Source organism: Trichosurus vulpecula, chromosome 2 (genome assembly GCF_011100635.1).
Source record: "Trichosurus vulpecula isolate mTriVul1 chromosome 2, mTriVul1.pri, whole genome shotgun sequence".
In the NCBI taxonomy this organism is placed as follows: domain Eukaryota; kingdom Metazoa; phylum Chordata; class Mammalia; order Diprotodontia; family Phalangeridae; genus Trichosurus; species Trichosurus vulpecula.
The window spans coordinates 276,163,475-276,235,563 of NC_050574.1; the positions used below are offsets into that span (position 1 = coordinate 276,163,475).

General features: G+C 37.4%; 1 pseudogene; it reads left to right on the forward strand.

Moving 5' to 3' along the window:
- The first annotated feature begins 15,385 nt into the window (after nucleotides 1-15,385).
- Nucleotides 15,386-38,865, forward strand: LOC118837011 (annotated as a pseudogene).
- The last annotated feature ends 33,224 nt before the right edge of the window (nucleotides 38,866-72,089 follow it).

Consider the following 72,089-nt stretch of genomic DNA (forward strand, 5'->3'; position numbering starts at 1 on the left):
AATCTATGATCCCATGATTACAAAAAGTAAAATAAATTAGGTCTTTGTTAGAAAATGAATGGATACCAACACAGGAGTCATTTTAGAATCAGTTATTTGTAAATAGATCATCAAGTGGATAAACAGAAAGGTCAAAAGAGAAACCAAGTTAGGAAGAAATAAAGATGAGGAGAAGATAATGCCTACAACAACAAGATTCTAATACAATGTTACAAGATGTTCATTCAATATTTTTAAGGATTGTTAAGGTCTCAGGTAAAAATATTTACCACTTACAGTGCATTTCAAGAGAAGGGTTTTCTCTAAGAAGCAAAGAATGGATTGAAATTTTAATATGAAAAGTGAGGACAGTTCATGCAAAATTTGGACAATACCAGAAACAAAAGCATGGAGGAGCCAAATCCTAGACCTAGAGCATATTTGGGGAGGGAGGAACAGAATATAATCCAGTTTAAGGTATTGGGTGCATGGAGAGGTATAAAATAATATTAGGTTTGAAAGGATGGTTGGGGAAGAGGAGCTTTGAATGCCTAGAAAAAGTGCTTCAATTTTAATGTTGAGTTAACAGAGAGATACAGAAGAGTATTGAGTCAAGAAGAACCATAACCAAACCAGTGGATGAGGAGGATTAAAATAACAGTTGCTTGAAGGAAGGATTGAGAGCTCTATTATGAATTATTTTTCTAGTTTATCCTTGTGGTAAAGAGGGTCAGAACAGGGATTATGGCAATAGAAAGAAGAGATAGGAGACTATATGAAATATGTTGTCCATTCAGAATTAACAACTCAAAGCTCAAAAATAATTCATGATTCATCAGTGAACATGAGGGAAAAGGTCCTGACTATTTCTGATTCTTTAATAGATTTTTGATCCCACTGACCAGCCTAACTTTCCATCCTTTCTCATCCTAAGGGATTCTTATTCCCTTCTTTCCAGAAATCCACCAAGGAGGTTCTACACACACTGTGGTTTACCTTCCTTTATTTTGTGGGAACAAGCAGAATATGAGTTGCCATCTGTTATCCAGATCTATCTAGCAGTGATATGAAAGAAAAAATTAGTGATGAAGGAAAGGGGATGACAGGAGACCTATTATGAAACTATTATAAAAGTTTAGTTTAATGAACATGAGGATGCATATAAGGGTGATGACAATGGAAATAAAGAGGAAACTCTTACTACTTGACTTGGTTACCCCCTTTTCTGGTCATATATATTCTTATTATCTTTTCTATTTCTGACAAGAAATTATTACTAATATAATGCTGCCTATTTACAATTACCAAGTATCTTTCAATTCACTTTTGAGCCATCTTCAATTAAATTATTTTTCTGACAGTTGTGGTGGTATTGATTCAAGTTATGTAGAATGACTGTATAATGATATTGATGTCAATGGGAAGATTTTGTAGGCATGAGATGCTTTGCAGTTTCCCAAATGCAATCTGGCTTTATCTTCTCTAATCCAATTCTGCTCCCAGTCTATCATCCACCTATAGTTCTTGTTTAAGGGAAATTAGCGTGATACAGTAGATTAAGTACTGATTCTATAGGACCAGGTCAGAGGACCTCCATTCAAACTTTGCCTCTTTTATTTGTTTATATCACTTTGAACAAATTCCTTCAACTTCCTATTCCCTCTATTTCTTCTCTGGTAAGATTGGAGAGGCAGGGGTAATCAGACTAGATTGCCTTTAAGGTATCTCCCAGCTCTAAATAATAATAACAACAATAACTGTAATTTAGCTAGCATTTACACATTATTTTGAGGTTTACAAAGCACTTTTCAAATATTTACCATTATATTCCCATATCAATCCTAGGATGTAAATTCTATTGGTAATCCCCATTTTATAATTAAGGAAAGGAAGGCAGATGAGTTAAGTGACTTACCCAGGAAAAATCTTCTGTACCCACCATGCCTGTACTGATTCTATTATCAAATAGGTATTTTTTTGTTGCTGGATAAATCTTCTCCCAGTTTTATGTCTGTAAAGTCAATGTTTTCCTTTTGAACAATTTTTAGAGCTGAAAACAGTCCCAACTCTTTGGTTGTATGAACCTATAAAACAGCAGCAGAGTTATAAAGTACTTTTGGCAGATTTTCTGATGACCATGCCAGTGGAGTGAGGAAGTGCAAGGGAACACAAACAAATTCAATTTTAAAAAGATTGAATATTTGAGGGAAGCAGACTGAATCAGACAAACTCTTTTATAGTCTATGTTTTGTGTTCCTCACATAATATGGATATCCTAGCCCACAAGCTCTGCTCTGGCAACCAGTCTGCCCACTCATGTTAGTCCCTCACATCCCATCCTTCTATAAACAATCTCGGATCCCCACTCTACTTGCCTCCTTAGTTTAAGCTTGCTCCCCTTCCAGCCAGATGCTGCCTCCTCTGCCTTAAGTGAGGAATGCCCTTATTTCCACACCCCCTAGGGGTCTGCCTGATCACTGATATGAGCCAACATTACCTTGATGGTCTGGAACGTAGGCTTATAGATCTAGAACCAGCAGGGACTTCTGAAACTATCTAGTTCAAGCCCTCTCATTTTATGGATGAGGAAATCAAGTCCCAGGAACAACAGACACCCTAGTAACCAGATAATTCTTCATGTCATTTAGCATAATTTCCAGGACAACTAAAAAAATTAGTATCAGGCTTTTGTAATAGGAATATCTATCATCATCCCCTGCCATGCAGTCTAGGCTCATTATTTTTTAAAGGGTAACAAAACTACCGTTGATAGTTGATTAATACAGAAAACTAATAGCTAAGGCCAATGACATGACTTCTTGGTTGTCAGAGTATAAAGAGCCATGGTACAAGGAGCTCCATCCTCTCCTTTATCCTTTTGACCATGGAACTAGTAGCATGCCTGGCACAGAGAAGCTGTACTTAGATAAATCCTTTCCTTGTTCTGAATATCCTTCCTCTGCTATGGCTAAGCAAAAGGTTTGTTTACTGCCAGGTGTTCTAAGAGCATCTCATTTCATTCCAACATCAAACTGGACCTACATATCTGTCATATCTTGTCTACAACGTAGGCTACCTCCATTACTCTATCATTACCAGTGTGGCTAAGGTATTTAAGGAGCAGAAAAAATGTCAACTCCTGCCAGTGGATTATTAGAATAATGATAGCCTCAGTTAGCCATGTATTTGTGTGTTTCCTCCTAATGAACCAACCTATAGAAAGGCATGTGGAGGAATAATGTCAGGAATGCAATGGTTCATGTGGTACCTCTGGGGGTAGGTATTCAATTTTTGACTAGAAGATCAATTGTGATGATGAAGGCTTTCTGATATAGTTCCAGATATATTTCTGAAATGACAATTATTGAATTTTTATGCCATCTCTCTAGGGACTTCTTTGATACTTCAGATATGTTGATTCTAACCAACTTGTGGACCTATCCCCTATCAATTGAAAGCTTTTAGTTCACAGAAGCCCAAGCTTGTAGGACATTTGCCCAAGCTGTTTAACATGACAGTAAGGGTAGTGTCAGAGTTAAAAACAGATTAACCTTAAAGCTATGACTTTCTCTAGTGCTGCAAGCTGTCGCAGCTTTCCTCCACCCTACAATGCTTCAAGCATACCAATGCCCATTTTCAAGGAATACCAGAAGCAGACCTTGCTCTCTCAGGGCCAATGTGAACTACAGTCTAAGCCACAGCCTTATACATTTATGATAAATCAAGATCTTTATGAAAAGGAAATTAGTAGTAGTAGGAGTAGAAGTAAGAGTAGGAGTAGTACAAGTAGTAATTCTTATTATGAATATATTTTGGTTTTTTGTCACTTGTAAAGTATGCAAATCAAAATACCAAAGAACATCTATGTTATTACACCATGTACTGACAGCTGGGATGACTCTCTTTCCTACCAATGGAAGAATTTGCCAAAGATAACATGATTCACTTTGCCCTTCAAGGTTCGCATTTTCAGAAATCTTAGGGATGCTTCCTGTCTTCTTTCCATCCTGCATGTTCCTTGTAGACTTAACGAGTGACAGAAAATATCAGCCTTGATAAATAAGAACAAAATTTGTAGATTGAACTCCGGATGGTCAGCAATCACTATTTAAGGTAGGCAAGTGAATTATGAAGGCATCAAGAAAGTCCAAACAGGTACAAAGACTTTGACCTAGAGATTAAATTTGACTAAATTACATCACCATTCATAGTAACTAAGTCCTATGACTTAGGACCTTGGACACCCAGGGGAGAGAATATTTAAAAATATTTGACTACCTGAATGTTATGATCAAAAAAAGAGCCTAAACATCACTTTAAAAATGATCAAGGAAAACTGCCCTAATATTCTAGAACATGAGGGTGAAATAGAAATTGAAAGAATCCATCAGTCTCCTCCTGAAAAAAGATCCCAAAGTGAAAATTCCCAGGAATATTGTAACCAAATTCCAGAATTATCAGGGCAAGGAGAAAATATTGGAGGCAGCCAGAATGAAACAATTCAAGTATTATGGATCCACAGTCAGGACAACACAAGATTTAGCAACTTCTACATTAAAGGGTTGGAGTGCTTGCAACGTGATATCCTGGAGGGCAAAGAACATAGGATTACAACCAAATATCACCTACTCAGGAAAACTGAGTTAAATCCTTCTGGTGAAAAAATGGATATTCCATGACATAGAGGACTTTCAAACACTTGTGATGAAAAGACCAGCACTGAATAGGAAATTTGACTTTCAAATACAAGACTCAAGAGAAGCATAAAAAGGTAAACAGGAAAGGCAAATCATAAAGGGCTTAATAAGACTAAACTGTTTATATTCCTACATGGAAAGATACTTTAAAGAACTTCCTCATAATTAGAGTAGTTAGAAGGAGTATATATAGACAGAGGGCACAAGTGTGAGTTTGAATATAAAGTAATGATGTCTAAAGAATAAAATTAAGGGGTGAGAGGAATGCATTGGGTAAAGGGAAAGGGGGAGGTAGAATGGGGTAAATTATCTCATATAAAAGAGGCAAGAAAAACCTTTTACAGTAGGTGGGAAAAGGGGGGTGCAGAGGAGGGTGGGTGAGTGAACCTTACTCTCATGAGAACTGGCTCAAAGAGGGAATAAGATACATGCCCAGTTGGGTATGGACATCTATCTAAATCTACAGGAAAGTAAGAGGGGAAAGGGATAAGAGAAGGGGGGGGCATAGGAGGGAAGGCATATTGGGGGATGGGATAGTCAGGAGCAAAACACTTTTGAGGAGGGACAGGATGAAAGGAAATAGAGAACAGAATAAATGGAGGCAATAGGATGGAGGGGAAATATAGTTAGTGTTAGTAACTGGGGGAAAATTTTTAAAGCAAGTTTCTCTGATAAAGGCCTCATTTCTCAAACATAAAGAGAATTGAGTCAAATTTATAAAAAATAAGAGCCATTCCCCAACTGATAAATGATCAAAAATTATAAACAGTTTTCAGATGAAATAATCAAAGCTATCTACAGCCATATGAAAAAATGCTCTAACTCACTATTGATTAGAGAAATGCAAATTCAACCAATTCTGAGGTACTACCTCATATCTATTAAATTGGCTAATAGGACAGAAAAGGACAATGGAAAATATTGGAGGGGATTTTTGGGAAAATGGCATATTAATCCACTGTTGGTTGTTGTGAACTGATTTAACCATTCTTTAGAAAAATTTGGAACTATGCCCAAAGAGCTATAAAACCATGCATACCCTTTGACCTAGCAATACCACTTCTAGATCAGTATTCCCAAAGAGATAAAAAAGAAAAAGACATATATGTACAAAAATATTTATAACAGCTCTTTTCTGGTGGCAAGGAATTGGAAATTGAGGGGATGCCCATCAATTGGGGAATGGCTGAAGAAATTGTGGTATGTGATTATGATGGAATACTGTTGTGGTATCAGACATGATGAGCAGGATGCTCTCAGAAAAACCTGGAAAGACTTACAGGAGCTGATGAAAAGTGAAATGTACTGTGTAGCAATTTTGTAAGATGATCAGCTGTGAAAGACTTAGCTATTCGCAGCAATACAATGATCCAAGACAAATCTGAAGGACATAGGATAAAAAATACTATCCATCCCCAAAGAAAGAAGTGATGGTGTCTGATTTTTGCTTGCTTTATTTTTCTTGAGGTATTTTTGGTTTATATTTTCTTTCACAATATGACTAATACGGAAATGTTTTGCATGACTATACATGTATGATCTATACTGAATTGCTTACCTTTTCAATGAGAAGAACCAGAGAAGGAAGAGGGAAAATTTGGAACTCAAAGTTTTAAAAACAAATGTTAAAAATTGTTTTTATGTCTAACTGGGGGAAAATAAAGCACTAACCAGAAAAAACAGGAAAAAAGAAATATTGTAATATACTACATTTAAGTTGAGGACCTTTGGGAATAATTGAATTAGAGATTGGTTTAATGAAGCTTTGCCTCTGGATGAAAACAATGTTACACTGGTCATACAATCCATTCATCTCTTTATTTACATTTAATATTGATCAGAGTCCATGAAGTGAATTTATAAAACATAGATGACATACAAAGTAATTTTGCACTTAGAAGGGCTTTTACAAAATAGCTTGTGCTTATGCCCCTAGTGGTTTAACTTATTTATAGTAATAATAATAATAAAAACACAAGCAGAAGTAAAGTCAGGGTGGGGTAGGGCCTGTTCCCTTAACTTGTTTCTCAGTTTTCTTTCTACCAGAGTGAGCACCAGTGGGTAAAAGCACACAGTCACATAGTTCACATCTTGTCCTTTAGGCATCATCTCTCATGGTCTAAAGAATGAGATTTCACCTGGGACAAGCACTAACTACTTCCCCAGTCACTCACAGGATGAGTAACACATCTTTCTTGTCTTCTAGTTCTACTCAAGCGTCCCAAAATTCCTACGTTACATTCCATGAAAAAATCTCCACCTCTCATTTCTCTGATTAGCTCATGTTAGTTTCTTGTCTTCTCAAACTGGGAAGAACTATAAATACCAATTTTGGGTTTTTGGTGGCCAGACAATGCCTTAGCAGGACCTGTTAATTCAAATCACTTTTGTAATTAACGTGTTTATTGATTGACTGATTTTATTCAGCATTTCTTAAAAATTATCCCACTGGGAGCAAACCCTCTTTCCTTTCCTATATTCAGTTCCATATTCTTTAGAAAAATCATGTAATAAATCCAGAGGATTTATGAAATTGGTAAAAAATGTGGCTTCCCCAGTATACTAATAAAGAAAATGAGGTTAACAAAGTTTGGAGGGGAAGATTTGGAAGGTTAGGTGAAAGAAGGTAAACATTTTGGAATTTTTAAATCCAGGGGTGCAGTAGTTACATATGGCATTTTTATGAAAACCTTGAAAGTCCCCCTACAATGAACAAATTTGTAGATTTTGAATGTATTAACAACCAAAGACATATTTCACTGATGGCACATATCTTTATGAAGTGTTGTTAGCCTATCTCAATGTAAATGGACTTTTTTTTGGAAACTACATGTTATACTTTTATGTGAATCAGTTAAATTGAAATAGTTCAAAACAACCTAGTAATAAATAAATCAATGATAGAATGTAAGTTTTTCAAGGGCAAGGATGGTTTATTTTTGTATCCCTAAAATCTTAGTCTGATACATGCCAGAATAAATTTAACATCTTGTCACAAAAGTCCTTTTAGTATACTGTGAATTATGCTGTCATTGAAAAATAGACAGGTTGAACTATCTGGACTCAGTACTTTCTAGGTTTTCCCAGATCACCAATAAGCTTTTCTTACATTCAGTGGTTTGGGTGCTAGATGGTGATTTTTCCCCCTGAAGATATGTGTACAGCTGCTTTGGGATCTTTTTAAATGTAAAAATATTCTTTATTACAAAAATGTAGCTCCATCATTTACATAACTAGATCTTAGAAGACATAAAAGATAGAGATGCCTTTTGGAGCAAGAATCAAAACAAGCATAATCATCAAACTCACTTAGGAGCCATTTAGCTATCTAACCACTTTAGCTGAACAAATGTTCTACTATCCTCTCAATTATGAGACTGCTTATGCTAAAATCTTCCATGCTCCATAGAGACTTTACATGAACATACTCTCTTCCCATGTTTGGCCCCTGCTTCCACTAAGATGTTGAGTTTCAAAGCTTTTGTTTGAAGCTGGCTTCATTTTACTGAAATGTTTACTTAATTTCTCATCTCTACAAGTGAAACTTTTTCTCCATATTGGTATTGACATAAGGCCCCTTCTCTCTGTTTTGCCTCAATATCTCATTCCCAAGAGGCACAAAATGGAGGCCTTGAGACTCAAGAGGAATTGAGGTAGTTGTCTGCCAAGCTCGCTTGACAGTTGGCTCTTCCATTATTAAAATAAAAGTTGGTATCCATTTCTAGTTACCATGGTGATCAGAACATTGTTCCCTATCCCTTTCCTTTGATCAATGGGACATAGAATTTAATATCTTTTCTGTCTTGGACTGGCCATTTTATTAGCCATTCTAGATCCCTTTAAAACTTACTATTTATTTGTTTGGTTTTTCAATCAATCAACCATCATGTGATCATAACTATGTACTGGGTTAGGACTCAAGGGATACAAAGATAAAAATGAAAGAATCTGTGACCTCAAGGTGCTTATATTCTATTAGTTTATATCTAATCTGTTTTGAATAATTTTAATTTAACTCATTAAAAAACTGACATACAGGTTTAAAGAAATGTTTGCCTTCATGTAGGGTAGCTACTTCATAAGAATGGGCACTATCAGTTAGATAAGCAAATCTTTGGTACTAATATATTCAAAATATGCAGATTTATTAATTGGCATTTGCCAGCTGATAAATATTTTTCTATGAAATAAACTCATTTGGATTGAAACTGCTAAAATTGTGTAAATTTGCTGTATTGACAAAAGCCTATCAGAGCTTAAATTATAGGTTTCTCTTTTCATTTCCGAATTTTGGCAGCAGAGTTTTGATTTTAAGCATTTGCATGTCGGAATTTTAAAGTCACATAATCAAATCTGTCTGTGCATCCAGAGGACATGATTCTTTGCTTTAAGGTAATTACTGAACTCTATCTTTGGAGATGATAAATAGAACTCTGTGCTTAGATTGATGTTCTGTGTGCAACCAACAGGGAGACAACGAGGTCTGCAGGAGAATAGAGTAATGGCCTCAGAGGTCTGGATCAATTAATCAGAAGATGGCAATGAATGAATCTCAAACAGTTTGGCTTGGCTAACCGTGTTACAATGTAATAGTACCATAAAACGGATTGATGTGCTATCTTTCATATATGAAGATTCCTGACCTGCCTTCAAAAAGCACATGAGTATTGAATTGGTTTCTATTGAAGAGGAAGAGATCGACTCACCTTATCCCCTTTATGTTCTATGGAATGCGTATGTGAAATAGCTGGCAACCGTGAGGGCCATAGGCTTTGGTCATGCATCAAGGTGAAATAAACTGGATACTCATTTGTGATAAACTGAAAACTGTGATGACTAATGTGACAGACAATTGGTACATTCCTATTTGCCTCTGATACCAATTGTTTGATCCTTGCTAAATCACTTAATTTAATTGAGCCTCAGTTCCTCATCTATAAATTGAGGATGATAATACTTGTTCTGCCTACCTGTAAATGGTATGAGAGAAGACTATGTTGTAAACCTAAAAGTGCTTTATAAGTTCTACCTAATATTATGATCTTACATTTTTTAAAAAAATATCTTTGGAGAAAATGAAAAATAGGTCTCTTTGGTATATCTAAAATTTTATAATTTCTATGCAAATAGGTTGATGCTACCTTCCTAATACTTTCCTAGAGTGTTTTCATCAGGGCAATTCATTCATAAGGAAAGGTACAATTATATATTTAGCATGAATGCCCTGGAGTAAATAATATTGTATATACTTCTTGCTCATTTTTTATTAAGGTGAAATCAAGCTCAAATAAAATATCTAAAACTTTGAGAGGAAATAGACATACTGACAAGTGTGTGTAGAAAGGAAATATTTTAATAAAACTGCATGGAGAATTTTATAGGATAACTATATGAAAACCTTAGAATATTTTTACCATCAGCCAGGGGGGCCCCTTTCTTCCTCTCTCCTAATTATTTTCCATAGTTAATTGATTGACCTCAAACTTTGGAACCAACCTATGTGCTCCAATCAATCTTCTGTTTGGGCTCTGGATTCTAGGAATACCAAATTGGACCCTAGATTAGAACACAAATGATACTAGTTGTTGTTGTTGTGTTTGTCCTTCGTTTTTGAAGAGGACCATGATGTCAGGGAAATGATGACATGACTTGCAGTTGACTTTGATTTCAGTGAGGGATAGCTATGCAAGATCACCAGGCTCACTTTGTCCTCCAGAGTCATCTGGATCTAGTGACCAGATATTTATTAGGACCACTGGAGATGACCCAGGATACAATGGGAGACCCTGGCCCTTTTAGGCTAAGGACTTTTCATGTACTCACTTAGAGTGAGGTAACACCCATTCAGTGAATAAGGCTCTTTAAGAAGTGAGTCAAGAGATGGCCCTTTTAATTAGAAAAAAAGAAACAAAACATCAAGCTGGGCAGGGAAGACCCTCAGGGTTGCTGTTCCAAAGAGAAAAAGTTACCATTGATATTCACTCTAAGCCAGGAGGGCTGGGTAAATGCTGCTTCTCAGAATGACATAATATTTTTTTTTTGGAGTTGTAATCTGATCCAATCATTCTTTTTTTTAAATTTTTTTAATTTTTTTTTTAATTTTTAGTTTACCACACACGGTTCTACATAATTTTGAGTTCCAGATTTTCTCCCCTCCCTCCCCTCTCCCTCCCCAAGATGGCATGGAATCTCATATAACTACCATGTATAACTTCGCATTGAATTAATTTATACACTAGTCAAGTTGTGGAGAAGAATTATGACCAATGGAATGAATCATGAGAAAGAAGAGACAGAACGAAAAAAAAAAAAAACCAACCCAAAAACAAAAACAAAAGAGAAGAAAAAAGGCGAGCATGTAGTGTGCCTCAATCTGCATTTAAACTTCACAGTTCTTTCTCTGGATGAAGATAGCATTCTCCATCATGAGTCCCCTGGTGTTGTCCTTGCACCTTGCGTTGCTGAGAAGAGCGAAGTCTGTCAGGGTTGGTCCTCACGGAATCCATATATCTGTGGTTGTGTACAATGTTCTCCTGGCTCTGCTCCACTCACTCAGCATTTAACATAATATTTAACATAAATATTCAAGGAACATTCTCTAAAAGTGATATAGTCCAGGGCGTGTGCTGTGTGTGTGTGTATGTGTGTGTGTGTATGTGTGTGTGTGTGTGTGTGTGTGTGATGGACACTTTAGGCAGTCTGGGGAAGCCTACAGACATTCTCGAGGAATAATACTGTAAATGCACAAAGGAAAGTATTTAGGGAGCCAATTATGTTGAAACATTTATCAATATATATTTTTAAGCTCCTCATCCAAGGTTAAGAACCATGATCCAGTCTCATCTCCTCACTATTTAGGAGAAAAATGGAGACCCAAGCAAAAGTAATAAGTAGAAAAGTCTAGATTTGAACTCATTTTCTCTGGCTCCAAATAGAGTATTCTTCCTCTTTCCAAAATGATATTTCTAAAGCATACCTCTGACCATGCCATCACCCTGTTCAAGTAGCTCTACTCCTTCTCCCTATAGTTGTAGGATCAAATGGGGTGTAGGCCGTGTTCAGGGAAGACTGGTACCTCTGATGTAAGGGCTGCTCGGCCCTTTTCAGGGCTTCTTTCCAACTTTGGTGTCCACCTGATGCACCGAACTTTCACTTGTGGCTCCAAGAAGCTGCAGTATACAAAGTGGCCACAGCCCAGTAAAATGTTTTGGCAGACTGGCTAAACCAGGTTGAAGGTAACTGAGGGGTCTCAAACCCATCAGTGAGTTACGGGAGTGTCTACCCCAAGTATGTGAAGACTTCCCCTGGTGAAATGGGCAGATGAGAATGATTTGTTTCAATGGCCATGAAGCCTGCTGAAGAAGATACTGTGGAGCACTTAGAGCTTGGTTAGACATCAAAGATGCCAACATCATTGATTGCATCTAGAGTCATCACCAGTCATCTTGACTCTGTCTTGCCACTGGACTGTGATGACTCTGGAAGAGAAAGTGAGTCTGATGACTTTGTGCAACTCTGCCTCACTTAAATCCAACTTATACATGAATCAAAGGCATCACCCATACCACTTTTTCCATTTTTACCTATCTCAAAGTCCTGTGGCAACAGGCAAGTGACGAAACAGCAGGTGTAGATACACTGGGAGCTGTAGTCATAACCTTGCTCATGGGAAGTGGCATTGTGGGATTGGGCAGCCCCCTGGGTGTCTGAGAAGCCTTTTAAGGATCACACTGCTCACCTCCTGGTGTGAGCAGAAGGCTATAAAAGGTGCCCTAAAATTGTCTGCTTACCCAACCCTGGCCTAATTACTGTGTTGAAACACAAAAAAATGTATAAAGACTTCTGAAAAGATGGTTCCACTCACCATCAGTACCTGGAAGATGGTCATCTACGTGAGATTAGATGTAGACTCTTCTATGTGGAATTCAAAGCCTTTCATATTCTTACTTCATCTTACCTTTTTATATATTGCTCCCCTCATGTACTCTTCAATTTCCTACTTGTTTATGTGTAGAAATGAAATTTCATCTCCCACTTCTGTAACTTTGCATAGGCTGATCCCATACCTAGAATGTACTTCTCTCTTGCCTCAGCTTATTTAGGTGCCTAGTCTCCTTTTAGCTCAAGGCATGAGGTGCAGAATTATTTTCTGATTCCCCAATCTATTACTTCCTCTGACCTGTAAATTGCCTTGTATTTACTTAACACATATGGATTTTATATAATAGTTATTCTGTCCTAATGGATAAAGAATTTGCTTTCAATTCATGAAGCCCTGGTTTTGATCCCATATCTGGTGTCACTTGCTGTGATTATTTGAAACTGGGAAAGTTCTTTTGTCCTAGGCAACTCTCAAGTTGCAGGAAAGGCACTGATGTGATTTGATGAGGGAATTTGCTCTAGGAAATTTCTCTATGACAGTGAAATCATAAAACTCAACTCAGCACAGTGCCTGACACTTACTAGGCACCTGATAAATGTGTGTTCGTTGATTCACTTGATTTCAATTGCAAGATATCTAGCTCCAATCTTAAAAAAAGGTATTCATGTACTCAAGAAAGATTGGCCAATTTGTAAATTTAATTGTTCCTATCTCCTTTGAGTTCACACCTCAACTGAAAGCTTCCCTTGAGGTAATTCTTGTTCCTCAGTATAGGAATTTATGGGTCTAATCTAAAACTGTGCTCAAGACATCTGTTCCAGTGATAGTCTGACTCCATAAATACTTGCAAGATTAGAGGAAACCAAGAGGGCTTTCTTAGTGATCTATTTGACTGGACTAGGATACTTCTTAGGCTAAAGTCCACATAGAACTCTAAAGCAAACCTGATTATTCTCCCACTAGTTCTCTCTCATCTTCTCACCTCCAATCCCCAACAAACCAAATGAACCCACTAAAACAAGTTCTTCATGACTTTACAAAAAGTCAACTAAAATTTTCTAGTAGTGCTAGAGTCCTTGAGATAGTTCGTAGGAAGATTAAGCCATAGATTGTTTAAATAGCTAGGTAATTTTCAGTCCAATATTTAGGTTATGGATATAGGTGCTAAAATATCTCAGGCTTGCCTTGCTTTTTATTCAATAGAAAGGCAAAATGCCAGAGGTTAATGATACAATGATAAGTGATGTGGTTCCAGTCAATCAATGGAACAGCTTTTATTAAGTCCTTAATACATGTTAAAACTCTCATAGGTAGTGGGGATAAAAAGATACAATTGAAGCTGATACTTCTATTTTATGAGGAGAGACAATATGTATACACACAGTCACACATATTCACCATATATATATATATATATATATATATGTACATATATATATATACATATATACATGTAATTACTGTGTGTATGTGTATGGGTGTGTACATAAACACACACAAATTAGTTTTAGAGAAACTACTGGTAGCAACCGGGGGTTCAAAAAAGGCTCATGTAGAAGGTTGCATTACAGCTAAGCTTTGAACCGAATAAGTAATTCTGAAAGATAGAGATGAGGAAAGGGGGAATTTCGATAATTGACAATAGATTGTGAAACGCATGGTGATGGGATAACCAGGGTCATGTTTGAAGAATGAACAAAATAAATATATAAAGGATGTGAAGGGAAGCAACATATAATAAGCCTGGGAAAGTAGGTTGGAACCGAATTTTGAAGTATTTTAAATGTTTACTTCAGGAGTTTATATTTAATCCAAGAAATAATAGAGAACCACTGGAATTTATTTAGTAATGGATGTAATCAGACCTGTGCTATAGGAATATTTGGAAGATGCATGGAGGGTAGACTCAAGGCAGAGAAAACCAATGAAGAAACTATTATGATAGTCTAGGAGAGAGAATGAAAGTGCTTGAATTAGATTGGTGGTACTGTGAAAGAGGTGAAAGAAGAAAATGGATGTGACAGATGTATCATCTAGTACTGGGGAAAAGATAAGCATTCATATAATATTAATGGTAACGAAACTATAGTTTGAACTATATGTGAAGGGACTATGGTCTAGGACAGGGGTGGGAAACCTGTGGCCTCAAGGCTATATGTGGCCCTGCAGGTCCTCGAATGTGGCCCTTTGACTGAATCCAAACTTCACAGAACAAATTTCCTTAATAAAAGAATTTGTTTTGTAAAACTTAGACTCATTCAAAAGGACATACTCAAGGACCTAGAAGACCACATGTGGCTTCAAGGCCTCAGATTCCCCACTACTGTTCTAGGTGGAGGAATCAGGGAAGATTGTTATGAATGTCACATAAGGAACTAGGTCATAAATAATGGGGAGAATTTTCATATTAATAGATAGGGAATAGGGAGAAAGAGTACATTCAAGCTTTGGGGAGAGTGTGAGTAAAAGATCAGAGTTGGAACAGGGTGAGAAAAATTCAGAAGTCAATCACTTAAGCAACCAATCAATAAATGTTTATTATTTAAATGCATTGTACTAGATTCTGGGGATACAAAGCAAAAAACAAGAGACTGTCTCTTTCATCAAGGAGAACACATTCTATCAGGAAAGAAATCCCTACGTTTATAACTTTATGTTAAATATACATAGAAGATAATTGGGGGAAAAGGGTTCAGGAAAGGCTTCATGAAGAAAGTAGAACTTGAGTTTAGAAATGAAGGAAACAAGGGTTTCTAAAGGATTAGAGGTGAGGGAAAAGTGCTTTCTTGTACTAGGGACAGGCAATACAAAGTCATGGAGATGGGAAATGGAGGATGTGAGGAATAATATGAAGGCTAGTCTGGTTAAATCACAAAGTGCAAGGTGAGAAGTCAAGTGGGTGCTAGGTTGTGAAGAGCTTTAATAATCAAAAAGTGATTTTATTTTTAATCTTAAAAGTAATAGGGAATGATAGGGAGTTTATTGAATGGGAGAGTGATATGGATTTTAGGAAAATGATTTTAGTAGATCTATGAAAATTATTGAGGAGTGGAGAGATAAGAAGTAGAGAGATCATCTGGGAGGCTCTTATAATAGTCCAAGTGAATGGTAATAAGGGCCTAAAGAAGGATGGTGACCTTGCAAGTGGATAGATACAAGAGATGTACTGGTGGTAGAAGTAACTGCTAATTTGGCAAATGATTGATATAGGAGGTGAGGTAGAATGCAGAATCAAATATAATGCCAAGACTGCTAGGGTGAATGAAAGGATAATGATGGCCTTGATAGAAATCATAATGTTCTGGAGAGACATGGTTTGGGGGAGGTGTGAATTATAAATTTAGTGTGGGGCATGTTGATTTTGAGGTGACTATGGGATATTGAATAGGAAGCTGATGATTTGGGAGTGGATTTTAGAAGACAGACTAGAGCTTCATATGGAGATTTAGGTCCATCTACACAGCAATGAACAGCAGAGCCTTAATTCAAACCTGATGGGATTACTATATGACCAAGTATATAGAGAAAAGAGAAGAGGATACAGCATAGGCCAATGGGGTCCATTCAAAGTTATGTAGTGTGGTATAGATGATGGGCTGTCAAGACACCTGGGCAAGAAGGAGGAGAATCAAGGAAGATTAGAAGACCTAGAAGTAGAAAGGGTGTCCAGGAGAAGATGGGAGTCAGTAATCCAAAACTGAACAGAGATAATGAAAAAAGATGAATGTTGATAAAAGGCCATCAAAGATGGCAATTAAGCCATCATTGTTAACTTTGGAGAGAGGAGTTTCAGTTGAGTGATTAGGTCAAAACCTAAATAGTAAAATATTGAGAAGTAAGGGAGAGGAGAGAAAATAAATGTGATCATTCCCCCCCCCAGGATTTTGTTTGGGCTAGGTAGAAGAGACATAGAATGATAATTAGTGTCTAGTGAGGACTTTTTAAGGATGAAGGAGATTGGGGATTATTGTAAAGAGAAGGAATTTAATGCAAATGGAGAGATTTTGAAGACATATCTTTTGAGTGGAGCATAGAGTGTTAAAGGGCAGAAATGTGAAGAGACTACAATGGATACTATAAAATGGAATCAGAGTACAGAGAGCCTTTAATGTCTGTTTAAAGAGTCTAGATTCTTCTTTCAGTAGACAATATGGAGCCATTGAAATCTATTGGGCAGCAGAGTAAGAAATCAGAACTATGCATTAGGGAAATTACTCTGGAATAGCATGGATGGAACCAGAGAGAGACTCAAGTCAGAGAGATTAGCTGTCAGATTATTATAAGTAGTTCACAGAAAAGGTAATATAGACCTTAACTGGGGAGATGTCATTGGAAATGGAAATGAAGGAATGGGTCCCAGAAACACTAAGGAGAAAGAATCAACAGTGTGTGTTTATAATTGTCTGCATGAAGTAAGGAGAGGAAGGAATATCACATAATTTTGCATTAAATCTTGGCTTGGGAAATATGTGGCACTATTTGCAAGAAAAAGTATTAAGAAGAATTGTACGTTGGGGGTCAAAGATGAGTTTGTTTGGTGATGTGGTTATTTTGAGGTGTTTTTGTAATATCTAGGTGATGTCACATCCAACAGGTGGTTGAAAATGCATATGGAAGGAAGGAGTAGATAATATGTGGGAAGAGCTAAGTTAGAATCCTACTTCAAACAAGTATTAGCTTTGTTGCTCTGGCCAAGTAGCTAAACATTTTAGCTTCAGTTTCCTCTTCTGTAAAATGAAGAAAATAATAGTGTTTACTTTTTAAGGTTGTTGAGGACCAAATAGTGTAGTATAGGCAAAGTGATTTACAAATTGAAAATGCAGAAGGAGTGCTCAGGGAAGAGAAGGGGGTCTGAGATAAACATTGGCTAGTGAGACATAGAAAATTAAAGTTGAAACTGTACTATAAGAATGAGCAGGAATCATCAAGGTGGAGAACATAGAGAAAATAAAGGACTGAAAATTGGTGGACATCTACACATGACAAATTGGAGAGAAAAGAGAATTCAGGAAAATATACAAAAGAGTAAAGAGAAAAAACAATCATAGAATGGTATTAAAATAATGGAAGAAAGGATACCAAAAAGGATGAGACTGTCAGCAGTGTCAAATATAAATGGATCCTAAAAAAGAGAAAAGAAAAAGAAAAAAAGGCTGTAGCTGATTACAGAAGTAATTAGTCACTTTAGAAAGAATAGTTTTACTAGAGTAGTAAGGATGGAAGCCAGATTGCAAGAGCTATGGAAATAAGTGGGAGGTTAGGAAGTTGAAGTGATAAGGATAGACTTCTTTTTCTCCAGGTTTGGCAGTGGAGGGGAGGGAAAAAAAGAGAAAATAACTGGGGTGGGGCAGGAAATTTGAGGGCACAGACTCTGTCTGAAAAATGCTCTATAACAATGAAAGTAGCCAAGATAATAGAGCAAGAACAGTGAGATCCCATGCCCCCAAATCTTCCAAACAGAAAAAAATGCACCAAACCAAATACTAATTAGAAAATCCAAAAAATAAAAAAAAACAGTGAAATATTGTATTAGACCAGGTCAGCATGGAGAAATAAGAGACGTATGTAGACAATAGAAATGGGTCTAGGCAGAAAAGTCCACATTCTAGTGTAGGGAGAGGTGGTGTTTCAGGGCAAGAAGAGATCTGGAATCCAGCATAGAGGGGCCTAAATTGTGCAGGGCCTAGGAATAAGTAAAATGAAAATAAAAACAAAAATGAGTAGCTGTGTTTTCATCACTAAGTTCCATGTCTTAAATTCTTGGTGGACTAAGGAAGGGCCCTGTGCCTAGGGGTAGCATTCCAGGGTGAAGAGTGACCATGGGCCCAGGTCGTGAACTGAGCAAGGAACAGGTTCAAAAGGGAGCAGCAGCTGTGGGGTTTAGATCCCCAGCAAGTTCCCAGTTCTAACTTCTGGAGCCTACAGAGAAATAAGAGCAATGATCTTAGACCAAAGGGAAACAAACAATTTGTCACTACGAAATAGCAGAGCTTTCCAGCTGGCTGGTAGTGATTGAGTTCAGCATCAATCTAATGAAAGTTCAAACAGGGGAAATCACACAACACTATTACCCAGACTCCCCAAACAGTTAAGATACTTAAAGAATTCAGAGCAGAAGAGTAGCAATTATATTTTGTGCTGGATCATATCACTTTGAAAGTTAAAAATGTTTGGAGGTCCACAATCTCTGAGATCTTGTAATAGATAACAAGCAGTATCCAAGAAATAAGATGCAGGACCAGCCCAGACATTTTTTCTTAAAGTGCACACTGATTATATCTAACATAAAGTACAAATTCAGGAAGAAGTCTGGAAGAATGAGCAAACAAAAAATAATCCCAAAATAATAGTATAAAAAAACCAACATTTCTTTTGGTGACAGGGAGGCTCAAGACACAAACCTAGTGTAATGGAAGATAGAATTGGAAAGGAAATTAACAGCATGGCATTAGAGCTAAACCTAGCCCAAGCAATACACTATCTGAAAATAAGAACAGAGTAAAGATAAGCTAATGACTCCATGAGACAAGAAGAAATTATAAAATTAAGTCAAACACTTTGAAAAATAGAAGAACTTATAAGATACTGTATATAGTAAACAACTGACCTGGAAAACAGATAAAGGAAAAAAATTAATAATAATTGGACTACCTGAAAACTACAACCAAAAAAAGATACTAGATATCATATTTTAAGAAATCTCTGAAGAAAACTGTCCATATATCTAAGAAACAGAAGACAAAGTGAAAATACTGTTAACCACCTCCTGAAAGAAACCCTAAAATAAAAACTAAAAGGAACATGATAGGCAAAATTTAGAGCTTCCAGGTCAAAGAAAAAAAAGCTGCATGCAACCAGAAAAAAAGAATTCAAATACCAAGAAGCCTAAGGTTCACACAATATTTAACAGCTGCTTTTATTAAAAAAAGTGAAGAACTTGCAATAAAATATTCTAGAAGGCAAAGGATATAAGCTTACCATTAAGAATAACCCAGCAAAGCTGAATAAAATTCTACAAAGGAAAAAAATGATCTTTAATGAAGCAGAAGACTTTCAATCATTCCTCATGAAAAGATCAGAATTATGTAGAAACTTCAAATATCAAGAAGAAAATTTTTCCTCACACATAGTGGAGTACAGAAATTCATCTTACCCAAGTGACAAGGAGGAGATAAAGAGATTAAGAGAAGGGAGAGGGAGAGGGGAAAGTAGACAGTAGTCAATAGGAAAAGATTTTTGAAGAGAGGACAAGGTAAAAAAAAAGATAAATAGAAGAGAATATAATAGAGGAAGATACACTTTTAGCTGTTATACCCATGGATATGAATGGGATGGACTTACCCACAAAATTGAAGAGGTTAGTAGAATGGATTAGATACCAGAATCCAACAATGTATTGTTTACAAGAAATAGACTTGAAACAGAAAGATGTAGAGAAAGTAAAAATAAGGGGATGGAATACAATCTATTTTGCTTCAGCTGAAGTAAAAAGGCAGAGATAACAATCATGATTTCAGACAATAGAAAAGCAAAATTAGACTAAATTAGACAAACAGAGAAACTACATTTTACTAAAAAAAAAAGTACTGGAGTCAATACATTAAACATAATAACTATATGCACCAAATTGCATATTATTCAAAATATGAAGTGTAAATGAGTTGCAGGAAGAAAGAGATAGTAAAACCACAACTGCAGGGGATCTCAACTTTTCCCTCTAAGACCTAGATAAATCTGACAAAAAACCCAATAAAGTTAAGGAAAGGAATATAATTTAAGAAAAATTAGGATTTGATAGACCATTGGAAAATATTGAAAAGGAAAAGAAAGGAGTATGTTTAATTCTTAGTTGTTCATGGCACTCTTACACAAATTAATCATGTATTAGGTCACACACATACCTCATAAACAAATGCAGAAAGGTAGAAATATTAAATTTTTCTTTTTCTGACCACGATGCAATAAAATTGATTTAATAAAGGGCCTTTGAAGCATAGGTTAAAATTAGTTGGAAACTAAATTTCCTAATGCTAAAAAATGAATGGGTCAAAGAAAAAATCATAGGGACAATCAATTTAATAAAGATGACAATAATGAGACAACATGCCAAAATCTACAGGATTCAGTCAAAGCAATACTTTTATCCCTTTTTATTTTTTGAAACTTTTTATTAGAAACATGATTCCATTTCCTGCTTTTTAAAATTCGCTTGATTGATTATAAGTTTTTTTCTATTCCCTAAGGTTTATTTTGTATATGTCTTTGTTTTTCTTTTAAATCAGTTTCTTGTAAGCAATAGATTATAAGGTGTTATTTTCTTTCCTAATATTTCCTTTTTCATTTTTGTTGAATTGTTTAATCCATTCACATTTAAAGTTATGAGAGTTAGGTATATATTTTTCTCTGTCTCTACTACTTTTTTCCCCCAAATTTTCCCTTTTCTTCCTCCATAAAGGTAATACAATATCTGTTCAGTTATTTTAGCTTCATTTTTTTAAAGTGACCATATTATCACTGTTTCTACTATCTTCCCCTGTTCCTTTATCCTCTCTCCTGTTTGTTACATTTGCAGTTTTGTTTATTTGTTCATTTTTCTTTCCTGCTTTTATCTGGTTATTTAATTCTTACCTTCTTTTTTCTTCTCAAACAAGTAGGTTTCCCTTTCTTTCCTCCCTTTTAATTAGTCCTGTTCATTAGGATTTTTCCCCCCAGAGAACATTTCTCCCACTCATTCTCTTCATTATTCATCACCTCTTTCTTTCTATTCTAAACTTTCACTTCTTGTTCATGGCCTCTATAATTATCTAGAATCTCTATTCTCTGCATTCTTCATGGAGTCAATTCTGGGCTCGCCCTCTAAGCAGTTTCTGGCACTGCCTTGTAAAGCTTACCCTATAGATTCCATTTTTCCATTCTGCCTTACTCCCCCCAAAATGTCAATTCTTTCAGGTAACAGAAAACACTGTACCATTGCAGGATCTTCCTCACTACTATGTCCCTGATAATGCAGTCTAGCATAGACCTATTCCTTCCTCCTTGACACCTTCCTTCATCATTTGCCTCAAAGTCTCTTCTCTGGGTTTCTTGCATTCCCCCCCACCCCAGGCTCCAGTTGCCCTCAGGAGTTCCAACTATCTCCCCTTCAGAGGCAAGAAGAGTGGTCTTTTCAAGCACCAGTGCCCCATAGACAAAGCCCAGCACAAGGTTCCCATCTCCTTTTTACAGACCATCTCTCTTTACCCATAGAAAGATTCTTAGTGAAACCAACTCCCAACAACAAACCAAGGCATCTCTCATCCCCTACTTTTCAATCTATCCCTTTTCTTCCTCATTCATTCCCTTGCGGGTTCTTTTCTTGCTGAGAGACAACAGGGATCACCTTCACTTCGTTGCTAGCCCTCTGTTTGACCGAGGTACATTAGAAAGTCTCCTCTATGCTCCTCTTCCTCTTCCCCCCACTTTTCATGTAGACTCCTCTTGTTGTAATGTAATGTTGTAATGATTCACCTGTAGTTTGGGTGTTACAAGATTCTGTCCATAATGCCCCTAGGCCTGCCTCTCCACCAATACTTCTACTTGATTCCCTGTCTCCTTATGTACGTTAAGAAAAAAGTGTTTTACTGATCTCTCTGCTGTCACTTTGTTGCTGTTGTTGTCATTGGCCGCTGCATGCATTCACCCATCATGCATTTCGCTTGTCTGGGAAGACACAATGTGTACGTGTATAGGTACATGTCTATATACCATACAGAATACACACGCACACGCGCGCACACACACACACACACAGACACGCACACACATGCACCTTTTAGAAGGAAACATAAACAACTGTAGGGGAGCTGGAAGGGACTTTTGCAGAAAATGCTTAAAGTGAGCCTTGAAGGAAACCAGGGATGCTAAGAGCTAGAAGTGAAGAAGAAAATAATTCCTTTGTGTCTCCTTTTGGGAATAGGAGACAACTCATTGCAAAGGTATGGATTTTATTTAGGAAACAGCAAGTTGACCAGTCAGGAAGACCTGAGTTCAGATCTGGCCTCAGACAGTTACTAGCTGTGTGACCTTGGGCAAGTTACTTAACCCTATTTGTCTTAGTTTCCTCTTCTGTAAAATGAGCTAGAGAAAAAAAATGGCAGACCACTCCGGTATCTTTCCCAAGAAAACCCCAAATGAGGAGTCATACATGACTGAAATGACTGAACAAGAAGTAGGGCAGTTTGGGCTGAATTGTAGTATATGTAGAGGTGAGTAATATATAAGAAGACAAGAAAGGTAGGAAGGGTCAAGGTTTTAAGGGGCTTTAAATACCAAACACAGGAATAGAGGGAATAAGGAGCAACAGAAATTTATTAAGTTGGGGAGTGTCAAAATCATTTTTTACAGTAGTAAACTACAGCTCGCTCTTATCAGCTCAGACAAACTGATTGTTAAATATTTCTGTGTGAGCATTTACACCTCAGAAATCAGGAAATGCAACAAATCAGGACTAGATTTATTGTTTTGTTGATTGTCTAGACTTAAGAAAGGGATGGAGAAAGTGTTAATCATGGAGATTAAGCTTAAAAGTGTGGCATCCCTACATGTGGGGGAAGGGTGAGGGCCAGATGTTAAATGCTTACCAACACACTATTGGATATGCACATTAAGAAAGTCCTTTTGAAAGCTGTGTCAAAGATGAATCAGAATAGGGAGAGATGAGAGATGAGATAAGAAAGATAGAGACAGAGAGATTAAGATTTATAGCCCATGACAATAATCAAACAGAAGACATACTGAAGGTCGGAATTAGGGTGGTGGCTGCATAAGCGTAAAAGAGATGCTGTAGCATAGAAACCATAATATACAGCAACTTCCTAGATGGCTATTCAACACAATTGTGATGAAGGCCTCTCTGTCACCCATTTCTTTCTTCCAAGTACAATTTGGGGGTATGGCAGGATGTGTTAGCACATTTTCATCTGAATCAAAATAAGCCAAAAATGACCTTTGACCAAAATAGTTAATGATTTTATTGATCTTTTGAGTAAAAGAAAGGCTTATTTCTCTAATTATTGCTTGCTCAGCTAACTGAGTAAATGGCTTTTGTGGACATTGCTGTGACTGATGAAGGCAGTATGAAAGCTCAGTGACTTGTAGAGGCCTGCACTTAGTTTATTGACAGAATTTTATTCTATGGATCAGAGAGTATTGCTTGACCACCTCCAGGTTCCTGTGGTACTTTCCAGATTCTAAGGAACTCTTTATTTCTCCTCCTTATTTCTCTTGTTACCATCCACCATGTATACTTTAGTTCCAGTCACAACATTTCTGTAGTTTGATCTCATGCCCATGCCTTTTAGGATACACATATTACCCTGGGCTAGAAATGGCTCCTCTTTTTAAAGAGTGTCCTTATTATTTAAGGATAACACACTAATACATACTTCTAATCTCTGCCCTTCACCATTGCCATACTGCTTATTTGTTCTAACAACCAGCTTAGGGCAGTGGTCATAATAGCACTCTTAGTACTACTGAAGAAAAGACACTTGACTTATTCAGACTCCTCATATTGAATACATATATGTATTTTATTTGTTGTTGGTAGAAAAAACAACATCTAACTTATTTAGCTATAGGAATGCTGGAGATTTTTCATCATTATTTTTCAATATCCTCTCAAAGAGTCCCTTCACTTTCCTTTGTTTTCCATCTCATCCCTTCCCTTCCTTTTCAAACTTATTTCAGACATTATTTTCATGAAAAGGTCTGTTACAAAGCCATGCTGGGTTTATGGTACACCTGTTTGGCAGGTGAGCACAAGTTTCTCATGGATTTTTTCCTTAGGGTCCATCCTGGCTCCAAATATCCACACATTTAGCAGGTTCAGCAAATTTGGTCCTGCTCTTTTCTCCCTACTCCTCTGTTTTCCCTTTCAGTTGTTTCCTTTTTACCCCCTCCTTCTTTCCCTTATGCATTTCCTTTCTCCCAGTACTTTTCCAAAAGAGTATCATCTATGTTATTTTAAGCACTGTTCAATTAAAGAGTGGGGCTTTTTTTTTGGAGAGGGGAAGGCAAGGCAATGGGGATTAAATGACTTTCCAAGTCATCACACAGCTAGTAAGTGCCAAGTGCTGAAGCTGGATTTGAAATCAGGTCCTCCTCACTCCAGTGGCAAGTGCTCTATGGCACCACCTACCTGCCTCATGGGATTTTTGAAAAGGAATAAAGTATTGAATGTACCATTGGTGACTTTGTAAAGTCATAGAATAGCAATATTTTGAGAGGGTGGGATATGAATGAAACTTTCCAAACTTAACCATGTAGGTACTGGTTTAAATACCACTAAAAATTGTATTCTGCAACCTCTTTCAGGGACTAAGCCATATGTTGAATGCTATTCATATACTATTAGGGTTTTACCTCATACAGTACTTGTGATTTCATTGACTTTAGGAGCTCTCAGATGGGGAAACTCACTCTACAATGATGTTCAGCACCATCTATGAAAATGATAGCCTTAGATAGTTGCCTGGGCATTATGTGTCAGAGTCTGGCCATGAAACTCACTGTTCCTGGCACTAAACAATTGTTTCCATTTAAACCAACTTCCACATATTTATCACCCAGTTAAGAAAGCTAACACAAGTTATTAGTCCTATGATAATTTTGTATACATACGTAGCCACGTGGGGAGTCATAGGCTTACATGTGGGTGCTCTGTCCAAAGGAATACAAATTTTGATCTCTTATACTTCTCATACTTTGGGATTGGGGGCTGGATTTTTTCTTCCTGACTTATTCATTATATCGTTGTTATTTTAAAAAACTGGGACAATTAACTCTTGTTTCATGTAGTTTTCATTTGTGATTTCTTGAAATAGAGCTCTAGAAAAGCTGGCTTTAACCAAGCCCACTGGGATTCAAATGGAGCTACTATGCCTTTAAACCTGAATCACCCTGGCTCTCACTTATTGGCGAATGATAGTCCCTAGTCCTAGGCTCATTGCTTTGTTTTTGATGCCTCAGAGTAAGTGTAAATAGCAATTGTTTCTGTTCTGGCCAAAACCTCCAAGGGTCTTCCCCTCCCTGATTGATTCTTTTGTGAAGGCAAAACTGGCCATCTTTTACCTCAGTTCTTACCTAGCCTTTAGTTACTGAATGGGGGTTGCCTCAGACAAATTGAGAACTGGGAAAGACCTTAGCTTAAGAAGGCCAAGGTCTCCCCCTGCACTGGGGCTCATCACTAGTCATCCTGACCTACATCTTGCTACATCAGATGACTCTGGAGGAGAGAGTAAGGCTGATGACTTTGCACAGCTGTGCCTCACTAAAATCCAATTCACTTGCCAATTAAGACATCACCCTCTTGACATCATTGGTCCTCCTCTAGAATGAAGGAATAACACAACAGCAATGCATATGTAAAGTTGTCAAGCCTTTAGAGAACCTTTTTCCCCCCAGAATGTTTTATCCTTTCCTCACAGTTCTTTGGCAAACCTTCATCACCGTGGCTGTTCTTCCCTAACTTTTTGATTCTTACTGAGACTCTGGTCTTTCCCTCCCTTTTAGCACCCATTACCCTCTCTAAAAAGAAGAGGGAAATGAGAGAAAAATAGTGCTCAACTCTCACATTTATATTTGATGCATCTGCTTTCATGTCACTGCTCTTCCCTTTCCCGCACAATCCCCAGGCCCAGGTTCTTATACTTTATTTCTCACCTTTTATTTTTTTCTGTCATGCTCTACCCTCTGAAGATGGAGTCTGTTTGCTTATTATTAATTCCTCACTGAGTTTATCCTCTTTTTTAATCCCCCTTTCCCTATCTGTACCTATTGTCAGTTGAATTTAAGATATTTCTACACCAAACACTCTCTCTGTGTATGTGTATTCAACCCTCCTTTGGTTCAGATGAAAATGATGTTCATGTGCTGCCCTCTCTCTCACATAATTCCAGGGCCACAGATTTTAGGGGATGTTCCTCAGATAGTATAGAATTCTTATAACAGACTTTTTGAAGAACCCAAGAGAATTCAGTTTGTTGACTTGATTTGACTTGATCTTTGGTCTTATATACATTGCTTGAATGTATACTTTCATTTTTTTTGTTTCTTGACATTGCCAATAAATTGCATGACCACTAACTATTATTGTCTAAATATAAGTTTTCAGGTATAAATTGAGAGAAGTGAAGTTAATTCATGGGGAAAGAAATTTCTTCAGTGTTATTCTGGAGTGGAGACTAAGGTTTAAAATTATTTGAAGCTTTAAATACCACAGATTAGCATTAAAGATGATACACAGTCTTTCTCTAATCTACCTTTCTGGATTTATCACATTGATTAGAAGAAAACAGAAAATCGTTGGACATACACCTTGGGGTGGTGGTGGTATGAGTAAGGAAAAAAGGGAAGCTTCTTGATTTTGAATTTGCTTCAGACAGTTAGATAGTAAGGATATGGAATTTGGTATAAGATTGGTTTCCTTTGAAAATTTATTTCTTGAGGAAATTTTGTTTAAAATTCTTGAGTGAACTTCTGTTATTTAAAAACAAAAATTCCGGAGCTCATGTGGAGTAATTCCAAATCCATCCACCATTTGAGTTTCAGTCTATGGCCTACACATCATACTTTTTCAATGTGCTTTATTTTATATTATTTTAAGATGCTTACAGCAAACACATGATATAGCTAAGGCAGAGCATATGTGTTGGCAATCAAAATGGGCTCTTAGCACTCAGGTCAACCAAGTGCCCTTGAAGAGTTTGGCTTTTGTTTCCTTGATTAGATTGGGAGTCCTTGGTGATCTCCTTGCCTCAGGGGAGGGTCTAGTTTACATGGGTTTGAGTGACATGTTTGGGACATCAGAGGCTTTTGGACCACGTGGGTTTAGCTCGCCTCTTTGTGAAGATTTTAGGTCATGTGGGTGAGTCACTCTTGACCCTGAAAAAGATATAAAACCAGGGGTTGGTTTTCTCTTTTTCGGAGCTCTTACCCACAGCTGTGGTGCATGACTCTGGGACAGCCCTTGTTATGAACTCCTGGACTGAACTTAGATGTTGGTAACTATGAATTGTATTTGGTCTGTCTGTCAATATTTGTAATTTGTTTGTATTTTGCTCTGAAGTTCAGGGTGCTGTTTTTTTCCCCTGAACTAAGTGAATGGTATTTGTATGCCAGATTAAAGTAAGCTTATTAACCCCTTAATTTTGCTTTCCATAGTAAAGGAGATCAAAAGAACCTGGGCTTTGGCAGCATTCTTGTTGTTGGGCTTGTGTTGGTCTTTCACCCCCACAACAGCTGCTAGCCAGATTGTTGAAACAGGATATTAATCCCATTTTACAGATGAGGCAAATGAGGCACTGACAGGTTGTGACGTTCCTAAGGCCTTACAGCTATTTAGTAGCATAGCTGGGACAAGACCCCAGTTCTTATGATTCCTAGTCCAACATATCTCTCTTTCTTCTTGATGAACACACAGTAGAATGTGTGACTAAATATACTGTGTGAGCTTTATTAAAATGCACTACTTCCAAAAGGGTTGAGGAGAATTTTAAAATAATTTACATAAAAGTTATAGGATGTGCATAACTTCAGCTGTGAGAATGGTGTGACATTATTTGAGAACAGAAAGGTTTTTCTTTTTCATCTGTTATTGGCTTAAATCATTGTGGTAAGGGCTCGATATCTGTCTTCACTGAGCATCAGATACGAATGGAATGGAAGATTGAATAGAAAATTATTTCATCTGATGACATATCAGTGATTTGACAGAATAATAACTTATTCCTGATTTCAGACAATTACTTGCCAACAATGGGGAAACCTATCTTTTCACTGAGAGCTTTCACCTACGCTGATGTCTGAAAAGCAGAAAGAATAATAGGGCTGTATCTGCTTGCTTAGAAGATATACTACTTACTAGATATTAAATACATACAAAGCTCCAATGCAAAGTTAAAAAAATACACCATTCCTGGCCTTCTATATCTAAGCATGTTACATACTGAAATGATAGAATCAGGCCTATAGTAAAATATTTATAACAACATAAAAGAATGACATGTCATTCAGTATGATACCATATTCCTTCCTATAGAGCTTTAAGATTAGAAAAAAATGTTTTCCTTTTGACAGCCCTGTGAGGGAAGTAGTGGGAGTTTTGCTATCATTTTATAGAATCAGAAGCTCAGAAAGGTGGTATTGACTTGCCCATAGTCAAACTAGGAAACTGAATGGCGTCTTAGGAAGGAAGGAGGAGTACACTCATGTGGTTGCAACACTTATACTGTGCCATGAGATTCAAACCCAGGTCTCCTGAGTCTAATTCTATGACTCTTTAGATTACATTATATGGGCAATGATACAATTGGTTGAGGAACCTGTCTTTCTGAAATAGAGTGTACTAAAAGCCACTGTGTGGTAAGGCTTGGATAAAAACCAGAATAGTAGTCCCAGAACTGAAGGTCAGGAAGTACCCTACACATGAGTAAAGGAGCTGAGTGTCTGTTATTAAAGAAATGTTTTTTTAGAGAACAGGAAGAGCTTAGTGATTGTATTCTATGTCTATATTTTCAAATTAAGTCAGTTCAACCTACCTTGCCCAGTGTGATTATATTGTTACCTTAAAAGTCTAGCATAGAGGTCCACAGGAGATACTTCGCTACAGCTCAATGATTTCCCTGATTGCAATCAGGTCCATAGATGATGTAACATGATGCTTCCCCCAAGATAAGCTCATGTCCAGAAGCTTATCACCCTGATGGCTTTAGCTTTGGTACACCTCCTCAGCACCTTCAATGACCTCTCCCCTCCAACTGGAGAGCATAGTAAAATACTCCTTTCAAAACCTCCCTCCATAGACAGTTGAGAATTTTCCAGCCAACTATTCATTTTCCACCAGCTCCTCTGCTTGATTTCAACTCCATGAATATCATGCCCCACTCTCTTTTTAGCTTTTTTTTTGCAGGGGGAGGACAGGGCAATTGGAGTTAAGTGACTTGCCCAAGGTCACACAGCTAGTAAGTGTGTCAAATGTCTGAGGCCAGATTTGAACTTAGGTTCTCCTGACTCCAGGGCCGTTAGCTTCTTTTTGAGTAGAGTCCATTCACTCTATTGTAAGCTCCTTAGGGTCAGGGACTGTCTTTATTTTTCTTATTTGTGTCCCCTGTGCATAGTGCCTGGCACACAGTAGGTGCTCAATTAATGTTCATTGAGTGTTGCACTGAAGATTTACCCTTTTCATCTCCAGCACTCCTTTGCTGGAGCTCCCCTGAGTTGTTGGTGACTGCCTCCACATATAACCCACACTATCAGAATATGATGATTTGAGCTGTGCTTTATTGCATTCTTTAGGCACCTTCTTCACCAAGTCGTTAACCTTTCAACTCTCTAGGAGCCTCTCTAAGACTGTAAGTAGCAGGTGAGGTGATGACCTGAAAAGGGAGTTTCCTCATTTGTAGATTCCCTATACCATATTCACACCCTCTTTGCCAACCTTTTTACTTTCCCTGATCTCAAGTTCTAGAACTGTAATCAAATCAACAATACCATTGCTACTGTAAGGTTCAGGAGTGGGGAACCTGCAGCATTGAGGACACACTCTAGGTCCTCAAGTGCAGCCCTTTGACTGAATCCAAACTTCACAGAACAAATCCCCTTAATAGAAGGATTTGTTCTGTAAAACTTGGACTGGGTCAAAAGGCTGCACCCAGGGCCCTAAAAAGCTATATGTGGCCTCGAGGGTGCAGGTTCCCCACCCCTGGCTAGGCCAAACTATTCTCCTCATTTCTTCTGTGGCTACCCTTGGTCATGTATATTCCATTCAGCAAATTTCCTGCACTGTCATTAATTTTCTATTTATAATCTTCACTTTTTTCCTATCTATTTGATTTCTTCCAAGCTTCCTACAAAACTCCCCAAGTCTCTCCCCCAATACTTTTAAAATTCAGATCTCACCATCCTTCTTTACTAACCTCCCATATATCACTTCCCTTTCTCTGCTCAACTCCATTTACATTCAGTGTTCTATTTCCTTTCCCCTCATATTTTTGTTCTAAACCATTTGTAGTCTGACTTCTGACTTTATCACTCAACTGAAACTGCTTTCTTTAAAGTTACCATTGATCTCCTGATTGTCATATCTATTGTTCTCTTCTTAATCCTCAACCTTTGTGACTTCCCTGCCCCACTTGTCCACCTCCTCTTTCCTCTCCTCCCTCCTACTTCTTCTTTCTGAGTTTCCTTTGCTGGGTCATCAGACCAGTAAACTGTGAGTGTACTCAAAGACCTTATTCTGGGTTTGTTTTCTTCTTACTCTCTCTACATTCTGTCACTTGCTGCAATGATCAGTCCTGAAAGATTTCACTATCTCTATATGGACAAATCCCGGTTATATAAATCCAACCTTATTTTGTCTCCTGAGAGAATCCACATCACCAATCACTAAGCACTTCAGACTAGATGTCCCATAGGCATGCATCTCCAAAGTAAAATGCCTGAAACACAACTCATTTTCTTTTCCCCAAAACCTATCCGTTTTCTGAACTTAATATTTCCACTTAGGTTACCATTAGCTTTCCATTCACAACTAAGTTTGCCAACTCCATGTCATCTTCAAATCCTCATTCTCATTCATTTAACATAACCATTATGTTCCCAAATCTTTTTGTTTCTAAACCCACATTAGCCTTCATGTATATCCGATTCCGTCTATTCACACAGCCCCCACCCTAATTGAGGTTCTCATTGCCTCAAACCTGGTTTAGCGATATCATTTTTGGCTTCCTTACCTTGAGTTTCTCTCCATGACAATCAGTTCTTCAAACAGAAGCCAAAGTGATCATATCAACACCATCCTCCTCCCAATCAATAAACTCTAGCAGCTCCCTATTACATTTAGAATAAAATATAAACTACTGTGCCTGACATTTAAGCTCTATATAACCTGATCCCTCCCCAACTTTTCAATTTTCTTTATGCACAACTTCCCTCCAAATGCTCTATAGTCCAGCCATGTTGGCCTATTTGCTGATCCTCACACAATACTCATATGTCAGAGATCATTCACTGGCTGTCTCCAGTGAAATGCCTTCCCTCCTCCCTGCCACTTCAGTTTAACCCTGGCTTCTTTCAAAATTAATCTGAAGTGCCACCTTCAACACCAGAAGTTCGGAACCTTTTTTGTTGCATGTACCACTTCTCAAAATAGCATTTTTAAATGCATAAAATAAAACAAATAGTATTAAAAGGAAATAAGCTCTATTGAAATTCAATTTTCAAATACATATCTATCTATATCTATATGTTTACATAGAGAGACATATATATATGTTTGTGCATGTGTGTGTGTGTGTGTGTGTGTGTGTGTGTGTGTGTATGCCTAGGGCTCAGGAACTATTAAAGTTTCGTCTTTTATCGTCAGTGTTTAGCACACACTTAACAGTTCCTTAATAAATGTTTGTTGATTGATTGATTTCTATGGTAATAAATGCACTGGGTTATCCTCAGCAACAAAGTAATAGCAGCTCATGATCATGTGTTGTTGATTTCACATTTTTCAGTTTTATTCAGAAATACAAACATACATAAATGTTTCATAGCCTTGCGATGCTAAGGGCCAAGGCAGAGATATGAGAAACTAATGTAATAGCAGTGACACAACTGGCCAAAATGTTAACTATCTTCCAGAATGAGTGAAGGCTTGGTGGGCATATAGTAGATTCTGTAAATATTTGCTACCGAGGTTGTTAAGAGATGGTACCTTGTTTCCATAGTTACATAGTTCCATATCATAGCTTCATAAAATCCAGTAAATTAGTTTCTATTTGCTGCTTTGTTTGGCACATGAAACTTCTATGATAAAGAGGGTGCCTGTAAACAAGACACTATATGTATATCATTGGATGACATAATCCTGAAATCAGCAAAGGCTGCTTCAGAGGTTGACTCTTCTGAATGAAATGGAGCAATCTGTCACTTGACCTTTATGTGACATTCAAGATAGTGAAATTTATAAGAAAAGATTGATTTAGACACACAAGTTTAATTGAATTTAAAATGTGTGATTAATGACATCTGTTTTGAGCAAGATTGTTGAAGTGAAATTAATTAATACCATACATAAATTACATGTTGTACTGTACTTAGCCTAAGATGAAATATAAATTCCTTAATTTCTTAAATATCCTATTTTAAGTCTACTCCTTCTAGAGTCCATACAATTTGAGTGTGGTCTTTATTGTTGCTTACTGGTTCTCATTTGAGGTTTTGGCATCGTTAATATTTCAGTGTCTTCTGTAGCTTTGTCAGTTATCTGAAAAACACAAGATAATATACAATTTCCTGATGTCTTACACAAAAAAGAATATCCTATTGACTACCTTTAGAAGTCCTAGCTGCTGAGACATCACACTGCCTCAACCTCCTATAAACTTTCTGGATCTGTACTTTTGTGGTGTGTGTGTGTGTGTGTGTGTGTGTATGTGTTGGAGGATGATATTTGTTTTATTTTGAAGAAGAAAATTGAAAAGGAAGGTGAGCGTTCCCTTTCCACTCTCAGAATATTGACAGAGAAAATACCTTGTGCCAATTTGGCAAACAGCCTTCATTTTCAAGTCCATGTGAAAAGTTTAAAAACACATCAACAGGCTCATAATCAATAAGAGAAGTTAAGGAGTAACCTCTTTTTTATGTCTATAGTAAAAAGTTTTCTAATTCTAATGCAGGCTCGTGGTCAACAGTTGTCAAGTACATTGCAATTCATTCCCATCACAATGACAGAAAAGGCTATACAAACTCCTTGAGTCTTAACTCCAAATTGAAGGGGACGAGAATTAAGATCTGTAGCCTTTTCTTTCTTCTTTTTTTAAACTGCTCATTTTAGGTTTACTATTGTAGTAACTGTCAAGGAATGTCAACAAATTCTTTTGCTATTAGTGCTCTGTATTCTTAAAATTATTATGATCATAGAGCTTTAATATCTTACACATAGTGGTATAAACTCTAGCATGAATATTCAAAAAAGTGTTTGGAACATACTTGTTTCTTTGATGAAATAAAAAGGAAGGAAACCCTCTTTATGGCAACTGCATGATCAGAGCCATAACTAAGGTGGCACAACCAGGACTTTTTCCAGGGTGCCAAATTTAAGGGTGGTAATTTTATTTTATCTTTTAAAATATGCTTTAATCCGCACTCAGAATTCATTAATTCTTATTCTGGAGGTGGATAGCATTTTTCATCATCATGTCATTTAGTCATGACTGACTCTCCATGACCCCATTCGGGGTTTTCTTGGCAAAGATACTGTAGTGCCATTTCCTTCTCCAGCTCATTTTACAGATGAAGAAACTAAGGCAAATAGAGTTAAGTGACTTGCCCAGGGTCATATAGCTAGTAAGTGTCTGAGGCCAGATTTGAAGCTGGGTCTTCCTGACTCCAGGGACAGTACCTATCCACTGTGCCACCTAGCTGTTCTTTTCACTGGGGGGGGAGGGTAAAGGGGAAAAGCTATTGGGATTAAATGACTTGCTCAGGGTCACATGGCTAGTAAGTGTCTGAGGCCTGATTTTAACTCAGGTCCTCCTTACTCCAGGAGTCCTTCAACAGCATATGTATGGATATCTGTACACATACATATATGCATACATACACACATGTATATACATACATACACATATATATATACAGTGTATATATATATGTATATACATATATATTTATACATAGAGTATATATTGTATATATAGTAAGCATACATAAATTCAACCTGGTTTTTTTCATGCATAATTCTTTGTGGTCTTCCTTTTTTGTGAAATATGTATGTATTATGTGTATACATACATATATGTACACACATGTACATACATGCACACACACATATGCACATATGACATCTTGGGAAGCCACATCGTTGAAGTTATTATGTACATTATATATGTGTGTGCATGTGTCTGTATAGATATAATTATTGTGTTCCAGTGCTGTTGAAGGACTACAAATACTCTTATTACCCCCTTAAATTTAGCATGCTGGTGAAAGCCCCGGTTTTACCAGCTTAGATTTGGTTTTGATCGTGTAGTTGCTATAAAAAGGATTGTGTGTGTGTGTGTGTGTGTGTGTGTGTTTCACAGAACAGAAAGGAGGCCACAAAGAATTATAGTTGAGACAGCTTTGAAAACTATACATAGAATTTATTATATAGTTTGAAGAAAACCAAACTATTCTGATAGTCACAGCTTCATGTACAATCTCTTTCTGTTCCACCATGTATGTTGACATGGTCTTTCATTTTTTTAAGTTAAAACAAAGAAAAAAAAAATATCCCACATAAATAAAAGAGATGTACAATTGTAACAAGATGCACCTTGTTACCCAGAACATTTATTTTAAATAGAAGATATGCAGAGGACTACATTGTCTACCCAGTAACCATATTGACAATGAGCTCCCAACCTGTTCACCCACCCCTTAGGAATCCTTAGCAGGGGCTGGTGTCTCTGCTGTTCTCCTTCTGATCTGCCCTTCTACATTTTCAGCTTTCTACGCTCTCTTTATGCCCTGCCCACTCCTTCCCCTGAAAAATCTCCAAATGAATTGAAGGAGCCATTTTAGTCAACTTGTTTAAGTTACAAAAATTGCTAGCTATGGATCTGCACAGGCTGAAACAATTTAAAACCTCTTTGTATATTAGCCAAACTAATTTGAACAATTTGCTTCAGTCAAAAATTAGTTGGAAATAAAAGCATAGTAGTCCAGAAACATTGATTAGCAGTAGGCTATGGACAGCAACCCCAGCAGCAATTCTTCATGCTCCTTGGCTGGGACTTGAAAATGAACATTCTCATTATACATTTTATTATTTATGAGTCATAAAGTGAAAAGCTAATGTTTGTTTGGTTTATAATAACTAAATTCACATAGTATAAATTAAACATAGCCATGGTGTGTGGGAGGGCAGGAGAGGGAAGGAAGACAGACCTAGAAAAGCAGATGAAGCAAACTGGTCTCATGTTGTTAGCAGCCTGATTTAGTGGAGAGGGATTCAAGTAAGAACCTTTCTTTCAACCTGATTTGATGAAGAATATTAAGGAATCATAGGGTGAAAAGGTCTTGAAAGGTATGAGTCTGCCTTGGCTTTGTCCTTCTCCTTCATACTCCCTGTTCCTGTGCTTTAGGAAAAAGTTAAAAACACCCGGATAGATAAGAATCTATCTTGTACGTTAAGATTCTGGTTAAAGGGAATTTTGGTAATTCATTAAGCAATGAGAACTCTCTCTGTTCTCATAAGAAGCTCCGAGGATCCTCCCCTCCCAGACTGATTCTTTTAGGAAGGCAAACTAGGCCATCATTTGCCTCAATTCTTACCTTGCCTTTAGTTACTGAATGAGCATTGCCCCTGACAAACTGAGGCCTGGAAAAGACCTTGGCTTAAAAAGGTCGAGGTCCCCACTGCATCTACAGCCATTGCCAGTCATCCTGAACTATGTCTTGCCACTGGACTCCAATGACTCTGGAGGAGAGAGTGAGGCTGATGACTTTGCACAGCCCTGCCTCACTTAAATCCAATTCACTTGCAAGTCAAGACATCACCCAGTTGATATCCTTGGTCCCCTTTGAAAACAAAGGACTAAGGACAACAAGAAACAACAACAAACAATTCTCATTATCTGGAAATGCTTTCATCTCTTCCAGTCTTAAATCTTTGCTGTATTTTATTTTAAACCCACTTGTTTCCCAGGGTAACCAATCACCACATTCACAAAAAAATATTTTTGCTTCAATTTTAAGTGTTGAGACTCCTTTAGAGTATGACAGAGATTTTAGGGTAGAGACTATCACTACTCTACGTATATCATGTAATTCAACTCAACAATTATTTCTCTGGTGCTTCCTCCTGATTCTCATTGCACTCACCTGTATACCTAAAAAGGAATCAATCAACCTAGGGTTGAAAAAAGTAGATCAAAGCTCACTGTAGGCTTAGTAGTTGGATTAGGCCTATGAGTGGCTATAAAACTTCAGAGATCCAGTCTCAAAAAAATGTTTAATAAGTGCAAGGTGAGAGGTAGCTTGGTGAAAAGAAAGCCAGACCCTAAATCCAGAAGATAGAAAAGCATGTCTTTGATACATTATGGCTGTATGACCTTAGCCAAGTCCCTCAGCTTGTCCCCAGGCCAAGTCCCCAGGCAAAACTCAAAGACCTCTAAATTGCATCGCAGATAATGATCTACTGTGCTAAAAGGAGTTTCCGCACAAGAACTCTTCATGCCAGTGAAATCACAGGTCTACAGAAAAACTTCGTTTTTAAGCTGTGCAAAGCACTATGCTAAAAGTTGAAGATTCAAAGACAAAAAAATGAAGCAACTCCTGCCTACAAGGAGCTTATATTCTACTGTGGTCTATGACAGAAGTATCCATCATGCAGCATCTGCATTAAGACCCAACACTCCCAAATGCTGCCCAAACAATTTACCACGTAATTGGGCAATATTTAACAAAATAAGTAGAATACGATAGAACACAGATAATGATAATATGAATTTTTCTAAGTCAATATGCTCTCAGTAGATATTGTGACCCCCATTTCTATTTGAGTTTGACACCTTTGGCCTACAACACGTACACAGCTAAGTATGCCCCATGGCACGGTGCCCTAAACTCTGAACTTATACAAAGTATATCTAATTTCAGGTGCTACTACCCCAAAACACTCTTCTACCTAAAGCCTACTGTAAAAAGTCTCAGGATATAGCTCATGTCTAAGTCTCAACAAATGTAGGTAAAATACTATTCAAATCCTATATAAACATTCAAGGTAACAACGTACATATCTGGTGAGTGGCACACACACACACACACACACACACACACACACACACACACACACACACACAAATACTAAGCCTGAATAAATAATCAGCACAGTTCTTCCCAAGTTAGTCCTATTTTCCACAAAACCTTAAAGCTCTCCAAATATCATGTTATAGTTTGGCTTCCCAAGCATTTTTAAGAACCTGCATTGTAGGTGCTTCCCATCCAACCATTCCAACAGAGTAATTCATAGTCAAAAGGAATTACAAAATCTAGAACCCTCAATTTTCCATATCATGATTTTAGTGCCTTACCTCTCTTTCAGCTTCAAAGGCCACATTTACAATAAGTTCCATAATTCTCCTCTTATACTGCATGGTTGCCTCAGGCCATCCCTTGTGCTCAGAGGATATATCGCTTCCTCTATCAGGATGAGACCAAGAACCATCTTTCCAGAAACTCTTTATGCTATACTATTATGCTATCTGCTTCCATGTTTTGAAAGGAGAACCTCCCCAATCTGGACCACTTGGCCATGTGCTTCCCATTTCCATTTCTATTATGAGGTTGAGTTTATGTTTCCCACGTGTTTTGCAGCAAGGCAGCCACTCACATAACCTTGTGCGGAAGACCCACCTCAATCCCCTTCAGCTTTGTTTCTTTGTTCTGCTGTATTCTCAAGACCTCTCTTTAAGCAAGTCAAATTATTATTTTTCCCCTGAAACCTACAACTTTTCTATTTATTTTTACTTCTTTCAAGAGCATCCTCATTATTCCAGTCACCTAGGTCACAACCACAGTTATTCTTGAATTTTCCCTTTCACTAATCTCCTCTCTTTCAGCTTCCACTAAGAGGCCTTGCTCTCTTTGACCCATTCAAGGCCCACATTTGTTGCCTGCTCACACACCTTTGACCCCTTGGAAGATGGGAAAACTGTCCATAACTTAATGCTGAATGTGATCTGCACAGGGGAGAATAATGATGATGTGAACGTAGTGATCATTCCACCCCCTGGTGAAGATGGCAGGGAGAGACGAGGAGCTCCCATTGCCATTCTGTAGCTCTCGGTCTTGCCTATGGACAATATTTCAGGAATGGGGCTCACTCCTGCCATCACCTTCCACCTTCCTTGTGGCTCAGGGCCACATCAGTGGCCGTGATCTTACTATGAATTTAGACCTATCCTTGGAGGAAGAAGAGGGGAATGAGGAGGAAGCTGGAGAGGGGAATGAGGAAGAAGCTGAAGAGGAGACTGAGGAGGATGCTGAGGAGGAAGAGGAATATGACGATGATGATGATGATGATGATGATAATGATGAAGATTCTAACGAGAGATCCCTGGAAGAGACTTCTCCACCTAAGCCAGTCAAGCGACGGGCCTCCAATACTCAGACTGGTGTTGCAAAGGCCAAAGGCACGAAAGCAAGGACCAGACCCAGGAAATAAAGGCAATCTGCAAGAGAGGTAGTAAAGGATCAAGAAAGAGGAGCACGGAAAGTGGGAGAAAAAAATAAAAATAAATTTTTTTCTGGAAATAAAGGGGGAGCTCCACTGGGGGAGCTAGGTCAATAAAATATTCTTGGGAGAGAAAGTAGCACAATCATTTCTCTCTGTGCAGGCTTTTCACCTCTTTTCCCAACTTCCACCCTTCCACCAAGCACCCTCACCTTCTCCCAGGGCTACATTCCCCTTCCACACTTTAAGGAGCATAGGATGGCAGAGGATCAGGAAACATAAGGGAGAGGGGGCAGTTAGAAGGATAGGGAAAGCAGTTACAACAGTGTGGAAGCAACACTCACCCCTCCTCACCCCTTAGATGATAATACCTGGAGTAATCAAACTGATTGACCTACCTTTCCTTTGAGACCCAGCAAGTCATACCTATTCTGTGAAGCCTTTCATGACACTCTAGTGATCTCTTTTGCCTTCTTATTTACTATAACTCATATGCAGCATTCTTCATAGACATCTTACATTGTTGCTATATTTTTAAACATCTATCCTTTTTCTTTGACTGGTCTGTACCATTTAATGTTATTGACCAATTGATAAAACACCTTGTATCCAAGAGACTTAGCGTGTAACAGTAGCGCCAAAGATGGTGGTGTGACTGCTTAGATTCCCTATCCTATTGTAAAAAGTCAGGTTAAACCTTACACTTATTGCTTTTATAAAATGAAAGATGTTTAATCAATCAGCCATCTCCTCCCTAGGCTAAACAATTCCAGTTCTCTGCCCATTTCCTTTGACATCTTATTTTCTAATTCTCAGGTACTGAAGTTAAGAGAAAATAGGTAGAAAATGTGATTTTCAAACTAAAGGTTACAACAATTGGAAAAGTGAAACATAAAAGAAAAGGTCATGATTTGTAGGTGTGATCCTGGTTGAAAAACATAAATGTTAAAACATTTAAAAGTAGGTAGAATAGGAAAGGACAGAAAATTGAACCCTTGGGATGTGCATCTCAATAAATGCAAGGATCTGGGGAAAGCATTGAAGAGTTTCTATACTTGGAAAAGGTAGTTTCTTAGATGAATGGTACATTTAGTAGCATATATTTGCAAGTGGATAGAAAAGTATATGCACATTAATGCAAGACTATTTGTTCATTGTGCAAAATTGGGTGGAGGGTGGGTGGAAAGATAATTACAGAATGTTTAATTGTTAATGGGAAACTGTGTGGGTAGTTTGCTTTATTGCCAGGCAAATCTAAATGAACAAACACCTTAGCTAAGAAGGTTTTTGTGTTTTGTAGTCTATAAGTTGAACTATTTTTATCTTCAAATTTCATTCAGATCATGTACAAGGAAGAGATATCTAGATAGAACATGTCCCAGAGGGTTGTAGTTGCTGTCTAATGTATTGAGACCTCTCTCACCTATGCTGTTTCGTTTTTGAGACTTAATCAGCTATACTCTCTCTCTATAGATGAGATATTGCCAAATAGCTGGCCCTGTTTAAATATACAGTCACTTTTTCTTGTGCAATTTAAGTTGGCCCTAGGATCATATTTTGGCATGGAGAGACGCCTTGCCTAATTTGGGAGTAACTCAAAGGAATGGTAATCTAGACTGTTTTCATTTTAAACTAGCGTGTTAATGGGAATGAGAGGCTGTATTTTCAAAATAATTATAGGACAGAATTTCTTTTGAATAGGATTGGCACCAAACACTTTAAATTCCATTTGGCATCATCTCATTGTGACCTTGTTCTTTGTTGGATTGTAGACTACTTGAGAGCAGGAATTGCCGCCTAATTATCTTTGTATCTGTTCCAGGATTTAGCACACTGCCTTGGTCATATTAGGTGTTCAACAAAGGGGCCTAGAGTAGATGGATGTATAAAAGGCGGTAGCTTGGAATTATGGATGTGGTGCCAGACATGAAGTTGAGAAAACCTAGGTTCAAATGATAGCTCTGACACTTATTCATTCTATGATCCTGAGAAAAATCACTTCACCTCTCAGGCTCAGTTTTCTCTTCTGTAAAATGAAGTAGTTGGACTCCTGGACCTAAAGAAACTTCTAGATCAAATACTATAATCTTATGAATCACACATTTATACACTATATTTTCTCCTGTTCCCTAGCACATAGTATAGAGTATGAACAACCCTGCTTTTTGGTAAACATGTCATGGTGCTGATATCTGGCTGCACTGGGGACTACATGTGTGCTGCAGACCACTCTAACCTTGTTTGCAGATCAGTGAAGACAACACAAAGGCTTCATTGCTAGAGATTCATTCAGCAGTTTTCCATAACAACTTTTTAAGAACATCAAAAAAAGAAAAGGGAATCCTATGAAATTTGCTTCTCGGGGGCAGAGCCAAGATGGCAGCTGGAAAGCAGGCACTTGCCTAAAGCTCTCCCCCAGGTCCCTCCAAACACCTATAAAATGGCTCTGAACAAATTCTAGAACTGTAGAACCCATGAAATAGCAGAGGGAAGCAGGGGTCCACCCCAGGACGGCCTGGATGGTCACTGGGTAAGTTCTATCTCACGGAGTGGGAGCAGAGCAGAGCCCAGTATGGGCTGTGCCCAGACCAAACAGATCAGGAGCCAGGCAGAACAGGCCCTAGCACCCTGAATCAGTGAGTTGTGGCAGTTTCCAGAGTTCTAACCCACAAACACCAAAGACAATAGAGCAGTTACTGGGGAAAAAACCTCTGGGACAGAGTAAAAGGAGTTTGTGGTTGGCCACTGCCCTGGGGGTGGCGGAGGTGGTGCAGTTACAGAACTACAGCTGCAGTTTGCATGCTACCAGCCGACATACATGACCCTTGAGTTGTTGGCTTCTTCTGGCTGTATGTTTTGGTCTGTAGTTCTGTAGCTGCATCACCCCCACTGCGGCTGGGGCAGTGGCTGAACCTCAAACTCCTTTCACTGTGTCCCCACAGCTATTCCCACTAGCCTTCTCTGTTGTCTTTGGTGTTTGTGGGTTGAGAAGTCAGGTAACTGTCACAGCTCACTGATTCAGGGTGCTAGGGCCTATTCCACCCAGCTCCTGGTCTGGTTGGTCTGGGCAGCCCACGCTTGGCTCTCCCCTGCTCTGCTCCCAGCTCCGGGTGATAGACCCTTCCCCATGACCATCCAGGCTTCCTGGGCTGGAGCCCTGCTTCCCTTTTCTATTTTGTGGGTTCTGCAGTTCTAGAATTTGTTCAGAGCCATTTTTTATCGGTGTTTGGGGGGTCCTGGGGCAGAGCTCTAGGCAAGTTACTGCTTTCCAGCCGCCATCTTGGCTCTGCCCTTCTCTTCCTGATTTTTCTTAATGGAGGTTGTTTTCATATGTCTTTCACACTGTAAGAAAACCAGAGCTCTTTATTCATCATTGACTCTCCCCACATTGCACCAAAAAAATCAAAGTTAATTTTAATTAAAATGTTGAATGATTTGTTCATGGTTACACTGTTAGTTGTAAAAAGTATGAAGACATAAAGCTAGGAGGTAGAGAGAGCAAGGGGAAAAAAGGAAATAGACCCTGACTTCAAGTGATGTATATTCTTCCATTTTCTCATTCATTGGAACAGTATCAGTTTTATTATAATGATTCAGTACCACAAAACATCAAGCTCTTGTAAGAATTGAAATTGCAATGGATATCAAAGATAGTGGAAAGATACATGGTGTGTATAGGCAGCAAAAAGCTACCAATAGTTACTTGTATACAAGAAGTAATAGAATTTTAGAGATAACATTTATATATTGCTTTAAAATTTGTAGAGTGCTATACTTATGTTATCTCATTTGACCATCCTGTAAAATAGGTGCAACTATTTTGTATATTTTACAGATGAGGAACTAAAACTAAGAAAACTTAACTGGCTTGCCCAAGATCACACAGTTAATAAGTGTCTGAGGCCAGATTTGAACTCAGGTCTTCCTGACTCTAAGTTCATCACTTTTTCCCACTGCCTCTATTTAGTTGCTCTCAGCAGTATCTAGATCCCTCCCCCTCCCTACTCAATAACTTCAGTGGCTTCCTATTGCCCCTGAAATCAAATAGAGCATTGTCTTTTTTTGGCATTCAGAGCCCTTTATAACCCATATTCCCCTTCCAATCTTCTTTTACCTCTGATAACCTCTAAGGTTCCTTCCTGTTCTAAATATCTGAATCTATGATCTAGTCTATTTGATAGTTCTTCTATGGATGATTTACAGAATGTCACTGATAAGAATTATGCAACTGAGGAATGATAATTGTGTTGGAATTTCTAAAGGTGGAGGAAGTATGCACATAATTGAAATTTTAGATGCATGGAATTATAAAACTGAGTCTGTCTGTGAAATAATAACTCAAATCTCCAAAACAGGTATTGCAAAGGAGGCTGGCTAGCATGGAAAAGTTCTGAGGATGGTGGACCAATGCAATTTTCAGACTCAGAATATGAAAATTTGATGGAATGATGATAACTTTCTCATATTTATGTATATGTATACACACATATTCTGAAATATGGTTTATGGTATATGGAATTTCTAATAATTCCTCAAAAGGTTTTTTCTGGTTAGAACACATGAATTCAGTGGCAAAAGAAAGCATTCCATCTTTTGGAAAATTACCAGAAGTTGAACAGTTTTTATGACTTTATAACAATATATCAGCAGCTAATCAGGTGAAAAAGAAATCAGTCCTTCTTCCTTAATTTCTTGTGCAGTATTTTCTGTTTTCATATATGTCTCCTTCTTCACTGAGTATAGCTTATACACATATCACTGTAGCTCTCTCCTGCAGTGTATGAAACATAGATAGAGGGAAAATATATATAGAAATGCCAGCTCACATTAGCCAACCTGTAAAATAATTGCCTGAATTTCAAATATTGCTAGTTTGCTTTATATAGATCAAAGGCTTATCCTTTTTTATTTGTTCTTGAAATCAGTTTAGTTTCTATGTACCTGTATATATTTTTCATTCAATATTTATGATTTGATAGATGTGAAAAAACTTTAAAAAGCCAGATAGTGCTACACAAATAAAAGACATTATTAATGAATACCTTTATTGAGCGACTGCTGAATAAATTAACATATTCTAAATAATTCAAATGTTTATTTTTATTCCCTGATTGATTCCATTCTATTTTTCTAACCTAACGTTTAAATTTCACCAAAAAACTATCACTCAGATAAGTAGCTATTTGCTTAATCCTGCTTTCTCTGGATATACTCTAAAAAGCAGGGTTAGGATTTTTGCATCATGAATCCTCATATATAATTTTAAATTCTCAGGCCCAGATTGTACATTTCATTTCTAAGAAAGATATTAAATGTTCTCAGCATCAACATGGCTTGCCAACAAGGATGGATGTAATGTCCCATAGATCTTTTTTTCCGCTTATCATAGGGTTCTGTTAAGACCAAAGTGAAGAGGAGTAGAAAAATTATAAATAGAAGGAATAATAACAGAGGAAGATGTAGTCAAATAAGTAATAGTAATATATACATATATATATATATATATATATATATATATATATACTAAAAGTATATTTAGAAATCAGAAGAGGTAACAGCATAACAGGAGGAAAAGTTGTAATAAATAATATTAATAGGAGTGAAAGGTATAATAGTCAAAGTAATAGCAGAAGTGGTAGTAGAAATAATAGAAGTAGTAGGGATAATCAGTTAGTCAACAAGGATTTTTTTTATTCACCTACTATGTGCAAGGTAGTAAAAGAAGTGAAGTGATAGTAAAAACAATAGTGGTAATAGTAGTAGTAGTAAAATAAATGGATGTACTAGTAACAGTAGAAAAAATAAGAATAGTTGCAATAAAGTAACAGGAGAAATAGCATATGAAGCAGATGTAGAAAGAGTAGATGTAGAAGAAGCAGATATGAAGGGGGTAGAGGCAGAGGGAACAGAGGTAGAAGGAATAAATATGAAAGGAGCAGATGTGGAGGGGATAAAGGGAGAAGAAGCAGAGGTGGAGGGAGTAGAGGTGGAGGGAGCAGAGATGGAAGGAGTTGGGGTGGATGGAACAGAGGTGGAGGGAGCAGATGTAAAGTGAACAGATATAGAAGGAGCAGATGTTGTGGAAGGAACAGAAGCCAAAGAAGCACGATCATTAGCATCAGGAAGAGGAGAAGCAATAGAAACAGAAGTAGAAGTAGAAAAAGTGGAATACTCAGCAGAAGTCAGAGGAGTTATAGGAGGACATGGAAAAATTTAGTACACATCATGGAAATACAACAGTGGGAACTCTCTTGGAGAGCAGAACATGTGGCTATCCCACAGCTAGGAATCACAAGAAATATCTGGGATCTCTCTCACAATTTAGCTTTTCAAAATCCTTTGGCAGATGAACAAGAGCTGACAAGGTGGCATCTGGGCAGTGTTATGGGTAGAGCTCTGGATTTGGAGTTAGGAAGATAGCATTTCTATTCCTGCCTCAATCACTTTCTTGCTGTTTGACTCTGGGAAAGTCACTTAACCTTTGTCAGGCTTTTTATTTGTAAAATGGGAAGGTATTTTGGACTCCATGGCCTCCAAAGTGTCTTCCAACTCCAAATTGATGATCCTATGATATATGGAGCAAGATATTTCTACACTGAACCACCTTGGAAAGGACCACAGAGGTCACTTATTTCAACTCATTTATTTTACAAATTAGGACCGCTGAAGCCCAAAGAGTTTAAGCTACTTGCCCAAAATCACAGAAGCAGTAAGGAGAGCTAGAATTTGAACACGGGTTCACCGACTCCATAACCAACCTTGTTTTCCCTGAATCTCAATGTAGCCAAAGACCAATCAAATAAGTTATCACTAAATTCCTTGAAAAATAGTTAAGCAATCAAAAATTAAGAAGGTCCTTGGATTCTAAGTAAAATTAAATAGCATCAAATATGAAATTATAAAAAAATTAAAATAACAAATGAAGAGGCTCCTTCTAATGATGAATCAAAGAAGAGAGACAGATTCCCAGACAAAAGCAGCAGCTTTGGAGACTGAGCATTTTCCTTTAACAGTCCAGAAGCAGGAGCTTAACTATCTCATGCCATAAGTCGAGGCTTCCGCTGCTGGATTTCAGGAAATATAAACTTTTCAACTCTTTAGAACCTTAAAATGGAATAAATAATATCTACCCAACCTATATCACAGGCTAGTCATAAGGAAAAGATAATAGTCATGAATGTATGTATAAATTTTAAAATACTAAGTAAGAAAGTATATTATCATTATATAATACTTGTTCCAGAACTACTTCCTGAAGCCAAGATGGTAGAGTAAGCAACAAATCATTGTAGCTCTCCCACATTCACCTCCAAACCATCATAAAACAGTACCCTGAAACAAATCCCAGAATAGCAGAGCCAGAAGAAAGACAGGGTGGAGCAGTCTTTTAGCGCTGGAGACTTAAAGGATCAGCAAGAAAGGTCCATCTTACTCAGGTAAAAGGGGAACATATTCCAGGATGGGAAACATCATCACAAGCCAGCAGCAAGCCCCACCTTAGCAAATCAGTGAGAGATCCTAAGGCCCAGTGTGAGGGAGCAGGCAAACACTAACACCAGGACCCCCCACATGTATTAGCATAGCCAGGGGAACTGGTAGACTCCAGCTCCAAGAACCACCACATGCTGCAGCATAGCCCCTGGCAAACAGGCATCCTCTAGAAGCTGGACCTCCACATGCTTCAGCACAGCCCAGGGAAAACAGACACCTTCCAGTGGCCAGACCTATCCAATTTTACTATATTTCCACAGAAATGCAGAAACACCCTACCAGGACTCAGTACATGCCAGACACCAACACTAGGACTCTAACTCAGCACCAGGTAAGCTGATAGACCACTATGGCCTCCAGAAGCACCAGTCACCCATCACCTCACCCCTCAAAATAGCACCAAGTAAACAGCTAGGGCCTGCAGCCACTGGCAAAAGAAGCCTGAGACAGAGCCACATTTAGGATCAGAGCTCAAATTTAAAAGAAAGTAAAAAAAATCCTCAATGCCTACCCCCCCCAATTGTAAAAAATGAGTAAAAAACAATAACAACAATGAAAAAAGAATCTCGCCATAGAATATTATTATGGTGACAGGGAAGACCAAGGCACAAACTCAGAAGGCAACAATGTCAAAATATCTTTGAGCAGAAACCCGAAGAAAAAATGGAAAGTGGTCTCAAGCCCAGAAAGAACTTGTGGAAGAGCTCAAAAAGGAGCTTAAAATGATGCAAGAGAAGCAGATGAAAAATTGGGAAAAGAAATGAAAGTCATGCAAGAGAATTATGAAAAAAGAGTCAGTAGTCTGAAAAACTGCTTAAAAGCAAATAGAAAAGGAGATACAAAAATCCACTGAAGAAAACAACTCCTTAAAGAGCACAAATGGCCAAATGAAAAATAAAGTACAAAAGCTAATTGAGGAAAACAAGATCTTAAAAGTTAGAATTGGGCAAATGGAAGCAAATGACTGTATAAGGTATTAAGAATCAATCAAACAAAATCAGAAGAATGAAAAATTGGGAGAAAATGTAAAATACCTTATTGGAAAAACAACTGACCCAGAAAATAGATCCGGGAGAGACAATATCAGAATCATTGGACTACCTAAAAGCCATAGTCAAAAGGAGGAGCTGGACAACATCTTTCAAGAAATTATCAAGGAAAACTGCCCTAATGTCCTGGAACGAGAGGGCAAAATAGATATTGAAACAATCCACTGATCATCTCAGGAAAGAGATGCCAAAATAAAAACTCTCAAGAACATTATGACCAAATTTCAGAAGTATCAGGTCAAGGAAAAAATACTACAAATGGCCAGAAAGAAACAATTCAAATATCAGGGAATAATATTAGGATTACACAGGATTTGACAGCTGCAATATTAAGGACTTGGAGGTCATGGAACATGACATTCTAGAAGGCAAAGGAGCTAGGACTACAACCAAGAATCACTTACCCAGCAAAATTAAACATGAAGCACCAAGGAAAAATGGTCATTCAATGAAATAAAGGGATTTCAAGCTTCCATAAGGAGAAAACCAGAACCAAACCAAAAATCTGACCTCCAATATTAAGATCAAATAGAAGCATAAACAGGTAAAAAGGAGAAGAAAACAGATCCAATAGAGCTAAACTATTTACATCTCTACCTGGGAGGATGATACTTGTAATTCTTAAAAACTGTAACATTAATAGTGTAGATAGAAGGAACATACATAGAAAGAGGGGATGGGTATAAGGTGAATTTGAAGAAATGATATAAATATTAAGTAATGAGAAAGAGGAGTTCAATCAGTGCAGAACTGATTGAACAGAAGGGAGAGGTAGAACAGGGTAAATTATTTCATGTTAAGAAGCACTAAAGACCTATTACGATGGTGGGGGAAATGGGAGGGTGGGCAATAAGCATCACTTAATTACTTGAATTATTTTCAACAGTCTTGGCTCACAGAGGGAATAAAAAAGACAATCAATTGAATATCAGAATCTATGTTGCCCAACAGGAAAATAGGAGGGTAGTAGATCAAGTAAGGGGTGGGGCAGTGGTCAGGACTGACAGAAGGGGGAGCATATGAGGGGCAGAAGCAAAACACTCATGAGGAGGGAAAGAGTGAAAGGAGAGAAGTTACTGTTAGTAATAATAATTGTGAATGTGAATGTGATGACCTCTCCCACAAAATAGAAGCAGATAAACAGAGTGTATCAAAAGCCACAATCCTACAAATGTTGTTTACAAGAAACAGACTTGAAGAAGAGAGACAAATGCATAGTAAAGGTAAGGAGCTGGAGAAGAATTCATTATGCTTCAGCTGAAGTAAAAAAAAAAACTGGAGTAGCAATCCTGATCTCAGACAATGTCAAAGCAAAAATAGACTTAATTGAAAGATAAGTAAGGAAACTACATCTTCCTAAAAGGTTCCATAGACAATGAAGCAATATCAGTACTAAACATGGGTGCACCAAGTGTTATAGCATCCAGATTCTTAAAGGAGAACTTAAATGACTTACAGGAAGAAATAGACAGTAAAACTATACTAGTGGGAGATCTTAACTTTCCCCTCTCAGAACTTGATAAACCCAACTGAAAAATAAACAAGAAAAAAAAAACTAAGGGGGTAAACAGAATATTAGAAAAGTTAGATATGACAGATCTTTGGAGAAAACTGAAGGGGAACAGAATGGGACATACCTTTTTTCTCAGCAGCATGTAGCACCTACACAAAAACTGATCATGCAACAGGGCATAAAAACTTCAAATTCAAATGCAAAAAGGTACAAATAGTAAATGTATTCTTTTTAGATCATAGTACAATAAAAATATTCAACAAATACCCTGAAAATATTGATTAAAAAGTAATTTGAAACTAAATAATCTAATCCCAAAGAATAAGTGGCTTAATTATAGAAATGATCAACAATAAAGAGAATGACAACAATGAGACAACATATCAAAATTTATGAGGAAAATTTATTTCTCTAAATTCTGACAGCAACAAAATGAAAAAAAAAGAACAGATCAATGAATTGGGCACTCAACTAAAAAACTAGAAACAAAAACAAACTAAAAATCCCAAATTAAATATCAAATTGGAAATCCTGAAAATCAAAGGAGAGATTAATAAATTTAAAGCATGAAAGCCATTGAACTAATAAACAAAACTAGAAGCTTGTTTTATGGGGAAAAAACAATAAAATTGATAAACCATTGGTTAATTAGATTAAAAAAAGAAAGGAAAAAACCAGTAGTATCAAATTTGCTAGTATCAAAACCAAAAAGGGTGAATTCCCTACCACTGAAAATGAAATTAAAGTAATAAATAGGAAATAGTTTGCCTCATTACATGCCCATAAGTCTTATAATCTAAGTGAAATGGATAAATATTTACAAAAACATAAATTGCCCAGATTAACAGAAGAGGAAACAGAATACTTAAATAACCTCATCTTAGAAAAAAATAAGTTGGACAAGCCATACATGAACTCCTGAAGAAAAAGTCTTTAGGGCAAGATGAATTCACAAGCAAATTCTACCAAGCATTTAAAGAAAAATTAATTTCATTAATATACAAACTATTTGGAAAAATAGGCAAAAAAGGAGTCCTACTAAATTCCTGCCAGGACACAAATATGGTATTGTTACCTAAAACAGGCAAAGCTAAAACAGAGAAAGAAAACTATAGACCAATTTCCCTAATGAATATTGGTGCAAAAATTCAAATAAAATACTAACAAAGAGATTTCGGCAACATATCATGAAGATCATATGCTATGACCAGGTGGGAAGGCAAGGCAAGGCTGGTTCAATATTAGGAAAACTATTGGCATAATTGACCATATCAATAATAAAACCAACAAAAAAAACCATATGATTATCTCAAGAGATGCAGGAAAAGCTTTTGACAAAATATAACATCATTTTTTATTGAAAACACTAGAAAGCATAGTAATAAATGGAGTTTACCTTAAAATGATAAGCAAACCATCAGCAAACATTATCTGTAATGGAGAAAAGCTAGAAGCCTTTCCAATAAAAACAGTGGTGAAGCAAGGATGCCCATTATCACCACTATTATTAAATTTTGAGGTAATAATGTTGTTCAGGTTTTTATTTTTTGAATAGGTAAAAGAGGGCATCCTTTGTTTCATTCCTTACCTAGCCTTAATCACTGAATGGGCATTACCTCAGTAAAACTGAGACCTGGGAAAGACCTTAGCTTAAAAAAGGCCAAGGTCACCCACTGATTCTGGGGCCAACTCCAATCATCTTGATTTATATCTTGCCACTGGACCCAGATGGCTACAGAGGAGAAAGTGATGTTGGTGACTTTGTAGAGCCTTCCTTCACTTAAGTCCAATTCCCTTGCAAGTTATGGCATCAATTTCCTGCTGTCATGGTCCTCTATAAGAATGAACGACAAACAAAAACAACAACAAATGCCAGCTATAGCAAGACATGAAACTATTACTCTTTGCAGATGATATGATGGTGAACTTAGAGAATCCTAGATAATCAATCAAACACTTTAGCAAAATTGCAGGATATAAGACAAACCCACATAAATCATCAGCTTTTCTATATATTATCAACAAAGACCAGCAGCAAGAGGTAGAAAGACAAATTCAATTAAAAATAATTGTAGATGATATAAAATACTTGAGAGTCTAATGCTAAAAAAACAAACAGTGGAACTATGTGAACACAATTACAAAACACTTTTCACACAAAGAAAGACCTCAACAATTGGAAAAGTATCAATTGCTCATGGGTAGGCTGAGTCAATATAATAAAAATGACAATTCTACCTGAATTTTGTGTTCCACATCAAAGTTATAGTCTGATCTGGTGGCTGTCACCTGATGAAGGTAGAGTCTGACAAATAAACATCAATAATTTATGTTGTTTCCAGAGTACAAACCAGAGGAATCATATCTGCAGAAAGTCTGTCTATCATAAATATAAACTGCTTACTAAGAACAGGCACTGTTTCTTTCCCCTTCCAAATGCTATGCATCTTTTAACTTTACTTATGGATCAGCACAGAATGAGTATTGTTCCTTTGTTATCATCTCTCATGACACCTCTTTGTTTCCAATTGTATATTTTCATGATGATACCTATTATACTACACCTTGAACACAGTGGTAACATCCTGTAACTTACAGTGCTGATTCTCAGAAGACTGACCAAACATCAGAATTCCTTTAATGAGGACAAGAATTCAGAGTCCAATGAAAGAAAAATTCCCCCGAAATGTTTTGGGTAGATATTTTATAGTCCAATGATGTTGCCCAGATATAGGGACATATATACCTGCACTTCTGAAAGAAGTTTTGGTATATAATCTTGAAAGAAAATGTGAATTTCATCAATAAAAAATATTTTTTTAATCTTTAGTCCTCCAAACACTGAATTGTTTTTGACAGTGACAAGTTTGTAGCAGTCACTAGAAACTGATTTTATTTTATTTTTCACTAGTATTCTCACTCTTTTTTTCCTTCATTTTTAAAATTTTATTTTACCAGAACACAAATACAAAATAGAAAAAAGAAACAAGAACATATCACAAACTTAAATATTGAAACTTAAATAAAAACAAGAAAGAAAAAAAAGCATGTCATGTGCATAGCAGAACATAGGAGAGGATTCAAAATACGTAACAATAAATTTTCATTTCAAGAAAGCCTGTATGATAAATAATACACCTTGTGTTGAGCATTGTCCATCTTTTCTTTGTTTCCTTGTGTTTTCATTTGTTCTCTGCTGTGTACTTTTTAACTTTGTTATTTTTCCCCTTCCCCTGCCTCCACAAGGCTACAGTATAATTTAGCTATGTTTCTTGATATATACATATGCATACATATATATATATACATATATACACTTATACATATATATGTTTATATAGACATATATTTTCCCAAGCATACTCTACTTCTGCTCTTTGTTTTTTTTTAATATTTGTACATATCTTTTGTTTCCTATCCCTCCTGCCTCCTGTACTTTACTTCTACCTGCTACATTGCCTTTCTTTTACTTGCCTACCCCACTTCCTCCAGCAACTACCATGCTCTCCTAATACTTGCCTTCTCCCCTCCAAGGATCCCTTCCCTATCCTCCCATACCCATTGATCTGAACTCCCTTTACCTATTCCCTCATTCTCCCCTCTAAAAATCCCTCCCTTGCCCTAATCTCTCCCTTGTCCTCTCCCCCCCTCACTATAGCCCTACCATTTTATTTCTTCTAAGTTTAGAAGACTTTTATACTCTTCTAAATATATGTGTATTGTTCCCTCTTGAACCCATTCTTGATGAAAGTAGGTTACCAGAACTACCAGCCCTCCTCCTCCATCTAAATCCTCTGTATCCTTTCTTCTTTTTGCACATCTTTTGTATGAAATAGTTACTATTTTTAGCTATTTCTAAATGGTTATACTTTTTAAATTCATATCATGGTCAGGTTTATTCCCCTCTTTCTTATGAGCTCAACAATTATTAGTAAGAATGTTAGATATACATTTTACATTTTATGTTATATAAAAGGTAAACAGTATGTTCTTATGAATCCCTCGTAGTCAGTCTTTAGTATGTACCTTACGTTTCTCTTGGTTCTTGTATGTCAAATCTTCTATTAAGTTGGGGATTTTTTTTAACAAAGTCTTGAAAGTCTGAAGGTTTGACCAATGTCCATTTTTATTCGTTCAAAATAATACTGAAATTTGAAGGGTATGTTATTTTTAGCCGAAGCCCCAGGTCTTTTGCTCTTCGATATATTGTGTTCCAAGACCTGCGGCCCTTCAATGTCTCTGCTGCTAGGTCTTGTGTAATTCTAATTGTGGCACCATCATATTTAAATTGTTTTAATCTTGATGCTTTTAATATTTTATCTTTGAGCTGGGGGTTTTGGAATTTGATTATGATATTCCTATGAGTTTTCCTCATAGGATCTCTTTTAAGTGGTGTTCTATGGATTTTCTCTATTTCTACTTCCCTGCCTTGTTCTAATGCTTCAGGACAATTTTCGTTAATTACTTCTTGTATTATTGTATCAAGATTCTTTTTTTTGACCATAACTTTCACTTACTCTGATTATTTTTGTATTTTCTCTTCTTGATCTATTCTACAAATCTGTTGTTTTCCTTATAAGGTGTTTCACTTTCTCTTCTATTTTTTTTTTCACTATTCGTGTTTTGTTTAATTATTTCTTGATCTCTTATAATTTCACTGGCTTCACTTTGCCCAATTCTAATTTTCAAGGTGTCATTTTCCTCCTTGAGATTCTGGATCTCCTTTTCTAATTGGTTGACCTTCCTTTCATAACTTTCTCATTTTTCTTGGATTATTTTTATTTATTTTTTAATTTTTCCTCCATCTCTGTCATTTGATTTTTAATTTTTAATGTCTTTTTAAAGATCTTCTATAAATTCTTTCTGGACAAGTGACCATTTGACGTTGCTCTTTGGGGGTTTCTTTATTTCAATATCCTCCTCTGAGGATGAACCCCAGTCATCTCTATTCCAGTAATAGAGATGATTGGATTCTTTGTCTGTGGTTGGATTCTTTCTCCTTTGCCTGTGCATTTCTTGTGTGTATGTGGTAATAACTTGATTTTTGTAATACTTCTAGCCCTGGGGTATGGGAAATGGTGCCTCTTGCCCCAAATCTTCAGTTCTATCCTCCAACCTCCTGTAAGTGTCCACAGCCCGGGGCTTTCTGCCCCATGGCTTATGCACTCACTGGGCATGTGCTGGTTCCTACTAGTCCCTGCTGCTCTTTGGAGCACAGCTGGGTCTGCTGTTCCTCCTCAGGAGAGGTTCCCACAGTCTTCCTGGGCTCAAACGCGCAACTCCCCTCTCTATCCCAGGATGAAAAGTTCCAGTGGCTCGGCTGAGGCAGCCTCTCAGACCAACTAATCCTGGGACTTGCCACTAGTTATTTAAGCATCTTGCCACTTGTTGTTAAAATGGAACCTAGCCTGGAGCTTTTTACTCCTCCCAGGGACCAAACTTGGTCCTGGGGTTTTTCTTCAGATCTTCTCAAACTGTCCAAGGAAGATCTAGATTGTGCCCCTACTTTTCTTTGTCTCCACCCATACTTTGTTTGCCCTAAGGTGCTATTTCAACTCTTTTGTGGAGGAAAATCTTGAGAGCTTGGAATTTTCTGACCTACTCCGCCACCTTCCCAGAATCCTCTCCCTGTTCTCACTCTTCTTGCAATTGCAAAAAGACTACACTATTTGGCGAGGAATCAATAATAACCTCTTCAGTGGCCAGCTCCCTGAGACAATCTTTTTTGTCTTCTGAAGATTAATTAAGATGTTTAGTAGCAATAGTTTCTTAATTCTTGACTTTTGGTTGCTCTTTCAACTGAGGTTTCATTATGGGGATTGAAAATTTCTTGAAACACATGACTTTCCACCCAAACAGCCATGGCAACATCTCTCAGAGTCATTGAAATATGTTTTTTAAGAGCTATAATTTTGGCACATTTTCTTGGAGCAACATCCCTTCTTAAAAAACTCAGAATTTAAAAAGCCAACCAAAGAAATCAATGAAAAACATGTATGGCACAATTTTTTTTTTACTCAACTGAATAAGAACTGAGGGAGAACTAATTACAAATGGGAAAATTAGCTCAATCTGGTTTTATCTGGTTAAGATCAGATGTTCTGAGTCACCTTAGTATCAGTAGAAGCGCACATGCATGACCATTGCTGTCACAAACTGAAACCAAGTAAAAATCACTGCTTGTTCCAAGTAATTCACATGCTAATGTATCAAAGAATCTTGACTGATCTTAACGTATTTGTGGAAAACACATCAGGATAGAAGCTGTGGTCTGTGGGAGAAAATTCCCTGAGAAAATCTTTTGTTCTATTTAGTTTCCATTAAGGATACCTTCCAGGTATCCTTACTAGGGATTACACATTATCTTCCCAGTAACCTATTTTCCTCCATTGTTTAAACATCCTCTTCTTTTTGAGATATATTAAAATTGTTTACCTAGTGCCTTAAAAATTGTATAGTTTGTATTACAGAGGTGTTCTTTAAGTACTTGGTCTCTTCTAACTGCTCCTTCAAACGCTTAGGACAGAAGCCTAGCACAGTATGTGACACATAAGTACTTAAAAATATTCCCTGTAGGATTAACTGTCACTTCAACATCCTCATATAGCAGATTGAAAAGAGGCAGTAAAGTACAAATATGGCTATTTCATTGTCACAGATTATGAGAATAGGTTGTCATAAAAATGATGGCAAATTAATATTTTTTATATTTGTTGTTTTGTCCTTAGAGTTTAGTACCTGGCTCACAATTTTTTTCCTCTCCAAGTCCTGCCCTCATACTAGGGGACTTCAACTTATGTAATGACTCTCCCTTAAATATCTTAACCACTCAGTTGTTCAGATTACTCAGTTTTCCATAAGTTTCTCTTCCACCTTACCTCAGTCACTCCCAAAAGTGGTTGTACCCTTCATCTTGCCATCACCCATAAATGTATACCACTATATTCAAGAATTCTGAAATCCCATTTGTTAATAATCTATTGGCTTTTCACCTCTCTCTCTGTCTTCCCTTACAAAACCCTATTCTTTTTTAAATTTATTTAATACATTTAGTTTTCAGCATTGATTTTCACAAGAGTTTGAATCCCAAATTTTCTCCCCATTTCTACCCTCCCACCCACTCCAAGATGGCGTATATTCTGGTTGCCCCATTCCCCAGTCAGCCCTCCCTTCTGTCATCCCACTCCCCTCCCATCCCCCTTTCCCTTCTTCTCTTGTAGGGAAAGATAAATTTCTATGCCCCATTGCCTGGGAATCTTATTTCCTAGTTGCATGCAAAAACTTTTGTTGTTGTTGTTGTTTTTGAACATCTGTTTTTAAAACTTTGAGTTCCAAATTCTCTCCCCTCTTCCCTCCCAGTCCACCCTCCCTAAAAAGGCAAGCAATTCAACATAGGCCACATGCATATCATTATGTAAAAGCCTTCCACAATACTCATGTCGTGAAAGATTGACTATGTTTTGCCTCTTCCTAACCTATCCTCCTTTATTGAATTTGGTCCCTTGACCCTGTCCCTTTTTGAAAGTGTTTGTTTCTGATTACCTCCTCCCCCAGTCTGCCCTCCCTTCTATCATCCCCCCCTTTTTTATCTTCTTCCTCCTTCTTTCCTGTGGGGTAAGATGCCCAATTGAGTGTGTTTGATATTCCCTTCTCAGGTCAAATCCGATGAGAGCAAGATTTACTCATTCCCCCTCACCTGCCCCCTCTTCCCTTCCTACAGAACTGCTTTTTCTTGCCACTTTTATGTGAGATAATTTACCCCATTCTATCTCTCCCTTTCTCCCTCTCTCAATATATTCCTGTCTTGTCCCTTAATTTGATTTTATTTTTTTAGGTATAATCCCTTCATATTCAACTCACCCTGTGCCCTCTGTCTATATATGTATATATACACACCTACATATATACATGTATACACACACATATGTATATATATATACATACATATATATATGCATATTTCTTTCAGCTACTATGATACTGAGGTCTCATGAATCATACACATCATCTTTCCATGTAGGGATGTAAACAAAACAGTTCAACTTCAGTAAGTCCTTTATGATTTCTCTTTCTTTCTTTCTCTTTTCATCCTTCCCTTGAGTCTTGTGTTTGAAAGTCAAATTTTCTATTCAGCTCCAGTCTTTTCACTGAGAAAGCTTTAAAATCCTCTATTTTGTTGAAAATCCATATTTTGCCTTGGAGCATGATACTCAGTTTTGCTGATTAGGTGATTCTTGGTTTTAATCTTAGCTCCATTGACCTTCAGAATATCGTATTACAAGCCCTTTGATCCCTTAATGTGGAAGCTGCTAGATCCTGTGTTATCCTGATTGTGTTTCCGCAATACTCAAATTGTTTCTTTCTGGCTGCTTGCAGTATTTTCTCCTTGATCTGGGAGTTCTGGAATTTGGTGACAATATTCCTAGGAGTATTCATTTTCGAATCTTTTTGAAGAGGCGATCTGTGGATTCTTTCGATTTCTATTTTACCCTCTGGCTCTAGAATATCAGGGCAGTTCTCCTTGATAATTTCTTGAAAGATGATATCTAGGCTCTTTTTTGATCATGGCTTTCAGATAGTCCGATAATTTTTAAATTGTCTCTCCTGGATCTATTTTCCAGGTCAGTGGTTTTTCCAATGAGATATTTGACATTGTCTTCCACTTTTTCATTCCTTTGGGTCTGTTTTATAATATCTTGATTTCTCATCAAGTCACTAGCTTCCACTTGCTCCAATCTCGTTTTTAAGGTAGTATTTTCTTCAGTGGTCTTTTGGACCTCCTTTTCCAATTGGCTAATTCTGCCTTTCTAGGCATTCTTCTCCTCATTGGCTTTTTGGAGCTCTTTGGACATTTGAGTTAGTCTATTTTTTAAGGTGTTGTTTTCTTCAATATTTTTTTCAGTATTTTTTTGGGTCTCCTTTCGCAAGTCATTGACTTGTTTTTCATGGTTTTCCTGCATCCTTCTCATTTCTCTTCCCCATTTTTCCTCTACTTCTCTAACTTGCTTTTCCAAATCCTTTTTGTGCTCTTCCATGGCCTGAGACCAGTTCATGTTTTTCTTGGAGGCTTTTGATGTAGGCTTTTTGACTTTGTTGACTTCTTTAGGCTGTATGTTTTGGTCTTCTTTGTCATCAAAGAAAGATTCCAAGGTCTGAGACTGAATCTGAGTGTGTTTTTGCTGCCTGGCCATGTCCCAGCCAACCTACTTGACCCTTGAGTTTTTTTCAGGGTATGACTGCTTGTAGAGTAGAGAGTACTTTGTTCCAAGCTTGAGGGGATGCGCCATTGAGTTCAGAGCTATTTTTATACAGCTAGCTCTGCCACACCAGTACTCCTCCTTCCCCAAGAACCGACAACTTGGACCTAATGCAAATCTTAAGCAGGCTCTGCACTCCTGCTCTGATCCACCACTTAATTCCTCCCACCAGGTGGGCCTGGGGCCAGAAGCAACTGCAGCTCTAGTTCTGGTCTGGTTGGTCCTGCCGCAGCACACTCTGGGCTCCACTACCCTTGGCTCCATGTGCAATAGACTTCATCCAGCGACCATCCAGGCTGTTGTGGGCTGAATCCCTGCTTCCCTCTGCTATTTTGTGGGTTCTGCAGTTCTAGAATTTGTTCAGAGCCATTTTTATAGGTTTTTGGAGGGACCTGGCGGGGAGCTCACACCAGTCCCTGCTTTCCACCATCATCTTGGCTCCGCCCCCACAAAACCCTATTTTTTTCATACTGTGGCCTCCAAATACTTGACCCCTCAATTTTCTTTCATGCCATCTCTCCTGCACAGACCACTCTCACCTCTTCTCCCCATCTTGACCCCTTGGTGAATCAATATAACCTTTCTTCTTTCTGGCCTCTCATTATTTACCACCTTTGCTCCAATATATGATACCAGAAGAAGATGAGAAAATCAGGCAACCATTCTAATTGGGTCCAATACAAATTTATGTTACATAATCACTACTGGGCCTTCACTAGGGCTAGGCAATTTTACCATACCTCTCTTATTGACTCATCATCCCACTCCATAGAGGCTCTTCCAAATCTTTTTTTCTTCCCTCAAACTTTCCATGGTTTTCCCTGCCCCTCTCCGCTGAGAACTTCACCTTATATTTACACAAAAAGCTGAGACCATTCATTATGAGCTTCATCTTCTTCCCTCTTCATCTCCTATCACTCAGATGCCTTCTAACAAATCTCCTTCACTCCTGTCTCAAATGATGATGTGGCCATACCCATTACCAAGGCAAACCCCTCTACTTATTCTAATGATCCCATCCAATTCTATGTCCTTCAAAAGATTACCCCTTCTGTCATCCACACTAATTCTTTTTTTCATGAATATTGTAATACCTTTATTGGATCATAATCTTCTGTCATTCTATCTCCTGCTGCCTTGCAACTGTAAGTCCTATTCTTTATTTTCCCCATGATTTCTTCTTTAATAGTATTTTTCCAACGACATGTATAGACATTTCATAGCATTCATTTTACAAGATTTTAGATTCCATTTTTCTTCCTTCCTCCCTCCCCTTTCCTCTTCCTAGAATTGTAAGCAATTTGATATACTCTTGTGTGTGTCCGTGTATGTATACACACATATCTGTACATCTGTATATATGAGTGTGTGTGTGTGTGTTTTTTTGTGTGTGTGTGTATATGTATACATATATATATATATTCATGTACATATATTTATATTATATGTGCATGCATATGTGTCTATATATGCATGTATGTGATCATGTAAAATATTTACATGTTAATCACCAAAAAGAAAAAAAAAACATGAAAAAATAAAGTGAAAAAAATGTGCTTCAAAATGTATTCAGAGACCATCAGTTCTTTATCTGGATGTAGATAGCATTTCCCATCATAAGGCCTTTGAAATTGTCTTTTATCATTGTGCTGCTGAGAAGATCTAAATCATTCATAGTCGATCCTCACACAATATTCCTATTACTGCATCAGTTCATACAAGTCTTTCCAGGTTTTTTTCCTGAAATTTGCCTTCTCATCATTTCTTATTGTACAATAATATTCCATACATTACTATACCACAGCTTCTTCTGCCATTCCCCAACTCATGGGCATTCACTCAGTTTCCAATTATTTGTCACCACAAAAGAGCTGCTAAATATATTTTTGTATCTGTGGGGCCTTCTCCCTTTTTATGATCGCTTTGGGATGTAGGCCTACTAGTGGCATTGCTGGATCAAAGGGCATGCACAGTGTAGTTGCCCTTCAGACATAGTTCCAAATTTTTCTCCAGAATTGTTGGTTCAGTTCCAACTCTACCAAGAATGTATTAGTGTCCCAATTTTCCCATATTCTCTCCAAAATTTCTAATTTTCCTTTTTTGTCATATTAGCTAATCTTATAGGTATGAATTGTTTTAATTTGAATTTCTCTAATCAAAAGTGATTTAAAGCATTTCTTCATAGATAGCTTTGATTTTTTTCATCTGAAAATTGTCTGTTCATATCCTTTGACCAGTTTTCAATTGGGGAATGGCTTGTACTCTTATAAATTTCACTCAGGTTTCTATATATTTGAGAAACAAGGCCTTCATCAGAGACATTTACTGCTTTCTGCTTTCATTCTAATCCTGGATACATTGGTTTTGTTTGTGCAAGTACTTTTTAAACTTAATATAATAAAAATTTCATAATGTTCTCTATCTCATTTGGTCATGAATTCCTCCCTTCGCTGTGGATCTGACAGGTAAATTATTCCTTGCTCTCCTAATTTTCTTTTGCTATCAACCTTTTTGTCTACATCATGTGACTATTTTAACCTTATCTTGGTATACAGTGTATGACATTGGTCTAAACCTCATTTGTTCCATATTGTTTTCCAGTTTTACCAGCGATTTTCATCAAATAGTGAGTTCTTATCCCAAAAGCTGGGGTTTCTGGGCTTATCAAACACTGGGTTACTATAGTCATTTACTACTGTGTCTTGTGTACCTACTCTATTCCACCGATACATCCCTCTATTTCTTAGCCAGTACTAGATCATTTGGATGGTTACTACTTTATAATATACTTTGAGATCTGGTAAAGCTAGGCCACCTTCTTTTGCATTTTTTTCATTAATTCCTTTGCTATTCTCAGCCTTTTGTTCTACAGGAATTTTGTTTTTATTTTTTCTAGCTCTATCAAATTTTTTTTGGTAGTTTTGTATGGCACTAAATAAGCAAATTAGTTTAGGTAGAATTGTCATTTTTATGTTTTGGAACAGCCCACCTGATAGTAATTAATATTTTTTCCCATTCTTTAGATCTGACTGTACCTGTGTGAAAAGTGTTTTGTAATTGTGATCATCTAGTTTCTGGGTTTATCTTGGTAATTAGACTCCCAAGTATTTTATAAAGTCTACAGGTATTTTAAGTGGAGTTTCTCTTTCTGTCTTTTGCTGCTGAACTTTGTTGGTCATATATAGAAATGGTGATGATTTATGTGAGTTTAACTTATATCTTGCAAATTTGATAAAGTAGTTAATTATTTCAAGTGGTTTTTTTAGTTGATTCTCTAGGATTCTTTAAGTATACCATCATATCATCTGAAAAGAAAGAAAGTTTTGTTTCTTTTGCCTATTCTAGTTTCTTTTATTTCTTTTTCTTCTTATTGCTATAATTAACATTTCTAGTGCAATATTGAATAATTATGGTTATAATGGGCATCCTTGCCTCACCTCTGATCTTATTAGGAAGGCTTCTAGCTTATCCCATTGCAGATAATGCTTGCTGATGGTTTTAGATAGATACTCTATCATATCTATATATTCCTTTATTTAAGTGTTTTTAGCAGGAAGGGGTGCTGTATTTTGTCAAAAGCTTTTTCAGCATCTGTTGAGGTAATCATATGATTTCTTTTCGTTGTGTTATTGATAAGGTCAATTATATTGATAGTTTTCCTACTATTGGACTAACCTTGTCTTCCTGGTATACATCTAATCTGCTCCTGGTGTATGATCGTTGTGATATATTGCTACAATCTTCACACTTGTAGTTTACTTAAATTTTCACATCAATGTTCATTTTTTTTTATTTTAAATTTATTTATTTAACATATTTAGTTTTCAGCATTGATTTTCACAACAGTTTGAATTACAAATTTTCTCCCCATTTCTACCCTCCCCCCCACTCCAAGATGACGTATATTCTGGTTGCCCTGTTCCCCAATCAGCCCTCCCTTCTGTCATCCCACTCCACTCCCATCCCCTTTTCCCTTCCTTTCTTGTAGGGCAAGATAAATTTCTATGCCACATTGCCTGTGTATCTTATTTTCTAGTTGCATGCAAAAACCTTTTTTTTTGTTTTTGAACATCTGTTTTTAAAACTTTGAGTTCCAAATTCTCTCCCCTCTTCCCTTCCCACCCACCCTCCCAAAGAAGTCAAGCAATTCGAATAGGCCACATATGTATCATTATGTATAACCCTTCCACAATACTCATGTTGTGTAAGACTAACTATATTTTGCTCCTTCCCAACCTGTCCCCCTTTATTGAATTTTCTCCCCTGACCTGTCCCCTTTCCAAAGTGTTTATTTTTGATTACCTCCACCCCCATATGCCCTCCCCTCCATAATTCCCCACCCTTTTTTATCTTCTTTCCTCTTGTTTCCTGTGGGGTAAGATATCCAATTGGGTGTGTATGGTATTCCCTCCTCAGGCCAAATTTGATGAGAGCAAGATTCACTCATTCCCCCCTCACCTGCCCTCTCCCATCCTCCCACAGAACTGCTTCCTTTTGCCACCTTTATGAGAGATAATCCACCCCATTCTATCTCTCCCTATCTCCCTCGCTTAATATATTCCTCTCTCATCCCTTAACTTGATTTTATTTCTTTTTGATATCTTCCCTTCATCTTCAACTCACCCTGTGCCCCCCCCTCTCCATATATATATATATATATATATACACACACACATACATATATACATACACACATACATATATACATACACACATACATGTACATATATATACATACATACATATATATGCATATTCCCTTCAGCTAGCTTAATACTGAGGTCTCATGAATCATACACATCATCTTTCCATGTAGGAATGTAAACAAAACAGTTCAACTTTAGTAAGTCCCTTGCAATTTCTCTTTCTTGTTCTTTTTCTTGATTACCTTTTCATGGTTCTCTTGATTCTTGTGTTTGAAAATCAAATTTTCTATTCAGTTCTGGTCTTTTCACTGAGAAAGCTTGAAAGTCCTCTATTTTATTGAAAATCCATATTTTGCCTTGGAGCATGATGCTCAGTTTTGCTGGGTAGGTGATTCTAGGTTTTAATCCTAGCTCCATTGACCTCCGGAATATCACATTCCAAGCCCTTCGATCTCTTAATGTAGAAGCTGCCAGATATTGGGTTATTCTGAATGTGTTTCCACAATACTCAAATTGTTTCTTTCTGGCTGCTTGCAGTATTTTCTCCTTGATCTGCGAGCTATGGAATTTGGTAACAATATTCCTGGGAGATTTCTTTTTGGGATCTATTTGAGGAGGCGATCAATGGATTCTTTCAATTTCTATTTTGCCCTGTGGCTCGAGAATATCAGGGCAGTTCTCCTTGATAATTTCTTGAACGATGATATCTAGGCTCTTTTTTTGATCATGGCTTTCAGGTAGTCCAATAATTTTTAAATTATCTCTCCTTGATCTATTTTCCAGGTCAGTGGTTTTTCCAATGAGATATTTCACACTGTCTTCCATTTTTTCATTCCTTTGATTTTGTTTTATAATATCTTGATTTCTCATAAAGTCACTAGCTTCCACTTGCTCCAATCTAATTTTTAAAGTAGTATTTTCTTCAGTGGTCTTTTGGACCTCCTTTTCCATTTGACTAATTCTGCCTTTCAAGGCATTCTTCTCCTCATTGGCTTTTTGGAGCTCTTTTGCCATTTGAGTTAGTCTATTTTTTAAGGTGTTGTTTTCTTCAGTGTACTTTTCAGTATTTTTTTGGGTCTCCTTTCGCAAGTCATTGACTTGTTTTTCATGGTTTTCTTGCATCCTTCTCATTTCTCTTCCCCATTTTTCCTCTACTTCTCTAACTTGCTTTTCCAAATCCTTTTTGAGCTCTTCCATGGCCTGAGACCAGTTCATGTTTTTCTTGGAGTCTTTTGCTGTAGGCTCTTGCACTTTGTTGACTTCTTTAGGCTGTATGTTTTGGTCTTCTTTGTCACCAAAGAAAGAATCCAAAGTCTGAGACTGAATCTGGGTGAGTTTTCACTGCCTGGCCATATTCCCAACCAACTAACTTGACCCTTGAGTTTTTCAGTGGGTTATGACTGCTTATAGACTAAAGAGTTCTATGTTCCACATTTGGGGGGGATATGCCAGCTCTGCCACACCAGCATTCCTCCTTCCCCAAGAACCCCCAACCCGGACTGGGCTTAGATCTTCAGCAGGCTGTGCACTCTTGCTCTGATCCGCCACTTAATTCCTCCCACCAGGTGGTCCTGGGGCCACAAGCAACTGCAGCCATACCTGCCCCACCTCCACTGCCCTGGGGACGGTGGCCAAACCTCGAACTCCTTCCACTCCCACAGCTTTTCCCACTAACCTTCTCCACTGTCTTTGGTGTTTGTGGGTTGAGAAGTCTGGTAACTGCCACAGCTCAGTGATTCAGGCCTCTAGGGCCCGCTCCGCCTGGCTCTTGGTCTGGTTGGTCCACGCCACTCATGCTGGGCTCTGCTCTGCTCCACTCCCATCTCCCAGCTCCCAGCTCCCAGCTCTGTGTGGGATAGACCTCACCCAGAGACCATCCAGGCTGTCCTGGGCTGGAGCCCTACTTCCCTCTTCTGTTTTGTGGGTTCTGCAGTTCTAGAATTGGTTCAGAGCCATTTTTATAGGTTTTGGAATAGACTCCGCAGGGAGCTCACGCTAGTCCTTGTTTGCCAGCCACCATCTTCCACGTCAATGTTCGTTACAGAAATTTGTCTATATTTTCTTTCTCCATTTTTACTTTTCTTGGTTTAGGTATCCACACCATATTTGCATCTTGAAAGGAATTTGGTAGGACTCCTTCTTTGCCTTTTCTCTAAAATAGTTTATATAGTATTGGAATTAAATTTTCTTTAAATATTTGTCACTTGTAAACCCATCTGGCCCTGGGGATTTTTCCTTACGGAATTCATTAATGGCTCCATCAATTTATTTTTCAAAGATAAGGTTGTTTAGACATTCCATTTCCTCATTTGTTAATTTGGGCAATTTATACTTTTGCAAATATTCATCCATTTCACTTAGATTGTTAGTTTTATCAGCATATACCTGGGCAAAACATTTCCTGATGATTGCTCAATTTTTTTTTCTTTATCAGTGGCCATTTTTGATACTGGACATTTGGTTTTTTTTCTTTCTTTTTTTAATCAAATTAACCAATGGCTTATCTGTCTTCTTGTTTTTTCCTTATAAAAACTGGTGCTAGATTTATTTAACAGATCAATGGTTTTATTGCTTTCAACTTTATTAATCTCACCTTTGGTTTTCAGGATTTCCAATTTTGTGCTCAATTGGGTATTTTTAATTTGTTATTTTCCTAGCCTTTTTATTTGCATGTGTAATTCATTGATCTGCTTTTTCTCTATTTTGTTGACATGAGAATTTAAAGAAATACATTTTCCCCAATTACTATTTCGGCTGCATCCCCCAAAATTTGGCATGTTTTCTCATTGTTGACATTCTCTTTAGTGAAATTATTGATTTTTACTATGATTTGTTCTTTGACCCTCTTATTCTTTAGGATTAGATTAGTTTCCAATTAATTTTCAATCCATTGCTCTTTGTTGAACACAATTTTTATTTCTTATGATCTCAAAAGGATACATATAATATTTCTGCCTATCTACATTTGAATTTGAGGTTTTCATGCCCTAGTTCATGACCATTTTTTTGTGCAGGTGACATGTACTGCTGAGAAAAAAAATGTTTATTCTTTTCAATTACCATTCAATTTTCTCCAGTGGTCTGTCATATCTAACTTTTCTAAGATTTTATTCACCTCTTTACATTCTTTCTTATTCATTTTTGGTTGAATTTATTGAGTTCTTAGAGGGAGCAGTTGAGGTACCCCATTAGTGTAGTTTTGCTGGTCATTTCTTCCTATAACTTACTTAATTTCTCCACTAAGAATTCAGATGCCATAATACTTGGTGTATATATGTTTAGTTTTGCTGTTGCTTTCTTGTCTATTGTATCTTTTAGCAAAATATAGTTTCTTTCCTTATCTCTTTTAATTAGGTTTATTTTTGCTATTGCTTTGCCTGAGATCAGAATTGCTACCCCTGTTATTTTTTCATTTCAGCTGAAGCATGGTAGGTTGTATGTCAGTCCCTTACCTTTACTCTGTGTATGTCTCTCTGCTTCAATTGTATTTCTTGTAAACAACATATTGTAGGTTTTTGGTTTTTGATCCACTCTGCCATCTGCTTCTGTTTTATGGGAGAGTTCATCCCATTCACATTTACAGGTATGATTTCTAAGTGTGTATTTCCCTCCATCCTTTTCTTCCTCCTGTTTGTCCTCTCTCTCCATTCACCCTTTCCCGCTTCACTAGTGTTTTGCTTCTGTCTATCTCCTCCCCTGATCTGCCCTCCCTTCTGTAAGTCCCGCACCACCACCACTTACTTATTCTCCTCCTCTTCTTCCTTGTCAGGTAAGAAGATTTCTATATTCAACTGATTGTGTATATTATTCCCCCTTTGAGCCAATTTTGATGCAGGTAAGCTTCAAGTGATGCCCATTGCCCACTCTCCCATATTACCCTCCACTCTAATAGGTCCTGTAATAGGTCTCTTCATGTGAAATAATTCACTCTGTTCTATCTCTCCCTTCCTTCTGCACCCAGCATACTCCTATTTCTCCTCATCTAATTAATTTTTATGTCATTACCTCAAATTCACTTTATACTTGTACCCTCTGTCTATGTACATTCCTTCTAGCTACACTATTAGTGGTGTCATTCTAAAGAATAACAAGTATCATTTTCCCATGTAGCAATATAAACAGTTTAGCTCTATTGAATCCCCTCTGTTTTCCTTTATCTTTTTACCTTTTCATGCTTCTCTTGAGTCTTGATATTGGAGATCAAACTTTTTGTTCAGCCCTGGTCTTCTCCTTATGAAAGCTTGAAATCCTTTTATTTCATCAAGTGATCATTTTTTCCCTTGAGGTATTATTATGCTCAATTTTTCTGGGTAGGTGGTTCTTAGTCGCAATCCTAGCTCCTTTGCCTTCTAGAATATCATGTTTCATGACCTCTAATGCTTTAATGTTGCAGCTCTTAAGTCCTGTGTAATCCTGATTGTGGTTCCCTGGTATTTGAATTGTTTCTTTCCAGAAACTTGCAACATTTTCCCTTGACATGATAGTTCTGAAACTTGGCTATTATTTTCCTTGGCATTTTCATTTTGGGATATTTTCCAGAGGTTATTGGTGGATTCTTTCAATGTCTATTTTGCCTTCTGGTTCCAGGATTTCAGGGCACTTCTTGATAATTTTCAGGTCCTCCTTTTGATTATAACTTTCAAGTAGCCCAATCATTTTTACATTATCTCTCCTGATTCTATTTTCCAGATCAATTATTTTTCCAAAGAGATATTTTACATTTTCTTCTTTTCGCATTCTTTTGAGTTTCTTTGATTATATTTTGAAGTAGAACTGTTTTTATTTATTACTAAGTTTCAACACCACAAAGAGAAATTTCCATATATAGAACATGAAAAAATAGGACTGTATATGAAACTATGAATTCTACCTCATGATATTTGCTTTAAATATAATTCTATACTTTCATTTCAAAACAGTTCTGCTTGTCATCTTAGTGGCTGAATTTCCCTTGTGTGAATTTACACAAAATATTACAATGGCCTTTTAAGACATCATTTTTGCTATTAGCACATTACTAACTCCCACCACCTTTCATTAACTTCCCTTTCTTCCTCCCAATTAAAAATGCAAAAAGGCACTGTTACATTGTTGGTGGAATTGTGAACTGATCCAACCATTATGGAGAGCAATTTGGAACTGTGTCGAAAGGGCTATAAAAATGCGCATACCCTTTGACCCAGCAACACCACTTCTAGGGCTGTATCCCAAAGAGATCACACAAGGGGGAAAGGGACCCATATGTACAAAAATATTTATAGCAGCTCTTTTTGTGGTAGCAAAGAATTGAATATCAAGGGGACACCTTTCCATTGGGAAATGGCTAAACAAGTTGTGGTGTATAAATGTAATGGAATACTATTGTGCTATAAGAAATGGGGAAGATACAGACTTTGTAATAACCTGGAAAAAGCTACATGATATAAGGCTGAGAGGAACAGAACCAGGAGAACTTTGTATACAACCACAGATATATTGATTCTGTGATGACTAACCTTGATAGACTTGGCTCTTCTCAGCAATACAAGGTTCAAAGACAACTCCAAAGGACTCATAATGGAGAGAGCTTTCTACATCCAGAGAAAGAACTATGGAGTCCAAATGTGGATTGATGCAAACTATTTGCTCTTCTTTTTTTTTCTCTTTTTTTTTTGGTTTTGTTTTTTCTTTCTCATGATTCATTGCATTGGTCATAATTCTTCTTTACAACTTGACTATTGTGTAAATAAGTTTAATGTGAAGTTATATGTAGAAGATATATCTAATTTCGTGTCATCTTGGGGAGGAGGGGGGAGGGGAGAAAATCTGGAACTCAAAATCATGCAGAACCAAGTGTTGTAAACTAAAAATGAAAAATCTTAATTAAAAAAAGAACACAAAAAGGAGGGGTGGGGTGGGGTGGAACAGGGTAGAGAGTTGTAACAATTAAATTCACAAAGTGACCATGTCTTAAAATGTATGCCTTTTCCATCCTGTGTCATCCTTTGCCTGAAGGATTATTTTCAGGTCTTTCTGGAGAGTGTTGCTTGTTTCAAAAGTTGTTTCTCTTTGCATTGTTGTTGTACCACTTTAAATTCTTCTGATTCTGCTCATTTCACTTTGCATCAGGCCATACTACCCAGGATTCTATGCAATCACCTCTCATTTACTTTCTAGATTTCTCTGAACCCATGTGTTTTTATTCCAAACTTCCTACTCAGCTCAGGTCTTTCCATAAAAAATTCTTCAAAATCTTCTATTGTGTTAAATGTTAACTTTTTCCCATATAGGATTATATCAAGTTTTTCAGGGTAGCTTATTCTTGGTTGTAAGCCCATCTCTTTTGCCTTTCTAAATATTGAATTCCAAGATTTCCTCTCATTCATAGTTTGAAGCTGCTATGTCTTCTGTGATCCTGACTGTAATTCCTTGGTACTTGAATGGCTTCATTCTGGATTTTTGTAATATTTTCTCTTTGACATGGGAGTTCTGAATTTTGACTATGACATTCCTGGGAGTTTTTATTTGGAGATTTATTAGTGGAGGTGACCTCTGGATTATTTGTATATTTATTCTGCCTCCTGGTTCTAATAAACCTGGGCCTAAAATTCTTCTTTATGATTTCTTGAAATGGCTTTTTACTATATCAATGTTTTCAGGGAGCCCAATAATTTTTATATTATCTCTTCTTGACCAGTTTTCCAAATCAGTTCTTTTTATTACCAGATATCTTACATTTTCTTCTTCGAGTGTTTCAATCTTTTCACTTTGTTCTAATACTTCTTGCTGTCTTATGGAGTCATTGATTTCTGTTTGATCTGTTCTTGTTTTCAAGAACTCCACTTCTGGCATAAGGCCTACCATTTTCTCTTCTAAGTTATCTATTCTACTTCCAATTCTTTCCTCCAGGTCTTTTATTTCACTTTTTAATCTCTTCCTTCATTTCTCTAGGAATTGACATAGTCCTTGTGGAAAATCCATTTTTTTTCCTTTGAATCTATCTTTAGAGTTGTTATGGAACTCCTTTCTTCTTTTGGAGGATCTTTAGATTTGATGCTGGTTGATGTTTTCATCCTTAATGTATTTACTTCTCCAGGTTTAGGTTCTGAATTGAAGCTTTGTACTAGGCCCAGGCTATGACCCCTGGTGGCATACCTAACAAGGCCCCCTCTTATCCTCAATTCCCTGAGTTCTTGCACTGACTTAAACATCCTGGGATTAGGCCTCTTTGGATTTTTGAGGTTTAGAGCTGAAACTTCAGCACCCCAGCACTTCCAAACTCTCCACCCCAGGGATTTTGCAAAGTAAAAAGTACTTTTGCAGGCTACAGTCTACGTGAACCCCTAGGTTAGACTGGGAGATGTAGACCCTAGTTTTGTTTCCAGTCCCCTGTTTTCTATTGTCTGCAGTTTCTTCTTCTTCTTTTTTTGCAGTTCTCAGGTAGAAGAAATCACTTTTCGTTTTCACTAGATCTCAACTTAGAGAGGACTCCATGGATTGTTGGAGTAGATATGCAGGAGGTAAGTAGTCTGCCTTGAGTATCGAAACCCAGACAGCTGATCCCAGATGCTAACTTATTGGAAATGTTAGAGAAGGAATTCTTGTCCAGAAATGAGTTGGCTTAGATGACCTCTTCGAACTATGAGACTCTTTAACTACTCAAAAGGAGTGACCTCAAAGTTCCTCTTTTCTCTGATGTCACAGGAAGAATTCTTATTTCCAAATTCAGTTCCCTCAAGGAGTCAGTATCCTGATTTTGTGATGCAAAGAAATGGTCTAACTATTGAAAGACTTGATAAAGCTGGGATTTACCTCATTGCCTCCCTAGACCAGGTAGGTAGGTGTCTCTCTCTGAAATCTCTGCCTCTCAGGAAAGGATTAACTTGGCTCTCTGCCCCCCCCAACCAACTTCTTTCTCAACAACGTCCCCTCCTCCAGGCCTGCATTCCCCAATCTCTTTCACCTTTCAGTCCTGGAAAAAGGAACCAGAATCAGATGGGTTTTTCTCTTTGATTAATTCTTGATGTCTCATAGTCATTAGCTTTTACTTGCCCAATTCTAATTTTTAAGAAATCATTTTCCTTAGTTTGCTTTTGTAACATCTTTCCATTTGATCAATTTGACTTTTTAAGGAGCTGTTTTCTTTTTCTAAGCTGTTGACTCTTTTTTATCATAATTCCCTTGCATCACTCTTCTTTCTTTTCCCATTTTTTCTTTTACTTCTCTTATTTAATTTTTAACCCTTTTTTGAGCTTTTCCATGAGTTATTTCTGGACTTGAGAACAATTTCACTTTTTCTTTGGGCATTTGCCCATAGGTGTCTTGGCTTTGTTGTTCTCTTCTGAGTTTGTTTCTTGCTCTTCCAGCATTTTCCCTAATTTTAACTCTACCCTGGGGTAGAAGGGGCACTATCTCAAACTTCTTGTGCCAGGGGCTGCAGGCCCTGGCTATTTATCTGGTACTGCACTGGTTGCCCTGAGGACCACAGGGATCTTTGTTTCTGATGCTGTTTGCCTGGGGCTACTCTGAAGCACTTGGTGAGTCCTGGAGCTGGTGTCTAACTATTCCCTTGGCATGCTGAGGCATGTGATAGGTCCTGGTGTTGTCTTTTCCCTGCTCTCCTGTACTGGGCTTCAGAACGTCCCAGTGGTTTGCTGAGGCAGGTCTTGCTGCTGACTTGCTAGGATGATTCCTGTCCTAGACTGTGTTCCCCTTTTTACTCTAGAGAGATGGAACTTTCCTCCTGACCTTCCTAGTTTCTTGGGCTAGAAGATTGTTTCCCCCTATCTTTTTGTTGGTTCTGCTACCCCAGGGTTCATTTTGGGATGCTACTTTATGGTTGTTTTGGAGGTGAATATGGGAGAATCAAGGCAATTTCCTGCTTACTCTGCCATCTTGGTTCCTGCAAGTCCCCATCCCTACTATTTCAATTATTTTCAGTTTCTCTCTATCTGCTGGCTTATTTCCTAATGCCTATAAAAATGCCCGTGTTTCCCATCCTGGGGAAAAATTTACTTGATACTTCTATCTCCGCTAACCATCATCTTATTTCTCTTCTTCCTCTTATAGCTAAAGTCCTTGAAATGGTAATCTACAGCTATGCCTCCAATTTCTTTCCTCTCACTTTCTTCTTAATGCCTTAGAACCCCACTTCCAATCTTATTATTCTACCCAACTTGCCCTCTCCAAAGTTGCTAATGATCTCTTATTTGCCAAATCCAATGGCTTTTTCTCAATTCTCATTCTCCTTGACCTCTCTGAAGCCTTTGACACTGTCGATCACTCTCTCCTCCTTGATACTCTCTTATCTCTAGGTTTTTAGGATACCACTCTCTTTTGGTTCTCCTA